The sequence below is a fragment of the Ptychodera flava genome, unplaced genomic scaffold (assembly GCF_041260155.1).
Source record: "Ptychodera flava strain L36383 unplaced genomic scaffold, AS_Pfla_20210202 Scaffold_94__1_contigs__length_393698_pilon, whole genome shotgun sequence".
Taxonomy (NCBI): domain Eukaryota; kingdom Metazoa; phylum Hemichordata; class Enteropneusta; family Ptychoderidae; genus Ptychodera; species Ptychodera flava.
Genome location: NW_027248416.1, coordinates 293,696 through 351,423, shown reverse-complemented (window position 1 = coordinate 351,423; position 57,728 = coordinate 293,696). Strand labels below are relative to the sequence as shown.

Sequence of the window (57,728 nt, the reverse complement as noted above, 5' to 3'; positions counted from 1 at the left end):
AAATTTTGGAGAAAATCGGCGGGAAGATTTGTCTGGGTCTGAAAAACATGTTCGGGTTAAATTTTATGAAGGGGACAAAAATTGACGATGGCACTCAAAGGGTTAATGTACATGGCATACATCATATCAGCAGTGTATTGACATAGGTGATCATACAGACTGTGAGAGTAGAGCTGACAAGATTGATGAAAAGTCAATAATATACAGAGAGGAGAACAACATGAGAATTATGTCAAGTGGACCTTGTCTCCGTAAACCCTTTGTGCTCTAAACAGTCTCTACACGGCAATGTGATCAAATTTGCAGGATAGATTAAATCTGATGGTTGTATTCTGTAAATTGGTAAAAACTGCTCAGAGAAATATTGAGGAGCTTGCTGACAGCGTGCATCTTTGACGCAAATGTTGTTTATTAGTTCCAGAGACCAGCTCTGGAACTGTTAGTTTTTGCTCACTTTCCTTCTTTCTTTCTTTCTTCTTTCTTTCCTTTCCGGTTTTACTACCATAGAACATGCTATACACAAATTTACCTTAATTACCCAGAATGCATTGCGACACGCTTATGACGTCATCGCTCAGCTCGGACGGGTTTTACGGGCATTTCTTGTTTGTTTATTTATTTATTTTTTATTTGGCATTGCTCAACTATCATATTGCGTTCAGTTATTAATAATTCTAGCTTTATTTCGCTTTGTTTTTGTTTGCTTTTTGATTTTATTTTTCTCTAAATACTCGCCGTACGTGGCTATACTGTTTCGCCCGAATGCTCATGAAACAACATGGCGGCGTATCGATCGCCTCGCTCGCACAGAGACAGAAAAGTAGCCTTTCCCTAAGTTTACAAGCGCGGCTGGGCACATCGTGTACCTAGGCGAGGTGGGTGTGCTCGAAAACGATGATCAATGCAAAATTTGGACTCAAATTCGGCTGTTTTGGCGGAGAAACTGCCCGCCGTATTTCTGAGGAGCCACCAGCGGTTTTTCCTATATCAGTCTGCGGGGCTGTGGTGGGAGGCCGTTTAACGCCGGTAACACACAGCCCTGCCATGCAGAGCTAGGCATTCATAGTGAACGTACTGTCTGTCATGCACTGGCATGCGTTGCTGCACGTAAAAGCAACTCAACTTTCCAAGATCAAATGGTCAGTATCTTGTGAAAACAGCGACATAGCAATGAAAATTGTTTTAGTCTGTGCTTTTAATCAAATGAAAATGCATGTGGCTCAATTTCAACGGCCTAGGTCCGATGTTTCCTCTCGTCTGATCATCGTCGTAAATGACACGCCTCTTTACGGCAACAACTCAGCGCTACCCGTCAAGCGATTGATTTTTGCGTAGGTCAGCGGAGCGAAAATTATTGCTCTGGCTCGCGAGAATGTCGTCTGATAAACATTTCCGTGCGTCGTCGCCCCCGTATGTATCTGTTGCGTTTTTACCGTACATGTAGGCATTTGTAATCTGTGTACTGTAATTCCCCGGACTGCCTTGCTTTTAGTTGTTATCAATGGTGTTTACTGCTATCAGCCCTGAATATTAAAATCCAAAGCACTCTTTCATTCTGCACCTATCTTTGTCACACATTCTCTTGTTTCTTCCGCTGCTCTGGTCTCTGGAACTTCGCTTTTGCTTGCAAATGCTTTCTATTGAATTATTAGTTTTACTAGTACTTTACTCCCATGAATACCAACATCGATATGTTACTCCAACGGACATCAACAAGAAAATGTAAGTGTGTGTGGATTTTTAGTTATCACTTGATTCAAATTATGAAATCTTGTTTATCAAATGTATTTAATGGACCACCACTGCATACAGACAAACATTTCAGTGATGTTTGATAGTTTCTTGCCAAGAACTGTCTTCCAACATTTATTTTCCTGTCTCTGTCTGAACCAAATGGTATGGTCTAACAATGTTTTGCTGACAGTATGCTCTAAAGAGTAGTGCTACAGTACCAATGAACTGTAAGGAAAGGCTGTTTCTGTACTTAGGGACACTGTATACTTCCATAAGGTATGAATCTTTTGACTGTTCAATCCAAAAAAAGGTTGGTTTATAGTAAATCCTACGAAATCTCAAATCTTGCAAACATGTTTTATGTATTTAAAGGCCCGATAGCTGTATCTTTTTCGCATTATTTTTGTGATTTTACTTCCAAACTAAAACAAGTTCATGGGAATGTACTCATTGACGGGTGTTTATACAGGTATAATAAACTGTCCACTGGGACTACATGTGCAATTTTGAGCAATATAAATACGTAATAAATGTTTGCCCAAACATAAAATGGCGCCCCCCATGCAAATAAAGCAAAAACACAGTACACAGTGCATATATGCATTGGAATCTTCACAGAAACAACAGAGTAGTCCAATAATGCATAGTGCTGAATGTTTTCCACTGTGACACCATATGCCATGTTTTCTTTGTAATATTACCAATTTTTAAAAATGACGGGAAATCAAAACGGTGAAAATTTTAACTGTCCAATTTTTCAGTGGTTAAAGATTATATCCTTTAAATCTGTAGAATTTAAAGAAAACCAGAGAGAAAAAAAATCTTTTTCAGCTCGACAAATTTCAAGAGTTGCAGCAGCTACAGGGGCTTTAACAAAATGTACGTTATTGTTTTCAAGTTGGACTCTAACTTGATCTTCCTTGAAATAAACCAAACCTACAACAAAACATACACCCCCCCCCCCCATTTCTATAAGTAATCCATTAAGTTTGTACTTCACACAACAACAGAAATTCAGAAATTTCTGATGTGGCTTTGATTCAGTCGATGTTAAGGGAGTTTCCAACAAGGTGCAATGTCATTGTGAAGGCTATCTTTGTTTCAATAAAAATAAAAATAATCTTTATTTCTTGTATGGTGCATTAAATAATACAATATCTCAAAGGGCTTAAGGCGGAGCCTCCCTTTAAAAGGAAGCGAAGCTATGGCGGCGTTCATTGTGTAAATGGACACCAAACATGCAACACGCGGGCACACGCTCCAGAAAATGCCACATTTTAGTTTTCCCCGGCCGCATAAATGCAAACAAACTGCCCAGCGGTCAGCGCAAAGTTGCTGCCGATCGAACTCTGTGGTTATATTCAAAGTCTAACGCGACTGAAAGACAATTTTAAAGAAATTCGAGCGTTGGTGGTAGGGAATCAATGACTGTTGGCGATTTGAACTGACCGTCAATCAAACGCTTGTATAAACCCTGTTTGCAGGATTAGCAAAAGGTGACAAAAGGTTGAGATCAGTTTGTGTAATTAATGTTATAGAAATCAAACATCGTACTGGCCAGGTGTTTGACTGGGAGGAGAACTCCACTAATGCGAGAACCAGGGATTGAAAAGTGCGGCTTTAACATTAATTCGTAACAATTGACAATAAGAAGTGTACAATGAATTTGTTATCAAAAAAATCCTGTTATGGATGACATAGGTGGGCAGTTTTAAAGCACTTTAAAATTGCCAAGTGTCTGAATTATCCTGAAGGTGTGGAGATATTGAATTCCACAAGCAAAGCACATACTTTAAGAAGACTATGGTAAGCTGTGTGACCAATGCATTGAATTTTGTAGAACTAAATTTCACCATTGGAAAGGGGGTGCAACATCTGACTGGTAGGTGTACTACATCAGGTCAACTGTCCATCAAGATTAAGATGTCACATGACTTCTTAGAACTTCAAAACTAATAATGCAAAGAATTTAAAAGTTGATTTGCTTCTGATCGCTGATGAGAAATCACTTCTTAGCCCTTATCCAGCACATCTTTGTAATTTCTGTTTCTTTAGCTATGTTATCTTTGTGAGGTTCAATAGTAACTGATCTCAGATCCCCATTGCACTGCCCTCTAGTGGTAGAAGTAGTTAAACTACTTGTTTGCAGAATGGCACAGGACCAATAGAAACAAGGCTGCAGCTGTTGAAAGCGAGAATGTCTCATTGGAGAAAATAAAGAACTGATAGTTTATAAATTTCTTCATCAGGCTGTAGTCTTCTCTTTTCGATCTGAACTCTGATACAGGTGTTTGACCAGTAATCTAAACACTGGGAATGGAATGTTTGCAATGTTAGGTGTCTGTGTTGTAATAGTTAGAATTGTACTTTCATTCCGTAGTCTACCAATGCTAGTTTCTCAAGTTATCAAGTTACCACATTGTATATTCTTGAAAGACTACAATGATAATAAATACTTCAGTGCCAGAAATACGTAAATCCTGCATATCAAGTTTTCATGCAGACTACTTAAAACTTATTTTGACAGCATTTTGTATTCAGCAAGTGATGGTATCGTGGTAGTTAAACTTTTACAACAAACGGTATAAAAAGCCATTAAAAAAAAACATGATAAATTGTCTCTCTCTGCTAGATTGACAGATATATTGGCCAGGTATGCTTTCATTACAAAGAATACTGGTATTATGTTGAAATGCTGGTTTTGCACTTTTCACAGTGTCTCCATAAATATGTTACAGCTTCATGTCCTCAGCAGTGAACTGATTCTGTCATAATACCGTAAAAAGCATAGTACTATTTTCATGTTAAAGTCTTATGGACACCATGTTTCTCATATATTCACTGGTTCTGACAATATATGCCTAATGGGGTCTTATTATGTTTGTTACAATAAAGCATGGAGGAATTAAAAAAGCATGTATACTTGTGGAATACTGACATCACTATACAACAGTCAGAAACCTTGTAAGTAGATGCCTCTGTGTTCAATGTGCAACTTTACCATGCAGACATGCAGTAAATTAACCCTTTTGAGCGCCAAAATCAATTTTTGTTGCCTTTCTAAAATATACCATAGCCAATTTTTTTCAGATTTTTTGCTAGAATTTTGATTAAAAGCTGTAGCTGATGAAATGTTATATCCATTTGGCCATAATTTAGAAAAAATTACAAAAAAATTTACAATAATTGGTAAAATGCACTAAAATTTTGGTGGGAAAAATTACAGCTCTCACAGAATTAAACAAATGGGCTGGGGTCTATTCTTTGGTATGTTGAGGGTCTATTCTTTGGTATGTTGAGACGCAGACTCGGGATCATGAAACCAAGGTGTGTCTGACTTTTCAAAGGTGGAACGATGAAACTTTCAGGAAACTGTTAGGTTGTTATCTCAAAGATGGATATAGCAATACAGAACAAAACAAAAACCAAAGATTGTCAAAATCTTTTGGTGAATGTAAGTACGGTGCTCTATCGTGCTAAACTCATGATATTTTTTCCAATGAAACAGAGAGCAGATATTCCTTACTTGTAGTGTTCACAGTTAACCATCCTTCATTAACATATTCTGGTCTGAAATGTATGTATTACTGCTTTCATTGTTAATTAAGATTTCCACTGATACTAGAGGAATGTGATGAATAAAAGAATAAATTATCAAATAATTTCCTTGTTCTGAATTTTTTGTGGCTGTTCCAAAGGGCAGAAGCTGCAGTATTATTAAATGTATATTCATAGCTACAAAATAACTTTCCCTGGCCTTCAACATTTACAAAGGATCAGCAGCCTCCTCTGTTGATGAATGTTTTCTGTATGGTAGTTAGTGATGAATGTTTTCTGTATGGTAGTGATGAATGTTTTCTGTATGGTAGTTCTGTGTACATGTCAATGGCTGCGCAAAAAACAATTCCTTGTTAAAGGCTCCCTAGCTTATGCAAATATATTCATTAAGGCTCCCTAGCTTGTTAGTACTATCAATTTGTACATTAACATGGTGGATTTTGGAGGCTGTATTATAATTTGCGTCTGAATTGAACTGATAGTCTATGCACACTGATATTGTGATGAACAACACACACTTGCAAATTATGAAAAAATCATAAATTCTCATTGGAGCATTGAACCAGACACTGCATAAAGATACTGTGTGAAGAGCCTTGACTACATTGTATGTGAATCAGAAAATGCAGAAGTTGTAGAATGAAAAATGCTGATTAATTCCAAAGCCTTTCAAAAGCTCATCCAAACTTTGTTTCAGTAATTTATCTGCAAAGTCTCCAACTGTCTTTACAGTGTATTGAAGAAGACGGTTGATGCTACTAAATCAGTTCTTTACGTTAAGAGAATTAAACACATTTTGTATCGTACATATACTTGCTAAGCACCTCTACCACCTCTAATATGGGAAATATCAGGCACATACATTTTCTGTAAAATTGAAGTGAGATTGATTGAATGCATATTCACATTTTATTAAGTAATGGATTGAGCCATTTAAATGGGGGGGGGGGGCATGAGATTAGTTTAAAAAAGTCACAATTTTTAGATTCTAAGAGTCACCATATGATGTTATTTAACACCAAATTTTCAACAGTTTCTATATCAGGAAGGGAGGCCCCTTCCTGACATGACTCCATGCATTCACTGCCGTACAACTGTCTGACCGGTCTCATTGAACACTCAGCGACCTAACACACAGGGTAGCTTCGAACCGTCCCTTGCATGTATTTTCTAGCTCAAACCAAAATCCTTCATATTGTTGCATTTCACTGGTAGAGAATACCTGGCAAACTGATATTGAATCAATTTTTTAATTTATAAATATAAAAAGTTCATACGATGCATACACAGCTTGAGTCCTTATCCTGCATGGCAACACCTGGCAACACCTAAACATCCCATTAGCCAAGTCCAGTCTAAGCAGCAGCATTAAAGCCAAAACCAGGACTATTTTGAGTTACTTGGCATGGTCAGTAAAAATTATATTTACATTAATTGTTTCAGAGGCCAAAATTCAAATTTTCACGTCTCAAAAAATTGTTCAAATACAAATGTATATTTATTTTCTCAATGGTTTTAACCAAGGGTATCATGGTGACATGGACTTGGCAGGATATTAGGGTTAGAGTTGTACTGGGCCAGCAGAGGTGAAATATGATTTAGTCTTGTAGCTATCACCGAATGACACAATTTCAACATTTCACCACAGGGAATTGAGTAATCTTGTTGTTGTTGTTGTTGTTGTTGTTGTTGTTGTTATTGTTGTTGTTGATGGTGATGATGATGATGATGATTACGATAATAAAAAATATTAAAAAACAATGTGTCATTCCTTGCTGTTGTTTGTCGATGTTGTAGATAATTGTAAAAGAAAACTGTAATCGTGGCAAAAAACGTTGGGTGACCTACGTCGTTGTTTTGCCACGATTACAGTTTTCTTTTACAATTATCTACAACATCGACAATCAACAGCAAGGAATGACACATTGTTTTTTAATATTTTTTATTATCGTCATCATCCATCATTATCATCACCATCAACAACAACAACAACAACAACAAGATTACTCAATTCCCGTGATTTCACCGAATGACACAATTTCAACATTTGCAAAAGTTCAGCATCAGGAGAGAATATCCCCTGCTTTCCTCCCCACACCGGTCATCAAAATTGCTTTTTTTTTCAGATTTTGTTTGGCTTAATTTAATTTAAGAACTGCTCCTGTATTCTGTATCAGCAGCAGTGACTTTACAAGAAAAGATTAATTCAAGTAGACAGGTAATTCCTGTATCAGCAAAAATCATCCTTTGGAAAGGATTTTTTCGTACTACTATTCATGTTTGAAATTTCAATTTATTCCTGAAAATATTAGGATGTATTGTTTTTACTCGTACGCTTGCATTATTTATATTGCCTCAGTGACGAGTGACAGACAAATTTTCATTCTGCAATAAAATGAGTAGAAAATATAATATTACAGTTTCATATTTTTTTAGTTTCATATTTTCCTTCTGGCATGTATAATCTACGGCTTTCACGTGGGCTGCTCTGATTGGTCAACTACACACTTGCTCCGCTGATGGCGCTGTTCACTCAAGATGGCGGATACTGACAGTAAAGGAAAGCATGACATCCGTGGTTCGCTTGGAAATCCTGGGGGTTGGCTTGGCCTTCTCACATTCTTCGTTCTTGCGCTAGCATGCTTAGTTGGATTTTCTTCGAGATTGTTTGCAGTCATACGATTCGAGAGTATCATCCATGAATTCGACCCATGGTGAGTTATCATTGTCATGTCAGGCCGTGTTGTGTGTACCGCGCCGGGCCTTTTGTACGTGTATACTGAATGCAGGCATGGGCGCCGGTGTTGCTGTACACGATGTGTGTGATTGAACCCATTATTAGTTGTAGGCTGGTGATAATAGCGTAGAGGGGGCGTACTGATACCGATACTCATTTTCGTAAATATGAAGATATGGTGCATTTAAATGTCATCTTAAATTCTGACAAACAAAATCTTCGCTTTTCCAAGGGTCCAGTTTGGAGTTAGTAAATTTGATCGAATGCCCCGAGAAAATTATTTTAATTTTATTGTAATTTTAATCTTACTAGTATCATACTTACAAGCCTTCACGTCTGACTGTATATGGAGTCCTTCAGGCAGGAAATATGTGTTCCTCCGTTTTGTTTCGTCTCTTTATTTGATATACTTGTATGCTTTCCAAGTAAATTGCAAGCACCGTGCATCCATGGGCGTCCATAATAAAGCATAAGGGTCACAGGTACACAGGTAGTCCATGCATGACTTGTGTTATACTATGTTATAGCGTGGTTCACAGTCCCTCCACAAAATTTTGTGGAGGGACCGTGCGTGGTTGTAGGTATCTTTAGCTATATGTGACATGATGTGTACTATTTTGTTGTTTGATGTTTGTGGCTAAAATAGTTTTGATGTAAAAATGGCAAAGTTACTGAGATTACAAATACCCTCTAATAATTCAAGGCAATATTTTAAATTGCTTCGCTGTAAGCGCACTGGGTGTTACATTAATAATGATTGTGATCACATCAGTAAAATTTGAGACTTTGTCCAAACCACCTGACATTTACTTGCCCATCATAAATACTAGAATTGCTGACAGTTGCATTGTCAACCAAATGCTGCACGTTGATCACATGCTGCAGCTTTTGTAGTCTTTTCAATTTCAAATATCACTGAACAATTTATTTGTCCATGTAGATTTATTGGACTAGAACAGAATAATATCTCCACAGACTTGTTTTTTACTCCTCTGTCTATGGTATATCATTATAGGATCTGCCAATAGACTAGTTTTCTACTCCTCTGTCTGTAGTATATCATTATAGAATCGACCAATAGAATGACTGGTCTTTGTACATCATGACATAACATCCCGCAACAACTCCAAATGTTATCATCTCAATGCCACTTCTATCAGGTATACGAAAGGTTGTTCTCAGTTTTAGATAACAATTTTCTGAAGGTTTACATGAGTGAGTTGGTAAGATCACCTGAGTAGTGATAGATTGATAACTCATCAATATTATGCACCCACTGTTTTATGTTGTAAAGAAATGTCTTGATTTCTCAACGTAAAGAAATGTTGAAATCTTGTCTGCTATGGCCGTGTCATTGGTAGTGATTTCTGTACGCTTGCTGATTGCCCACTAAGCACTGAAACTCAATCTAGACCAATCATGGCACTTTTTGTACGTAATTGTTTACATGAAAAATTGGATATTAACAGTCTGTCTGTACCGTACATAAAATGCAACTCTATCTCCAATGTGATAGTTATAACTTTGTTCATTGTTTGGATTAATTTGTAGGTTCAACTATCGATCCACACATCACCTTGTGTCTCATGGCTTTTATAACTTTTTGAATTGGTTTGATGAGAGAGCATGGTATCCACTTGGAAGAATTGTTGGTGGTACAGTAAGTAACAGACACTGCTGTAGTACAACATAGTGTGTGCGGGGATGGGATGGTTTACTCATGTAGGAAAGGTGTACGGGTATGTGCCGCCCGAATGGGTCACTTTTTTGCGAAAAAAAATCCCAAAATATGGGTCATTTTTCATCAAAAAAACCCCCTAAACATTGGTTGATAACAAAACAAATATCCCATGCTTTAGGGGAACCTTCACATGCAACAGAATAAAGGTGAAAATTCCCCCAATTTGTCAAGCAAATCCCTAGCAATGTGCCATATTTTTTGGAATATACATGAACAATTGTTTCCAACTTGGGCGGCACCACCCAACCCCTACCCCAAGTGTGTATCTGTCTATAAAGTATAATACATTGTTTTGTTATTATGATGTTAAATGAATACCAGCGTGTGTCTGTAGTACAGCATTATAACAGATTACAAAATACAAATGGGGTAAATGTTCACATTGTTTTTTGAAAAAAGTCTCAGCATGATCAGTAGAGCTCACAAGATTATTGTTTAACAATTTATGATAATGATATCTTAATTTGCCTCCTGTTGTATTTTATTATGAACTGCTGTGTTTTGTTTCAAGTTTGTGTCACAATTAATGCTGGAATTAACAAATGGTGGCAGATGAGCCGTGAAAACTACTTCAAAAATTGAACACAAAATCAATATGCCATGATATTCTCATACAGCGTGCATATTCCTGCAACTATGTTTCTGAAGCATACTTCTTGACATCACATAGTTCAGTGGTTGTCATGGTTGCAAGAAAATATTTAGTCATGTAATGCGTATCTCAAAATCTGATTTTACAACTGTGTCATTTCCCATGATGCATAGCAGTATTCAGTGGAATGCAGAATATATGATGTGGTCACTGCATATGGAACACACAGTATGGTTATACCATTGTAACATTTTACTGCTGTGCTAAGTTCCATATCCACCATATGCTGACAAATGTTGGGAAAAAACCCAAGAATACGTAGCATCAATTAAAACATTGAATACCTTCATAAAACCAAACTCAGATCTTGATTCATTAATTATTGACCCAATAAGTGGCCAGAATAACATACCTGTGTTTTGTAACAAAGTTTTTAATTTGGAACTTGTTGATTGATTGATAAATCGCAAAACTTCTTTTTTCACCCTAGTATTATTAAGCTGCAAAAGAAAAACTCGGAGATCAATCAATCAATCTAAACTCTGAGATGTGTAAAACAGATGTAAGGCATTGTGTCAGTTGTTTCACGAATAATTTGCTGTAAATGAACAGAACAGATTGGCCTTTCATGAAATGTTGACAAATTTACGTATAACTAACAAGGAACTTAAAAAAAACATTTGCAATGAAGCAAAATTTTCAAATTCCATTTCTTTTTGCAAGGTGTATCCAGGGTTAATGGTGACTGCTGGAAGTATACACTGGGTTTTAAACACGCTGAACATACCAGTGCATATAAGAGATATGTGTGTATTTTTAGCACCATTATTCAGGTAAGATTGATGTATTTTCAGTCACACTATTCATCTAAAATGCCAGTGATGTATTGGATCATTATAATTAGTAGATCATCTAGTATATAATAAAATCAAAGCTCAGTCATTTTATGTGATCTAGAAGTTCTTGCTTGAGTTTGCCTCATTGTGGCACGGCCCTGTAGCACCAAGAACAATAATTGTTGATGTAAGTAATTAGCTGCATGATGGGTTGCTTTACCAGTCATGTGATAACACAGACAAGAGATTGAGTTGAGTTGAAAACAGTAACTTTCAGCATAAAACTCATCTATCAGAAGGCTTTCTTTGAGCGATGTGAAAGTGTTCAGGTTCAGATTATTACATTCCTTTTTATGGAAACAAAATCAATGAATTCTTTTGAATATCAATTGCCCCACTTATATATTGGTATGAGTAGTCTTGTAATGGTTGCCAAGGTTACAAGTTTGATAAAAATAGCCATATGTCATTACCAGTGTTAGAAATTATGAAACTTAAGAAAATTGCCGAGACAGCCATGAAATAATAGATGTGAAATATCACTGCTTGTCTTGTGACTGTATTATGAAAGTTTGATAAATTTAAACACTGTTTTTGTTAGTAATAGTTTAACAGACAACTTTGGTCATCAACAATCATATACCAATGGCATATTACTAAATATATGGTCTGTTTTGCATTTAACGTCTGCCCCTGTTGATATCTGGCGTATTGCTGAGTGTTGTCAGCCAGTAATCCATGCATTCAGAGAATTAGTCATCTTAAAATTTAAGGAACAGTTTTCATGAAGTGAGCTTTTGGAGGAAATCTTTGTCTATAAAATTGAATCTGTATTGTCAATCTGTTGACAAAACATGGACTTGCCTTAAAACCTCAAAACTGATAGTTTATGTATTTTTTTGAAGAAAATTTGAAATTTTGCTGTCATTTAGTTCAGAAATCTGAAATGACTAAAAAGCAAAGCGCTGATAGCCAACAGATTTCAAATATGGCAAAAGGCATGTTGACAGATTGACATAATATATTATACGTCGACAGATGGAATTGTTTAGAAAGATTTACCCAGTGGTATGTGTACCCTCTAAGGCACAGTATGAAACGTCACAACACAAATTGTCTTTGATTACAAGTTAATTATTTTTCTTCATGTAAAGACAGATCTGATCCAAAGAAATAGAAATTTAAGAATTGTAATAATGTAATGTTATCATTCTGTTTAAACAGATTGTGTGAAAAGTTGATGTGAATTATCTTGCTCGGTCAAACTGAATGAGTAGAACAGTACAGAATGTCCAATAAAACTCTGTATTTTGTTTTCTACATCAGTGGTTTAACAGCTCTAGCTACGTACTTGTTAACTAAAGAACTATGGAACGCCAGTGCTGGACTTTTAGCTGCAGCATTTATTGCCATTGGTAAGATCAATTACATTCCAAGTCATTTTTCTTTTCAAAAGTCTAATAAAATTTCACTTTAAAATGCTGATATCTGAGAATTGATCTTTTTAAATAATATTTTGATACTTGATGATCACAACTGTTTAATTCAATGACAGAAGATTACACAGAGCATTCACATACTCTGTCATATATTCCCAGTTCAGTGTAGGAAAGTTAACTGTAACAGATTTCACTCACCAAATGCAAATATTTTCATACTTTAGGCTGCTTAAACATAGTATTTTCCATAATTTTACAAGCATTGCCTGAAATTTTTGGTGGCAAATGCAAGAAATGACACAAAACTTTCTTGGCAGGCCAGTTACAATGTGATCTACAAACATGATATGTTTATGATTTGTAATTCTATCTCAAAACATTTTCTTTCCTGTGGAAAAATGTAGGTACCATGTACACACCCTGACAGGATGAGGGGGAAATAAGTTTCAGTTTGGAGTTAACATTTTTAACTCATGATATTTCTGTTGTTCTTAGTGCCTGGGTACATCTCAAGATCTGTGGCTGGCTCCTTTGACAATGAAGGAATTGCAATCTTTGCCTTACAGTTTACATATTTCTTATGGGTAAGTTTGTTCTTCTGAAATGAATAATTTAATACTTCATGATGTCCTAGACATTGCGATGTGAAGACAAAGTGATGTCTTCCCATCAGATAAAGTTTAAAGGTCAGAATGATGCATCATGGGAGTGAAGATTGTGTAAATGCATTGCTAGTGAGATAAACTGATGTTAAAGTTTTCAAAACTTGAAGATTTTGAAAAGTCTTCAGAACAGCAACTCATTCATATCAGACTGCATTTCATGAAATAGTTTGTTAAATTGATGTCTTCAGAGAGTAGCATTCTCAAGTACAACTTTATCCTTGAACAAAGTTAACCAAGGGTAAGTTGAAATATCAAAATGCAAAATGAAGATACACAAATGTTGAAGTATTCAGTCAAGTGAGAAACACAGACAGATACGGCAATATTACATTAGTGGTATCACACCAATGTTTTCTCACAGCAATTTATGAGAGAGTACTGTAGGCCTGGTCAGCTTTTTTAAAGTGGTTTACACTTTAGGTATAGAATTGCCAATCTTAGTCCATGTATCAAAGATGGCATGAACATATATTAAATCTGAATGGATTTGCCACCACTGTAGTAAATAGTAATTCAGTTTTATGCCAGAAGTCCTTATTTGTCAAAGTCCATACTTTGAAAGCCAATGCTGGTTTATGCCACCCAGACGATCAACAAGTGTTCTATTCTATACAGATTGGAGTCCATTCACTTGATATGAAGCAGTAAACACAAACTGCAATACCTGTTTTACATGCAAATGTTGTAAACATAGTTAAAATATATCTTTTTGTAAACATATTGCTTCGTTTTAAATTTCAGGTGAAATCTGTGAAGACAGGATCTGTATTTTGGGCAATTTGTACATCTTTGGCGTATTTTTATATGGTATGTAAATGTGAGCTTTATGAAATAGAATAATTTATTTTTCAGGTAAAGTAGAACCACTTATCTTCCATGAACTGATCCAAGGAAAATAATTCACTGAGTTGATTTCACAAAATTGCAAAATTAAAATGGAACTCTGTACATGATTTAAGCAAGTGTTGATGTTAGTCTATGAGGCTGTGTTCATCAGCTAATGAACCCACTAGCTAATGAACCAACCAGCTGAGTGAAAACCACAGCTAATGAACCCACTAGCTAGTGAACCCACTAGCTAATGAACCAACCAGCTGAGTGAACCCCCTCAGCCAGTGAACCCACTAGCTAATGAACCAACCAGCTGAGTGAACACCACAGCTAATGAACCAACCAGCTGAGTGAAACCCCTCAGCCAGTGAACCCACTGGGGAGGTGAACCCACTAGCTAGTGAACCAACCAGCTGAGTGAACCCCCAGCTAGTGAACCAACCAGCTGAGTGAACCCCCTCAGCCAGTGAACCCACCGGGGAGGTGAACCCACCAGCTGAGTGAACCCACTAGCTGAGTGAACCCCCAGCTACGTGAACTGAGGCCAAAGTAATTAAATTCTTTGTTTTGCGTCCTTACCCGCTTAGGTTTTTAAGGTTTTCATGAAAAACACACACAGTGTATTTGAATAGGAAATTTTAGGACATAACCGCTTAGCTTTTCTGAACTAAAAATTTTGTTACAATTTTTTATTTGCTGCAATCAAATTACATTGTGTTAATTTTCTTGTGTGTGTTTTTCAGCCGCTTAGACGCGTACCTTTTCCCATTTTGAGTGGACGCAAAACAAAGAATTTAATTACTTTGGCCTGACCAGCCAATGAGTGAACCCACCAGCTAATGAACCCACTAGCTGAGTGACCCCACCAGCTAAGTGAACTCACTAACTAGTAACCCACCAGCCGAGAGAACCCACTAGATAACTGAACTCACTAACTTAAGAACCCACCAACTAATGAATCCACCAGCTAAGTTTATTAAGTCCCCGCAAGCGGGGACTTTATGGGTTAGGTCATGTCCGTCCCGGCGTCCTTCCGTCCGTGCACCTGTCATCAACGATTTCTGTGGCATCTGTGAAGCGATCGTTTTGTAACTGGGCATAAATGTAGTACCATATGGTCTCTTGATGCACAGTCCTTATTATCTCAAAATAATTCAATTTAGTCACCAAAATTACTCTTGATGTCTTTTATTCAGACTTTTTTTCTCTGAATCCGAATCTGAAGCCAATGTTTGGATCATGTAAATACACTGATGACGTAAATCACCGGACTGTACGATTATTTATGGGGGAGACGCTAGCAAAGGTTGTAGTCGATTCCAAAAGGTATTTCGCAGGACTGGTGACGGTTTCGGTTGGTCAGTTTTAGGAGTTTTAGGCGTCAAGCGTTGTCTGTCGTGATGAACGAGAGCCACAGAAAGCTTTAGTAATTTGCAAAAAATGTCATCTCGTCAGTTTTAAACGTCATCGTTGACAAGCACTACGGTTGTTTATGCGGGCTCCCGTAAAATAATGGTATGGTCAAACGATTTGAATCGCTGGTGAATCACATGCAGTGAACACGTTCTCTGAAATGTGGCTGTCTGATAAAGTTATCTATCTGTTTGGGATCAGACGGTCCGTCATGACGGGACGAAAAAATGAAGGCGGCGTTCGACGTCGACTGCATTGGCCACGAATGATGCCGTCCGCAAAGTAATGCAGTACCGAAAAACCGTCATTAATATTCAACTATTTTCGCCACTCGGAAGTTGAAAGAACGGCTAGTACGGGATCGAAATAAAATACTCGAGAAAGAACGTCGACTTTCAAAGTCTGAAGGAGCCATGCTCTGCCCGATGGCTATCCCTTGGTGGAGCGTAACGGTGCGAAGGCCCGCGCTGTTTTTGGAGTTTGGTGATGAATGCCGCAAATAACAACGTTGCAGACGGCTTGCTGAAGCAAACAATATTCGTTCGTATAGCCATGACATGCATGTTGATGATGCCGATCATTGACCAATGTAATTTTGTCTTTCATAGTCAGGATGCAAACCTTTCGATAATACAACCAATGATACAGTCGACCATCGCAGAATTACGGACAGTGTTAGATGTAAAGGAATCATGAACGCGAGTTCAGAGAAGAAATCGAAGCCAACCACACGACCTGATATATGCTAATGAGAGCTGCGTCATCCGCTTTGCCTGTGCAAACTCGCGTCGACGCTTCATCGCGCCGAACATTTGATACAGCGAACGGAGGAGCGATTTCCTGCCAACTGTACTACATGTACTAATATCCTATTGTGTCTTGACAAAGTCATAAATGCAAGTAAATACCCAGAGATTGACAATGAACTCCGTGACTACGGTATCGAGGCACTTGAAACTTCATCGATCATCTTGGATCAGACTACGTAAACCGTGAGCACTCACGGCAACGGGTTTAGAAACGACTTCAGACAAGCGAAGTTTACGCTGAGAACTCGGAGTCATGTCGTTTGCTAATTCAAGAATATGCGGAAAGGTTTCCTGCAGTTCGACAATTGACATGTATTGCAGTAGTAATTCCTGTATCCTTGGTTGCATGCGAAAAGGGCTTCAGCTGCTAAAACAGGAGCCCGTAGTAGATTTTCCGACGGCCATGTAGATAATTTGATGTTGCTCTCAATGGAAGGGCCGTGTGTTGCCGATTTCCCGTACGGCAGAGCAAGGGAGATATTTGCCTCGAGGGCTCGCAGAAACCCTAGGAATTCTTAGATGTTGAATGTTATTGACATGATACTCAGAATTCAACATTAACACAATTATCAGTAGTTTACAGCTACTAAACATTCCAAACAATGTAAACAGCGGGGACTGTGTCATCTTTCGATGACTTGTTTCAACACCATTTACTTAGAACAACAAGAAAACCAGAAAGGCAAACGTATAAAAAGTTTCAGCTTTTGGTCCCTTTGAAAGAATTATGTATATTTCATTATTTTGTTTATTTTTAGGTGTCAGCATGGGGTGGTTATGTCTTCATTATAAACCTCATACCACTTCATGTTTTTATACTCATGCTGATGGGAAGATACACACAAAAGTTTATGTTGGTAAGTTTATATTTATTTTTTAGTGACTGTAAGCAGTGTAAGTCAGTAACTTAGTGACTGTAAACAGTGTAAGTTAGTAACTTAGTGAATGTAAACAGTGTAAGTCAGTAACTTAGTGACTGTAACTGCAGTGTAAGTCAGTAACTTAGTGTAAGTCAGTAAAGGCTGACTTACAAAAGGCAATGTGTTGAGCAATGTGAGAAGCAATGCATGTACTGCTGCTGTCCAGCTGACCATGAGTTCAGGCTGCCTTTGTCACATGATAAAAGGTCAAAGGTCATATCTGAGTTGACTGTAATAATGCAGGCAGCGTGCCTTCACAGAACAATCTCTTGCAGTAATATGGTAGGATACAGGAACTTTGCCTGCACAAAACAGTTATGTAGTCAGAATATGTGACTTCTAAGCAGTCATGTCCGGAAAGGTTGGGAAAACAGTGGTGTTTTGTGAATTTTGTCCAGATTTTGGTCTTTGTGAGTTCCTAATAACTAGACTGATGAGTTTTGACAGATTGTACATTGGATTCAAAAAGTCGCAAAAATGTGTACTTGCACTGCTTTGAAGTGATTTCATCACTTATCTGTGGAAAGTGCCACAGCAGTGGTAGTGAAGTGAAAAGATATAGAAGTAAAAATTAACACATGAAAGACACAATAGCCATCAGAAAACCTGGTCTCTGAGAATTGATTTGATGAATAATTTATTTTTTTTGCAGCATACACAGTGTTTTATATAATTGGAACTCTTTTGTCAATGCAAATACCATTTGTTGGGTTTCAACCTGTCAGAACAAGTGAACATATGGCTGCTGCAGGTAAGTACAATGCCCTCTCTGTCTGTATCAAGGCGCCTGTACGGCGCTTATCTGACAAAACGTGCTATCTGACAAAAATACCTAATTACTGCCTGTAGCCTTACTCATTTGTGGAAAGTAATCCCTCGCACAATACTTCGTCTGTTAAAACACACAAACGAAATATTAATTTGAGCAGTCTAAATCACAAAATCACAAACATCACAAAAAAAGCCATATAATAGTGAAAAATACAGTAAATTTCATTGATTGCGTAAAATCGTCGAGCACCTCAATTAATCTCTGTATATATCGATCAACACATAGAGGCTGCCTTAAGGGGTAGAGGAGAGGGCACGAGGTCACATGAGGTCGTGCGCTCTCACAGTGGCGGGAGTATCAAAACCACCACAATGGCAAGCAGAGTACTTGTGTTTTTAGCTCCGCTGTCAGCGACGCGGAGCTTATCAAATAGGTTGATTTTCCGTCGTCGTCGTCCGTCGTCCGTCGTCGTCCGTCAACAATTGCCTTCTCCTCTGAAACCGCAAGTCCAATTGCTTTGAAATTTTATATGCAGTTCACTTGAGGTGACCTCACTTCAGTTTGTTCAAATCGTGGTGAAATTTGCATATTTGTATTTTTGGGGTATTTTTGGTGTTTTTGGTAAAAAAATCTTCTTCTCTGAAATCGCTTGTCGATCGCTTTGGAATTTGATATGCAGTTTACTTAGGGTGACTTCAGTCAGATTTGTTCAAATCGTGGTGAAATTTGCATATTTGTTTTTTAAGGCAATTTTTGTCATTTTTGGTAAAAAAAATCTTTAAAAATCTTCTTCTTCAAAACTACCAGTCAGATAGCTTTGATAATCGCAATCATACCAATCCATAATCCAATAACACTAGGTCAAAATTTGTAAGACAATAGTTGTAAACATAGACACAAAACAGCACAGAACAGACAGTAAATAGACGGTACACAAACATATTTGGTACATAGGTCCCTAGGGATGATCTATTTCAGATTTGTTCAAATTGTGCAGAAATATGCAAATACGCATTTTTAAGGCAATTTTTGCCATTTTTGGTCAAAAAATGTATTTCTCAAAAAGTACTGGTCTGATACTTTTGAAATTTGGTATACAGGTTTCTATAGACGAACTAAGTAATATGTATTGAATTTCTGATGAAATCTGTAATTTTATATTTTAGGGGCAATTTTTGCCATTTTTGGTCAAAAAATGTGTATTTCCAAAACTACTCATCTGATAGCTTTGAAATTTGTATACAGGTTCCTACAGATTAACTAAATGATATTTATTGAAATTATGATGAAATCTAGAATTTTGTAATTTGGGGCAATTTTTACCATTTTTGGTCAAAAAATGTTTTTCTCAAAAAGTACTGGTCTGATAGCTTTGAAATTTGGTTTACAGGTTTCTACAGATGAGCTAAGTAATATATATTGAATTTCTGATGAAATCTGTAATTTTGTATTTTGGGGGCAACTTTTGCCATTTTTGGTCAAAAAATGTGGTTTTCCAAAACTACTCATCCGATAGCTTTGAAATTTGGTATACAGGTTTCTACAGATGAGCTAAGGAATATATATTGAATTTCTGATGAAATCTGTAATTTTGTATTTTTTGGGCAATTTTTGGTCAAAAAATGTGTATTTCCAAAACTGCCCATCTGATAGCTTTGAAATGTGGTATACAGGTTTCCATAGATGAACTAAATGATATTTATTGAAATAATGATGAAAACTGCAATTTTGAATTTTTGGGCAATTTTTCCTATTTTGGTCAAAAAATGCGTGTCTCAAAAGTACTTGTTTCACAGCTTTGAAATTTGGTATACAGGTTTCTATAGATAACTAAATTTGATCTTTTGAAATTATGTTGAAATCTGCAATTTCTATTTTTGGGGGCAATTGTGGCCATTTTTGGTCAAAAAATTATTCTCAAAAATTACTCATCAGATAGCTTTGGTTGACATGTTCTTAGGGATGATCCGATGTGATATATTCAAAGTATGATGAAATCTTCAATTGTGTATTTTTACAGCTTATTTTAGCCACTTTTTTCTGGCCACTGCATCGAGATATCAAAGATTTCCACCTTCTTCATCAACATGTGTCAAAAATAGTTATTCTCTACATAAACACAGCGGAGCTATATCAGCCGCTAGGTCGCTTGTTGTTTTTCATCACCTTCCCCGATCGCTAATTTTGCCATTAAGGCCTAAGTACATTAAATTATACTCAATAAACATGCAAGTGGATGAGAAGAAAAGCACCTGCATGTTGCAATACGGAATATCTCCATGGTCTCAACTACAGTATACTGTAGCTGCAATAATTGTAGAGCGGAGCGCGAGCCCGGCCGATGGAAGAAGAACCACAATAAAAAAGAATTAATTACAGGTCAACAATTTGAGAGTAGTTTACAGAAACAAAATCCTTCGTACAGAATACTTCGCATTAACCCTTTGCAGCCCAGAGCGCCCTCAAACGCCCTATGGGGGTGCGGCCAAAGCGCCCGAAAGCGCCGCCCGAACATTCCAGACTTCTGGGTCGATTTGAAAATGCGGGAAACGTAACAGTTTTCCGTGATGAACGTATCATCATTTTCTGATGACGTACTAAGCACATGTTAGGCTACATTTTCCCGCTCATAAATATACAGGTTGCCATTAAAAGTTTTTGCACAAAATCGATCGATGTTTTCTCGGACGCGTCGCTAAGTTTGAATTTTAATTTTTTGTTTACGTCCTGCCGTAGCGTTAACCCTCACTGAAAAATCGCGGATGTCGGTCGCTCGAATACCTAAATCATGAGAATTCTCCTTGACAATGACGAAAAGGAGTAATTTGAAGGCTTTTCAGACGTAGACACAGTGAGTGACATAGACGTTGGCGAGATCGATGCAGCGCTACGGCAAATACTCCAGTTTTAGGACTTCAAACTGTAACCGGAAGCGCCGATATCTTGCGTGAGATCCATCGTCGTCCCATGGTATAAAATTCGATCTTCCGAATTTTCTGGTCGCTGAATCTGGCCCTTATCATCGTTTAGGCGTCGGAGCTCATCCAGTAGATTATTTTTTCTGTTGATTCCGTTTTCAAAACGTAGAAACAGTGAGTGACATTGACGTAGGTGAGATCGATGCAGCGCTACGGCAAGTACATGCTGCATGCAAACTATAACCGGAAGCGCCCGATAAATAGTGTGAGATCTCATAGGGTCGCCTCATGGTAGGAAATTTCGATCTTCTGAATTTTCTGGTCGCTGAATCTGGTTCTTATCATAGTTTAGGCATCGGAGCTCAGCCGATGATTATTTTTTCTGTTAATTCGCCGCCTTTCCGTCAACAAGTTGTCGATGAAATCAACCACTACGCGACTCAGTGTCGATGGCCCGGCGCCGACGTAAACCAGTACTGGTATGAGACGAAGGTTGATGAAATGCGGGCGTTCATAGCAAAATATGATCGAAATTCACACCATGCCAGATGTAAACGACTACTGGTCAACAGACGACAGATTACAAGTACCGGGGATCGCAAAAGTAATGCCAAAGAACCGATATCAGAAGTATTTTCATGTCAATGATAATGAACTCGATGTGCCCGCCTGTGACCTCAACCGTGCATGATCGTACGTTCAAAGTTCGACCTCATCTGACCTCAGGCGTTCAATTTTCTTTTCCCGCAAATTACGGTCATTTCGCCAGCTGTCGATTGATTAGGCTATGATAAAATTCAAAGGCCATATGATCCAGTACATGCAAGCCAAGCCAGTCAAGTAGTATTTCAAAGTTTAGATGCTTACTTGTGCCCTTAGCGGATACTGTCTGAGATTCGATCCCCAGAATTTATTGGAAAGAAAGGCGGACGTACACGGTACAGGCGCCAAAAAGAGAACTATCGTACCCTCATTTTTTGAATTAAAGACACTTTAAATAAATAAATACTTTTATTTTGTTGTAAATTTGATAATTTTGTGTTCAATATTACTTTTACTTTATAATACGTTTAAAAATGATGCAAACATTTCCTCAATGTGCCATGAAATTTTGCACAAGTTGGTTGATGATATAATAATATGTACGGCAAATTCTCGGCTCTATGATGCTACAACAATTACAAAAATTAGAAAAACATTGATTTTCAAAATAACATCATGTAAAAAAAGAAGATACACTCATATTATGTGTTTGTTTATTTTTATTTCATCTGGGACTTCTTACCTGAAAAGGAAAGTGTAAAACTGCGCAATAAATCAGCTGCCAGCTTCATTTGATGAGGAAAAGTGTCAAGAAAATTTCTTGAATTCCCCATAAGCAATATATCATTGGAAAGGAAATTTTATAAGCTTTAAAATAATTTCAGGTTGCTGTAGTCAGTTTTGAGCCACTTTTTTACAAATTTGGAATAAACAATACACTGTTAATGATTACAGAATATTTTAATTTTTGAGTGGGGAGTTCTGGTCTCCACTGTACATTGTTATGCAAATGAGCTGGGCTGCAAAGGGTTAAAGTTAAATTGGCACACTCAGTGTACACAAACATCGTACGAAGCGCGAAGCATGAAGTGCGCTGTGGCTAAAGCGACTCCCCAGGGTATTGCTAAAATGAGTTTTGTCAGATAAGCACCTTTTGTCAGATAGGCGCCGTACAGGCGCCCCTGTATCATAGCGCCCTCTAGAGTTGGTCCTGAATATGAATCAACAGAGTGACTGGCTCATTAACCCTTTGAACCCGGCCAGAGGGGTCAGGGTGCAAAGGGTTAAATCTTTGTCAACAATGAGAAGCCATGTTTATTATCAAGAGGCACATGGTGCATACGAGATAGAAACTAGATGTATTCTAAAAACTTTTGTAGAGCTAGAAGGCTGGAATTAGTTCCACAACTCCATGTTATTTAGAAGTAAAACTGATACCTCAGGTATTTAAAGTTTGAAGAATCTATCACAATATGATGTACTGTTCTTTAAATTCTAAATGAAGATAAAAACCAATATTGAGCTGATCAACTGTGGCCTGCTGCAGAGTATAATTCTTGAACTCTGATATGTAATACATGAATCAAGGATTATCTGAGGACGATGATAAGATAAACCAATATTGAGCTGATCAACTGTGACCTGCTGCAGACTATAATTCTTGAACTCTGATATGTAATGCATGAATCAAGGATTATCTGAGGACGATGATAAGATAAACAATATTGAGCTGATCAACTGTGACCTGCTGCAGAGTATAATTCTTGAACTCTGATATGTAATGCATGAATCCAGGATTATCTGAGGACGATGATATCACGCTTCTTCTTTTATTGCAGGAACTTTTGCACTCATCCAGGCATATGCAGCACTGAAATATGTTCAAGATTTTTTGACAAAACAAGAATTTAAATCATTATTTGTGTTCGCAATTACATCAGTTGCTGGTCTGGTATTTCTAGCAGTAGTGTATCTAACATATGCAGGTAAGCTATCAAGATCTTGAAAACTAGCCACTCCAAGAAACCCAGTTACCATGACAACACAATACAATGATGTGTGACAGATTGAGTAGCTTGTTGACAAATTGTGTAGCTTGTGACAAGTTATTTGGCTTGTTGACAAGTTGTGTAGCTTGTATCAAATTGTTTGGCTTGTTGACAAGTTTTTTGGCTTGTTGACAAGTTGTGTAGTTTGTTGACAAGTTGTTTAGCTTGTTGGCAAGTTGATTAACTTGTTGACAAGTTGTGTAGCTTGTGACAAGTTGTTTGGCTTGTTGACAAGTTTTGTAGCTTGTTGACAAGTTGTATAGCTTGTTGACAAGTTGTGTAGCTTGTATCAAATTGTTTGGCTTGTTGACAAGTTGTTTGGCTTGTTGACAAGTTGTGTAGCTTGTTGACAAGTTGTTTGGCTTGTTGATAAGTTGTTTAGTTTGTTGACAAGTTGTTTAGCTTGTTGACAAGTTGTTTAGCTTGTTGACAAGTTGTTTGGCTTGTTGACAAGTTGTTTCTGTTGTTGACAAGTTTTTTTGCTTGTTGGCAAATTGTAGATTGTTGAGAACAAATTGTTAAGGCATTACAATAAATGTTCATGTTTATTCTGTCAGATATTTAAAATGATATAACTGATAGGAACTTCAATCAGTATGATTAGATTTGGTATGATTTGATATGATATGATTTGATATGATTTATTCCATGATTTATCCACAGGTTATGTAGCACCATGGAGTGGCAGGTTTTATTCACTCTATGATACAGGGTAAGTCATCACGCATTTGTTACACGGCAACCATCAGAAACAACAGATCATAGTAGAAAGTACTGTTTATAAAAGTAAAGTATTTCATTCTGTTTTTCCTATGATTTGATAAGGCACAATGTAAAATTTTATTCATATTGCTATGATTTACAACAATTTACACAGTCTCTGTTTCTCTCTGTCTTTCCTCAATGACTAGGTATGCTAAAATCCACATCCCAATCATAGCATCAGTGTCAGAACATCAACCAACAACCTGGGTTTCCTTCTTCTTTGATCTTCACATCCTTATTTGTACATTCCCAGCTGGTCTCTGGTTTGTCATCAAAAATATCAACGATGAGAGAGTCTTCAGTAAGTTCGCTGTTTTGAGTTTTAATCTCCATGGTTACATTATTAGATGCATGGATTTTTTGAGTTCAAGTTGTATATGAAAACATGAAGACAATGTAACTTATGTAAGTTGTCTTGGTAACATGTTGTCATGATAACGGGTTTGTTAAGAATCTCTCTGGCTCGATACAAAACATAATATCGATTGTCAGTTATCTTTGAAGTTGTATCTTTTCCAGTTCAAAGAGCAGTTCAAGTGCTTTCATATTCCTCAGAATTATTTCATTCAAGTGAAGTTCTTCAAATTTGTTTGTTTGGATGTTTAGCATTTGTTTACTATAATAGTAAGTTCAGAAAGTAAATAAATGTCATATTATTATGTGACTGTATAGTTTGCAATATGGGGTCAAAACACATCTAATTGGACATTGTGGAGTCAAAATATTGCTCTGATAAAGTTAAAGTCTTTCAATATCGCATGCAAACAACTTTAATTTAGAAAGACATTGAAAACAGATAAAATTGAAATAAGAGAAAAGCTTTATGATCATAATTTAGTATTTAGATATATCAAGTTTAGAAATTGATGGTTTTGTGGAATGACTCCAACTACATGATGATAATATTTTCTATATTGACAGTTGTACTCTATGCTATCAGTGCAGTGTACTTTGCCGGTGTCATGGTTCGCTTAATGTTAACGCTGACACCCGTAGTGTGTATCCTTGCGGCCATTGCATTCTCTAAAACATTGGATCATTATCTGTTGGATGATACGCCAAAGAAACAAGATGATGAAGATAGTGCAGATGAGGATGAAGATGATGATACAGAGAGAAAAAATCGTAAAAATTTGTACGACAAGGTGAGAAGGAAAATATAAACTCTGCAGCTATGTTGTCATGGCTACATAACAGCTATGTTGTCAAGGCGACATCACTAGTTTTATTGTAATCCATTTATAGCTGTTACCATGACAACATCTATGTTTGATCAACTTCCAACTTTTTACGTTCAAAGTTTCTCCTTAGAGGCTCAATAGCTGTATCTTTTAGCATCATTTTGTGATTTTACTTCCAAACTAAAACAAGTAAAACAAGGAGTGTACTCCTTGAGGGGTGTTTATACAGATAGAATTAACTGTCCATTGGGACTACATGTGCAATTTTGAGCAAGATAAATAATAAATGTTTGCCCAAATGTAAAATGCAAATGAATGAAAAACACTGTATGTCGTGCATATATGCATTGGAATCTTCACAGAAACAAAAGAGTAGTCCAATATAATGCATAGTGCTGAATGTTCTCCACTGAGATACCATATATTTTGTTTTCTTTGTAATATTACCAGTTTATAAAAACAGTTTGAAATCAAAATAACGGTTAAAATTTAAATTTACATGTCCAATTTTTCAGTAGTTAAAGACTATATACTTTCAATCTGTAGAATTTAAAGAAAACCAGAGAAAAATAGAAAACCTTTTTCAGGTTAACAAATTTCAAGAGTTACAGCTACAGGGACTTTAATATTGGTCAGTCTGATTCCTGTCATATACCGGTATTTAGAGTACAGGTGCAAGTGATGACCTTAAAGGGACATTATTTGTATCTTTTGACTTTTTTTCATTTTTTCGATGACTGAAATCCCCGGTCAAATCAATAGGAGACCTAAATTGTGACTATGGATGGCTTCAAGGATATGTAAAACCACCTTCTTGCTCTTTACGGCAAGGTTCAATGTTGGTAAGGGCGTCCGCGCGATTTGAACCAACCGCCATGATTGAACCCCAGCACATGACCAATATTACTACGCATACGTCAACCATCAAAGTACAGCTGGAACGTGAAAGGCCTGTGACCTACACACTAACTTCGGCACAACGGATATCAAGTAGCACACGGCGCATAAACAAATGCACGTATCACAAACTACTGTCAAATAGTGAAACTAAGCAGGGCATTTGCTTGTAAGTTTGATTTTAGTATCGATGACACGGACTGTGGAACAAATAAAACCATAGACGCAATTGGGTCAATGGTAAAACTAAAACGATGTCAGATTGCTGTGGTGATAGTGAAACAGGTACAGAGTAATGCATTTCCTGTGCATTTGATCGTTAGCAAATCTTCATCAACTTTTAAGATTTTTACATGTAGGGCATTTTCTTGCCATTACGTTGGTTCGTTTTACAAACACGACATGACCACTTGTTGAACCTGGAAACATCGCACTCGGACTGAATCGCATTTCGAAACTGAGTACATCGCAATGACTGTTGCTTAGACCCGTTCGCTTAGGGGAGAACCATTTGATTTCTGGGGGGGGGGATATGGAGGATTTTGAGAAAAAAAAAATTGTCACCAGGTGCAATGGAAGAAAAAAAAAATTGATCCTGTCATGGCCTGAGAAAAAAAAAATTGTCATAACAGACAGAAGTGAAAAAAAAATTGTCACAATGTACCAGAAATGAGCAAAATTTGGAAACCGTATTCTCATGTATTCTTTGTCGGCGCGCCGCCATAGGCAGCACAAATGTTTTTACCACAAGCAATTCTTATGTTTTTTTCACAGCACTTATGATATAAGCATGCACTACATAGGTCTACTTTACACCTCAGTGCACTCAATGTTTTCCTTCCCTTTTCTGACCCAAAAATCATATTTTATTTTGTACCCCCTCTGTTGTAATATTTCAATGTAGAGGGGGGCACCCCCCTCTCGTGCTCTCCCCCTTGAGTCTTCTAACAGTTTTACTGGTAAAAGACAAATTGAAAATACCTCTCAGATTGCACTACACTGCACCGTGGCGCACATCAATTTGTCAAAATTTTCACAGGATCTAGGACAAAAACTGAACTGTTGTGAATTCATCCTTTATTATCACAGAAACATATGTTTTAATTGACCTCAGTTCAATGACCATTTTGACTGTTAAACATACCATATTCAGGCTTTTCATTAGAAGCTGGCAGCTGGAGAAATGACACAAGAAGGTCACAGATTTTCCGTTCCGTATATTCATTTGTTTTCAGTCTCTGCAAACAGAACTGTTTTTCACAAATTGTATTGTCATTGTTTGGTTGTTGAATATTGTGACTCAAACACTGATCATGCATAAAGTGTAAAAAAATATCAGTGTTCAATGTCATTTTCAAACAGTTTTACCGAGTGCAAAATAAACTGAAACTCCTCTCAGATTGCACCATTAAACACATCAATTTCTCAAAATTTCCAATATGAAAGGGGGAACCTCCCTCTCATGTTCTCCCCCTTGGGGTGTTCTAACTCTTTCACTTATTAAAAAAAATTAAAAAACACCTCAGATTGCACCAGACTGCACCATTGCACACATCAATATCTTAAAACTTTCCATGCAAGATAGGGGAAAGCCCCTGTGACACTTTCCCCCTAAGCCTCTCGCGTGTTCTCCCCCTGTACTTTCAAATTCTGCCCGGTCAGATATCCCAGTGAAAACCCTGTCATAATATCCATCCAAATTAAACAATATACTATATGGTTAGATACTGGTTATAGCGTGAGCTTTTATATCTTTATTTTATTGTGACTTTGAATTTCATTTCAAATAGGTACATCTATAAATAAAGTAAAGGGTAGTTATTATTACATATATGTAAAGACAATGCCATGAAAATTCCAACTGTATTCAAATTTGCGTCATTTTATGGACTCAAAACACGTCCTGATGCTTCAAATATTCATATTCTTTGCCAACTCTGGTCACATGATGTGTCATGTGACCAGTCACATGATCTGGAAATACAAAACATGTATGTAAAAGTGGGAAATTTCATACTGATTCAGAAAATATATGGTTTACTGGTACTAACTTGTTTTTACTCTAAGCAGTGTTCATGCCATGCAATGACCACACCCAAGATTTTATCAATATTTACATGTAAGGGGCCTGGTATATAGGAATACATTGGCCTTGGTAGTCAAGGGGTAAAGCCCCAATAGCTGCTAATTTATGCATTATTTTCATGATTTTATTTTCAAACCAGAGTTGGTTCGTTTAAATGTACTTGCTGAAGGACGTGTATTGAAGTATCACTGCTCGCTGATTTGTACCATGCCTACACGTTTTAACAGGTTTAATAATAAATGGGTGCCACACCCATAAAATGGCGCCCCTCGTGAAAATACAAAAAACAGTATTTTCCTGCACATATACATCGTGATCATAACAGAAACAAGTATGATGCCATTTACTTGAATGCATCACACGGTAGCTAACATTTTGTTGTTGTATTCTTTATTTTTCTGTCATATGACGAGTTTTTGAAAATGGCGGGAAATCTAAAATGATGTTAAAACCTTTGACATGACACTCATGACACTCATGGCAGCGTTATACACTTTTTCAGTCTCTTAGGGGTCTATTTCAAAGAAACATCGAGGAAAACGAAGGATATTTTGAGATCAATTTATTAAACATTTGCAGCTATTGGGGCTTTAGCAGGTCCCTAGGATGACCTTATTGAGATAATTTCATACAGTCATGAAATATTTAATTTTGTATCCATGTCTATAGTAGTTTCAGGGACATTGGCCCTATGTTTTGTAATTTTTGGTCAATTAATCTTTTAAAATGTTCAGAACTGTAGGTCAGGCAGCTTTGAAATTTAAAATTTAGACCCCTAGAGATAACCTATTACAGATATATTCTAATCTTGCAGTGATTTGGAAAGTTTTATTTTTAAGGGTAATTTTTGACCAAAATTTCTTTTCATGAAACCCCTTGTGGGATGATCTTAATTAATGTGATATGCTCAAATTATGATGAAATCTTTAATTGTGTATTATTACAGCTATTGACAGGCCGTCCTGAAATGAACTATCAAAGATTTCCACCTTCTTCATCACCACATGTGTCACAAATTGTATTCTCTACATAACACAGCGGAGCTCTATCAGCTGTTAGGTCACCTGTATATTTTGATAAACTGATTCTTTTTCACAGGCTGGCAAAATTCGAAAGATTAAATCAGGACCAGCTGAAGATTCTGAAGGTCTTGGTAGTAATCTGAAGGGCATTGTTGTTATGGCTTTGATTATGATGTTAATGATGTTTGCAGTTCATTGTACCTGGGTAACTAGCAATGCGTATTCCAGTCCAAGTATTGTACTTGCATCTTACAACCATGATGGGTGAGTAGTGCAGAAACTGAAAAACAAATATTCCTAGTCTTTACAAACACTTTCAGAACCAGCCCCAGTGTCTTCTCACAAAATCACTCTGCCACACAGGAATAGTCGTTAGAGACCGTATTTTCCAACACTCTCTCATTCCGAAAAATATGTAATTACTAGAAAGGAAAAGAAAGTATTTGTTCATAATACAGGGATGATCATCCGAGCTGGACAGTTGCCTATATGTTGTTTAACTTTTAGGTGCAGCACATAAAAGCTATGCAGATAGCATTGTAGATGAAAAGTTACAGTTCTTAGTGGAAGCATCCATTCATTCCATTCATGTTTATCTGTAGGTTTCATAAAAACTGATTGGTGTCCATCTGCATACAGTGTATTTAATTCTGTCTACCGAGAGTGTTGCCAAAAGACTGTTCTCTCTATTTACTATGTTATTCACACAGTGTGTGTCTGCTGCACAAAAAGTAAAAAAAACATATAGGCAAGTGTCAAGCTTGTATGATCTGCCTGGTAAATGTCAATTATTCATTAGGAATTCATTTTCCATCTTATTATCAATAATACATCGACGTAAACATGAATTTTACGCAGAGATTGGTACAGTTCAGTGACAGTGCATGTGTGTATGATGACAGTTAAATGTCAGTGCATGTGTGTGTGTTGACAGTCAGTGTCAGTGCATGTATGTGTGTTGACAGTTCGGTGTCAGTGCATGTATGTGTGTTGACAGTCAGTGCCAGTGCATGTGTGTACCGGTATGATGACAGATCAATGTCAGTGTGTGTGTGTTGACAGTTAGTGTCAGTGCATGTGTGTGTTGACAGTCAGTGTCAGTGCATGTGTGTGTGTTGACAGTTCAGTGACAGTGCATGTGAGTACCGGTATGATGACAGATCAATGTCAGTGTGTGTGTGTTGACAGTCAGTGTCAGTGTGTGTGTGTGTTGACAGTCAGTGTCAGTGCATGTGTGTGTGTTGACAGTCAGTGTCAGTGCATGTGTGTGTGTTGACAGTTCAGTGACAGTGCATGTGAGTACCGGTATGATGACAGATCAATGTCAGTGTGTGTGTGTGTGTTGACAGTCAGTGTCAGTGTGTGTGTGTGTTGACAGTCAGTGTCAGTGCATGTGTGTGTGTTGACAGTCAGTGTCAGTGCATGTGTGTGTTGACAGTCAGTGTCAGTGCATGTGTGTGTGTTGACAGTTTGGTGTCAGTGCATGTGTGTGTGTTGACAGTTTAGTGTCAGTGCATGTGTGTGTGTTGACAGTTTAGTGTCAGTGCATGTGTGTGTGTTGACAGTCAGTGTCAGTGCATGTGTGTGTGTTGACAGTCAGTGTCAGTGCATGTGTGTGTGTTGACAGTTTGGTGTCAGTGCATGTGTGTGTGTTGACAGTTTAGTGTCAGTGCATGTGTGTGTGTTGACAGTCAGTGTCAGTGCATGTGTGTGTGTTGACAGTCAGTGTCAGTGCATGTGTGTGTGTTGACAGTTTAGTGTCAGTGCATGTGTGTGTGTTGACAGTCAGTGTCAGTGCATGTGTGTGTGTTGACAACAAAGGAAATCACAGGAAGTCTCTCACAGTTGTATTTTACGTACACAAACTTTGCAGACACAGTGCTGCAATAAACAAGATTTCATGGAAAAGTTAGGCATAGTTGTAGTTAGAGATTGTTTTGGTGAGTTAGGCATAGTTGTAGTTAGAGATTGTTTTTGGTGAGTTAGGCATAGTTGTAGTTAGAGATTGTTTTTGGTGAGTTAGGCATAGTTGTAGTTAGACATTGTTTTTGGTGAGTTAGGCATAGTTGTAGTTAGACATTGTTTTTGGTGGAGGTAAATTTCACCGTCATTAGGTCATTCATTGACAAGTCATTGCTATTCAAGTTGAAGTAGCAGTAATGTAAAATAGAAATGTGAGCATACTTGAGATAATGCATCATGTATGAACTGTTTAATGCAGCCGTATCATGATATAAATATTGTGGTATGTGACAGGACCAGGAATATCCTTGATGATTTCCGGGAAGCATATCATTGGTTGCGACAAAACACAGATGATCATGCACGAGTGATGTCATGGTGGGATTATGGCTATCAAATCGCTGGAATGGGAAACCGAACAACACTTGTGGATAACAACACATGGAATAATAGTCACATCGCTTTGGTAAGATATTTTGTAGTATTTTTGCAAGATCCCTCTGGTGTAAAAAGTTGTTTGCAAACTTTACACATGAATAGCATTCTGTACAATTCATCATGCAGGTCATTTTTTTTATGTGATCCAGTATGGCTGCCAGAGAGCCATTTTGTCAATGGTGTAATAGACATTGTCCATGTACCACATCCCCACCAAGGTGTGACAAAAATAAACGTTACACTCAGCACAGAAAGATTGAAGGGAAAATATTTTTCAAATATTATGTGGTGTTAAGCAGCCATCTTGCGGTGATTCCATAATGATTCCCCCTTGTCATTTGACCATTATTTAGGGATATTTATTTTCATTTTAACATAACTTATATAGGCCAAATATGTGTATATCACTACAACCAAGAAGTTTTGATCATTTTTAGCAAATTGAAATATTTATTTCAGGTTGGTAAAGCTATGTCATCAACGGAAGAAAAAGCTTATGAAATAATGAGAATGTTAGATGTAAACTACGTCCTTGTGATATTTGGTGGAGTGATTGGTTATTCTGGTGATGACATCAATAAATTTCTGTGGATGGTAGAATTGCTGAAGGAGAACATCCGCAAGACATAAAGGTTGGTTTCTAGTCTTTGACTTGCCAGTTAATTACTAGAGTTTAGTGCAGCCAAATTGTCTGTTGAAGAGTTGGTGGATTGGTATATTAAGACTAAGGGACAATGTAATGTGACTCTATGATACTGAGTATCCTAATGTCGTGACTATGTGGCAGAGTCAGTGTTTCCCCGGGTTCCAAAATCTTGTAGCAAATTTGGCTAGAAGCCCTAAAAAATTATTCGCCAAACGAGATATTCAATTAGCCAAGCCGATACCACTGATCACAAATGACGTCATTTCTTTCTCATTAATATGCAAAAATAAATATTTGTCTGCATTTTCCGTAAGAATGACGGAAATAAACCCTGTTAGTGCTACTATGGATACTAAAGTAACACCAATTTATGGTTCAGATTACAAGGTGCCAACATCATCCACGCATACAACATAAAATTTGTCCGAATTTCAAGCGACACTTGTCCAAAGTTAGGCGTATGCAACTATATTCGATTCAGTAACAAACCTGAAATCGCTATCGTGCGATACGTACATATCGCTACAGACATCGGCACCAAACCTGGTTCAGCATACTAGTTTTTTCAAACGAATCAGATATCCATTATCGTAGCAGTTCGAAAGTAAAATACTCTCAGACTTGAGAAATATGTGCATTTTTTTAGACTTCCAATACATTTGCTTTACGCTTGAAGTTTAGCAAGCGAAGCTCGGACAGCGCACAGCGTATCAATGGCGCTTGGGTTAGGGGTCATCATCAAAGACGTAAGTGTGTATTCACAGCCACTTGAATCATGCCATGGATCGCGGAAATCACGTATCGTGCGATACTGTACATATCGCTACAGACATCGGCACCAAACCTGGTTCAGCATACTAGTTTTTTCAAACGAATCAGATATCCATTATCGTAGCAGTTCGAAAGTAAAATACTCTCAGACTTGAGAAATATGTGCATTTTTTTAGACTTCCAATACATTTGCTTTACGCTTGAAGTTTAGCAAGCGAAGCTCGGACAGCGCACAGCGTATCAATGGCGCTTGGGTCAGGGGTCATCATCAAAGACGTAAGTGTGTATTCACAGCCACTTGAATCATTCCATGGATCGCGGAAATCACGGATCATAAATCCAATGTTCACGTCTATTATGTAAACAGAACCGTAAAATATCAAATATATACCATTTGATATGGAGAAACATCTTTTTGTTTCACTGACTATCAAGTTAAATGCTCAAATATCGCGACAAGACTTAGCGCATTTGCACGATGTGAATGCGGAAACTTGGCCGACTCAGCGGACGAGCGGAGCGCCTTCTCTGAAAGTCTGTATACGATGTCACGTCACAATACACCACGGTCCGTGATACACTGAAAATTGCCGCGAATTTATATTTAAGGAAGCCAATTCACACAAGTTTCTAACGCCAGTAAAGGTATTTTCTTGTTGGCAGCAATACACCACGAACATTTTCGCTATTCAAGTGTGCCTTACTCGCTCTACGTTCTAAAAAATGCCATGCGTATGCATGCCGCTACCTTCCTTTCCAAATTCACGGTCGACTTTCCTACATTGATCATAATCTTTCTTTCCATTTCATAGCTTTACTTGCACGTAGAATGTGTGTTGTAGGGGTGGTTCCCCCATATTGGTGGAGCAGCCAAAGTCAAAAAGGAAAGTTTGCCGTTTTGCTTAGTTTCACAGTCACTACTATCCTTCAGTGTTGACGATGACATGGCTGTCACTGCACGGAGTTATCACATATTGCGCGTAGTCAAACCCAAAACTTCGCAACATTTTAGTCAACTGGTCATGATATACATGCGGTACTATTGATTTGTGAGTTATTTCGTTACAATTTTTTCATACTGTATGTGTTACAAATAGGATCTCCTGACGCATAAGGTCGGGGAGTGTAGAGAGATAAAGCATGACGTCTCAAGTTGAATGCAGGACATCGATGTGCGCGCGGACAGACAAAGTGATGACGTCATAGTGCAATTTTGGATTCGCAAGTTTGGCTAACTTTTGCCAAAATCTTCTCGCCAAACGCTACTTTTTTCTCGCATTTGCGATTTGGCGAGCGGGCAGCGGAAACACTGAGAGTTATATCCTTTATTACATACCTCATGTATCTAATGTCACACGCTCCAATTCAATGGTAACTCGTTAATGACATCACAGGCCGCATAGTCATCACTTGACTGAAAGTGAACCGGAACTATTTTCAACTTGACAACTTTTAGATGCAAAAAATATCGAAATTTCATGTTTTGCATTTGAAATCCGGTTTGTGGAAAATTTTGTGTCAAAAAATTGATAAACCACATTTGCCAATAAACCTAAATATTTTGAGTGAAAACTGTGTAAGAGAGGCATGTAATGAAAACATAGCCCAAACAAGGGACTATGTACCGTCGGGGCAGGAGACAATTTGCTGTTCTTACGTCGGGCAAATGGTCAACCTACCCTCGGGCATATAGTCCCATGTTTGGGCTATAATACCGTACTCGTCCCTGTATAAGCCCCCGGTTCTGCAGCACTAAACTGAAGTAAAACTAGGGGAGGGGCTTGTACTCGAGCAACCCCATGTTATCTGCCATGGGCGCTTAATTTATGCTAATTTTATGCACGATTTTTTTTAACACCACCCGATCTTTCTATCGCTTTCAAAAACGACTTACACATCCAAAGAAATTGATTACACAATCTCTGAATACAGAAGTGACATTTTGGTGAAATTTCAGCATCGGGAAAAAAACCCAAACTTGAAACAAAGACACGTCATGTATGCTGCTAATCAACAGTAATGTGAATTGACATGCATTGCCTACATGGAAAGGCAACTCAATATTCCAGTATTAAACTGTCTACATCTTGTGAAAACAACAACATTGCAGTGAAAATTGTAATAGTCACCAGGAAAAAATCTTCACAAATAAAAGGGTAATTGCTTCAAACAAAAGAAACTGCGGAAAACATCATGGTCCAGAATGAAAATATACAATAGCGGACGTGAGTGAGACTATTCCATTTAGGCGGTGGGGGTCATTTTCCTTACGATGCTGTCAAGGGAACTCCGTTTTACAGTTGTTTTAGCATCTTTCAATATTCTTTATCATCAAAAAGTGATTTTACCAAGTTTAATGACCAAATATACTCTCCTAACCTTTCTGTCTTTGAGTTACACTAGGGTAGGCGCTTATAAACGGATGTAAGGCATTTTCAAAAAGCCTCTGAAATGGGAGGGGGGTTATACATGAGTAGGGTCTTATACTCGGACGAGTACAGTATATATGACTGTGTTGTAGAGAAAATCCCTTCACTTGACTGTTTTGCAGAGAAATTCCCTTCACTTGCATCAGAGTCACTTTGATTGCATCATGACAAATCAAATTGGCTTGAAAGCCACACTGATGATGTTAGGGAATGGTGTACTCCCCCAAAACCACTTTTGCTGTACACTACCTTGACTTTGTAAGTTATCAAACCAAATCCATGTGTTGACTTTGGCTGGGAAGTGATCATAACACACTAAACACTAAATCCATGTGTTGACTTCTCACAGGAGAGTGATTATTACACACCAAATGGTGAATTTCGTGTTGACAGCGGTGGATCACCAACTTTACTCAACTGTCTCATGTACAAGTTATGCTACTATCGCTTTGGAGAAATGCAGGTGAGTTTCAACAATTGTTGAACCAATCAGTTTTGTCAGCAAAGTATTGACTTGTACACTTTGAAATGCAGAGTATTGACTTGTACACTTTGAAATGCAAAGTATTGACTTGTACACTTTGAAATGCAAAGTATTGACTTGTACACTTTGAAATGCAAAGTATTGACTTGTACACTTTGAAATGCAAAAGTATTGACTTGCAAAGTATTGACCCGTACACTTTAAAGTGGAGGCAAGGGTTTGTGTTAAATGATTTACAAATACAAATGCAATACAGTCCAGCAGTTCAATAACATTAACAATGACTCACACAGGTTCATATTCAAATTAGTCTCTGTGTTGTCAGAGATTCCAATAGACAACAATTTTGAAGTCATCTATAAACTAAACATACACTGTTTTATCAAAATACAGTGAAAAGTACAGTTTCTGTCTCAGTAATGTTTGTTAATAACATTGTAGGTATTTAGGTAAGTGGTAAGGAAAATGAATACCATCTACCAGTATTTGTATTATGCAGTATGTAAATTAAGATGCACATCTGGCAGTTAAAAATCAAATTTATTCAGCTGACGGATATCTTTGATATTGCAAAACTGATATATTGAAAACCCTACATAGTCCAGCAGATATTGTGTTGTTAGAAATCATACTGAAAAAATAGAAAAACAAGTTTTGTAGGTTGAAATACTGGTAAATAGCATTCATTTTCCTTACAACTTACCTTATCAATGTCAGGCAAGAGGTCACCAGCCTTGTAATGAACTGTCATAATTTTTCACAGCTCATGTACAATTGTAACAGGTCATCCATAATGTGTAACAGCTTATCTCTAATAATGTTATTCAACCTTAGTGTTACATACAGAGATAACAACGATATTGTGCAACAATTGATGTTTTGACACTCGCTCACATGGCTAACACAATCCCTTCCTTTCAGCTTGATTTCCGCTCACCTCCTGGATTTGATAGAACACGGAATGTAGAGATTGGGAACAAAGATATAGACTTTAAACATTTAGAAGAAGCATACACAACTGAACACTGGTTGGTTAGGATATACAAAGTGAAAGATCTTGACAACAGAGAGAGTGCACATAAACCAATTCGACAGACAAAAATCAAAACAAAACCAAGATATAGTCCCAGAAAGGTAAGTTGCCTTTTTTAATCCAATGGTATTCAGAGTTGGTTTTTCTGTTGTTTCTAAAAACCAAAATCAGATTTGGTTTTTAAGTATGAGCTGAAACAATTCTTCTGCAGGGCTCGAACTTAACTTTTTTACCTACTTGCCCTGCGGGCAAGTTTCCAGAAATTTTACTTGCCCGAGGAACAAACTTACTTGCCCGATTTTTTTGTCTGTTTGCATTGTTTGGGCAGAGATCACGAAGACCAAGCAATCTCAAAATGTGGCTGACGGCATCATATCAATGCAGGTTCTGTTTTGTCTGTATTGATAATCGTGTTAATTGTTACGATCCATTAGTGTTGATCTTCGTGATCTCTGCCCACTCGTTCACCAACATTCTAGTGCAGGATTGGGGTCATACAGTTGAAGGGTGGCCCATCAATCGATATTCGCATCAGCAAATCTCTTTTCCAGAAGTTTTGAAACTTCCGTTGTCATTTCCTCTCAAAGTTTCATATGTCGCACTTCTGCTTCTTCACTAACTTTCTACTGAACTTGATGCTGCGACCGCGCTATAGCTTTATCACCATCGATTTCTGAGTGGCCGGCCGGTTGAACGTGTATTGTATCCCCTGACACAGATCCTGTTCCGGAATCTGTGACTTTGTCAGGCGTAGATTTCAAAAAATTACATGAAAACAGGGTAGTTTGCTTCGCTATGACGTACAGTCTGCGTTGTCTCAGTCAGGTCACCGCGTGCAAAGTGGCTGTTGAAATTACTGACAACACCCCCTTGGAGTCAATAGCGACAAGCAAGTCAGATTAGACTTCCCCGAGGGAGGAAAGACAACAGCTGAATATCACTCGCTGAATGTTGACGTCCATGGCCAGCTTGTCGGTTGTGATACCCGCTTCAGTGACTTGAAACAGCGAATATTGTTTAACAAAAATTTCTTGAGTTTTTTATTCCCAGAACATGTAAATTTTATCAAAGTCTATCGCTTGCCCGACCGGGCAAGTGTAATTTATTTTTACCAGCCCGATGTCAGGTTTTACTTGCCCCGGGCAAGCGGGCAACCGTTAAGTTCGAGCCCTGTTCTGCCATAGGATTATTGCCAAAGGAACTCTGCACTCACTTTATCAGGTATTATGGTTTATACGTCCTCTGTACCATCCATGTCTGTAGTAGCTTCAGGGACATTGGCCCTATGATTTTGTTGGTACAATCTGATTTGGCTGGCAGACAGCCATTTTGTTTCCATTTTTCATGTGTAAAGCCATTACTTAGACATGTAATGATTGATTTCTTTCAAGCCTGGCAAAAAGATAGTACACTGTGACTGACATATGCACATCAAATTATTTCGTGGTACAATCCAATGGCTGCCATTTGTTGCAAATTTTACATGTCTTAACCCTTTGCACCCTGACCCCTGGTACTCTATGACATCATCGGACATTTCTGTCCTAGCCGGGTTCAAAGTGTTAAGCCACTACACGAACCTGTCACGACTGTTTTCTTTCAAATTTGCCACACAGACAACTCATTATGAGGTATCACAGAGGACTTACAGATTATGATCTGTCTGTCCATTTGTGCCTCTATGCACGAGTCTGTCTGTCCAGGGCCTGAAAAATTTGATTTTTATCCACTTGTCCCCGGACGAGTAGCCTCTATTTTTCTACTTGTCCGTAGCAGAAACTCACTTGCCCTGAAAATTTTCCAAAAAAATGATTCTGCTCTTACCCAGATTGTGGGACCTCTCCTACAATGGTTTGTGACAAATTGGTGGTATTTACAGTTTTTAGTCCCCACGGACACCGTCCGGGGGGACTTATAGGTTTGGTCATGTCCGTGCGTGCGTGCGTGCGTCCGTGCGTGCGTGCGTGCGTCCGTCCGTTCACGCAGATATCTCTGAGATGCCTGGAGCGATTTCATTCAAACTTGGTACAAGGATTACTTCATATGTCATACAGATGCACGTCAATTTGTTTTGTGATACGATCCAATATGGCCGCCAGGCGGCCATTTTATTACGATTTTTTCATGTACAGAGCCATAACTCAGGCAGGTTCCAACCGATTTTATTCAAAGTTGGTACAAGGACATTGACCAATGTCATAGATATGCACGTCAATTTGTTTTGTGGTACGATCCAATATGGCCGCCAGGCGGCCATTTTATTACGATTTTTTCATGTACAGAGCCATTACTCAGGCATGTTTCGACCGATTTTATTCAGAGTTGGTACAAGGACATTGACCAATGTCATAGATATGCACATGAATTTGTTTTGTGATACGATCCAATATGGCCGCCAGGTGGCCATTTTATTACGATTTTTTCGTGTACAGAGCCATTACTCAGGCACGTTTCAACCAATTTTATTCAGAGTTGGTACAATGACATTGACCAATGTCATAGATATGCACATCAATTTGTTTTGTGATACGATCCAATATGGCCGCCAGGTGGCCATTTTATTACGATTTTTTCATGTACAGAGCCATTACTCAGGCACGTTTCAACCTATTTTATTCAAAGTTGGTACAAGCTTATTGACAAATGTCATAGCTGTGCACGGCATTTTGTTTTGTGATACGATCCAAAATGGCCGCTGTGCGGCCATTTTATTACGATTTTTTCATGTACAGAGCCATAACTCAGGCATATCTCAACCGATTTTATTCAAAGTTGGTACAAGGACATTGACCTATGTCATACATATGCACGTCAATCTGTTTTGTGATACGATCCAATATGGCCACCAGACGGCCATTTTATTACGATTTTTTCATGTACAGAGCCATTTCTCAGGCATATCCGCATGTTTCGACCAATTTTATTCAAAGTTGGTACAAGGACATCGACCAATGTCATAGCTATGCACATCAATTTGTTTTGTGATGCGATCCAATATGGCCACTGTGCGACCATTTTGTTACGATTTTTTTCATGTCCTGAACCATAACTCAGACATGTATCAAGCGAATTCATTCAAAAGTATTTTTATCACAGACCTAATGAAGAGGACTCTATCCTCTCTGAGGACCTGTAATCAAAGCACCCATTAACAAGTGGGGACTGTGTCATCAACGATGACTTGTTAATTGTAAAAAAGTACATTACAATAATGAAATTAATTTAATATGCTTCAGTCTTTTGTGTGAATTCTTGCCAGTTACCTCATTAGATGTGTTTAACAGAAATAAATACTAGTAAGATGTTTCATCACACTTATGACTACAAAACCAGAAGTGATTGAAGACAATAGCCTAATGCAGACATTTAACATGGTTTTTTTACTACTGCTGTAAAGTTCACTTCATTTTTATAATTGCCCAAATGACTGATGCTTTTTCATTGAAATTGCAAAAAAATAGGTTGAAAACACAAAATCTGAGAGGAACTCCTGTCTCTTCATAACTCATCTCATAGCTTTGTTTTACATGTCCTCAGGGATGATCTTAATGTGATATGTTCAAATTATGGTGAAATCTTCAATTGTGTATCTTTGCATCTATTTTTGCCATTTTTGGTCAAGCCATCCTGAAATAAGCCGTCAAAGATTTCCACTTTCTTCATCACCACGTGTCAAAAATAGTTATTCTCAATATAACACAGTGGAGTTCTATCAACCATTAGGTTGCTTGCATTAAGTATTTAATATTCAATAATTAATTTTTATATTCCCACAGACTCTTAAGAAGAAAAGAGGTTTTGTGAAGAACAAGCCAGTCATCAAAAAAGGAAAGAGGAAACAAAAAACCAAAAATAAGAAATAATGTCATATATAAAGTACACAGAGCTTGCAGGATGTTATGATTATCAGAATAATTTTCTTTCCAGTGGATTCTATGAACATTTAGATCTTCTGTACTCTGGAATGCTTAATTTTTTATGAATATATTTTTGATGGATTCTTGCATCTGACCAAAAAATATCGTTAAAAATGAAGTTTTCCACTGTACAATAATTGCTTAATTGCTTTATCGAATTTTAATCAGGTCTCAGCTCAAATCAATTCATGGAAAATGGAAATTACAGTGGTTTCTTTATGAGATGGTAATTGTGTCTTTGTTTGCCAGTTCTTTTATAATATAGAGTTCACGTTTCCCTTGCTAAACAAACAAAGGAAGACAGTCTCAGTTAAATAATTCGGTAAAGTTGACAAAGTGCAAAATTTATGAAGATTTTCATGACATGTAGCGGGTTCTTTCTAAATGTTTCTATTGAGTTCAAAAACCTGTATCCATTTTCAATGATGACAACCCAAGATTGGACAATAATTTTTCAGGACAGTGGTGTGCTTTTAGTGTCATTCCAGGAATTCATGTAATGCCATGGTCCAGGACTGAAATATAATGTCATCCATGAATACATGGTGAAACAATTCCAGTTCAAAACTTGCTACATTAATGGAATTTAATGTCATCCCTTAATAGAAAGTAGAAACAATGTACGACAGTCATAAAATGGAAATACTTCTTTTCTGTTTAAATTAGAATATCTGACGACCAGAGTATCATCTCAGCTTTTGCTACAAGGTTGAAACCTATAACACTATTGGAACTAATTTGGAATAATTGGATGGTGAAATAATGTCGATTTAGTCTACAAACATAATCTTTGAGCACTTTCATTAGTGGATATATGGCGCTATAAAAGTGCTTAATAATAATAATAACCTTGTTTGCTTTTCTTTTTACATTACACACTTGTTTTTATGAGTAATTTGTAATATTGCAACATTCAGCTATAGGGCACCTAAGACTTTGAGAAATTGGAAAAATTTGAAAATCCAATTATCCTAAATTAGTTCCAATCATGTTCTTGACAACAAGTGAAACAACCTTACATGATGTTGTTCATTGATAACAAAGTTGTTATTTGTGATGTTATGTTGACATATCTTATAGTTGCTCCATTTATCTTACACTTCTATAACCTTTCATGGTTACTGAATTACAAGATTCTCTTCTGAATGGCAACTCTGTCAAGTTTTTTCAGTATTGCATTTGTGTCCTCACAGCAGTGACTAGGAGATCAAGTTGAAATTGGATTCAGATTCAAGCAGATTAAGTATAGCCCAGATCTATATCCTACCAGATCAAGGTCCAATTCAGATTCTAATACAGGATTACGCACCTTTCTTCTTCATTTTTTAAATCTACAAAGCTTGGTCACAAATTATCTTTTTTGAAAAGTTGCTGCTAGAAATTGAACAATTTTCAATTTTTGTTAATCTTACATTTAGCATGTAGATGACTACCATGGGTTGTGCATTTCTTTGTTTGTAGAAATGAAAGAATGTTTCATTGTTATATTGACATTTTCTTAAACCTTTCACAAAAGATCCTCATCAGAGGTCATTTTGCAAAATATTTGCTAAAAGTAGGGTCACTATGTTACATTACAATGTCATATGAAAAGGTTCTTTCTTTCTCTGCAAAAAAATCTGTGAAATATCTCCCTCAACAGTTTTCATGTTTCTTGATAAGTATATGAATGTGTATTTTTGTTGTCTGGTCAGTAACAAATTTGTTTCTTCATAATAAATTTATAGACCATATCTTAAGGAACATTGTAAGAAATTGACATGTTGGAGAAATGACAAGTCTGTAGTCTTAGTGAGCATCTTGACTTGAGTCATATAAAATCAAAGACTAACACCTATTTGTTTATGATGTATGTCAAAACAGAAGATGAGAACATCAATTTTTCTCATCATTTCTTGTCTGCCCTCTCCTATCTAAATATGCAATTACAAAGAAAATGGCAATTTTTGTTGTCACATAGTCATCCACAGCAAACATAATTTCTTCAATACTAAATGATCGGACTATTATGTCAACAAGATGCTCTGATTCACCGGAAGGGAGCAAAATTCTTGATTAAAAATGTCTGAATGTGTGAGTCTTAATTTAAATCAATCAAAATTCATGGTAAAACCATGGTGTCTTGGAAGTTCAAAGTTCAAATTAGTTGGGTTCATTTGTGCAGTCTTGGTACTGTCTTGTAGAATTTGTTCATTTTGTATATGTAGAACAAAAACCCATGTTGCAGTTTTCCTACATTTGAGAATAAAGCATTTTTCAAATACTAATTTCATGAGTAGAGCTATGCTGTTTCTACATGTGTACAATAGTATGCCTGCCCATGTTTACCTCACTTTGTTGCGGGATATTTACACACTGGGCAGAAATGTTTGCATGTTAATGGGTGTTCAGTACACAGATTGTATTTACCACACACTCATGCATTTCTGGTATGTTTGTTGCTAAATTTAGGGCTTTCAAGAATTGTTCTGAGGTATTGCCAAAAAATGGGATTTCCGGTCTCAATATGGAAGCCAACCTTGCAGGCTGCCCACCTCCACCAGCACAGTTCTACTCCGTACACCATTAACATGGTGTTCACTCTCCTGCCAGCTTCCACACTTTGCCACAACCATTCACACTCAAGCTGTCATTACTCATTCCTGTACTCATACAATGTTGTGGTAGGTATAAACACAGGCTCTTGAGTCAATGCAGGCGAACCGCTAGCCGTTGATTTTACCTTCTCGTGTCTATTTATAGACAGAGAAGGTATTAGAGTTGAAAACCAATATGCTGCTGTCAAGAACTTCCGTCTGTCAAGATCCGTTGACGTCATGCCATCGTGATGGGTCATATCATAAACTGGTGGGGGTGTTCATGGCTCAGGTTGAGGTGTGGGAGAACGATTTTGAGCTATGACAAAAATCAAAAGGGACTTAGCGGCATAGCCACAGTGTTAAGCCTTTCTCCAAGGTTTCTTAGTTGACTACAATCTATTACAGACTACTGAGCTGACGTTAGGGTACTCACTTTGTGTTTGCTCACTCTGTGAGCGCTGGTGTTTGGTACTGAGTTGCGTGGATATCCCCTCATGGCCTCATGTGATCTGGGCTGTTGCATAATCTGCAGAGATGATCATATGCCTCCGAGTCTGAAAACTGTCATTGTGTAAGCCTGTCGGCATTTTCCTTGCATTTTTTCTCATTTAATTTTGCAAAATATCGGCGAGTACCTCAATATTTCAAGATAACCTTTCTTCCCAATCGTTTCCTGGAGTTTCAGAGTCATATGAACGAAAATGAGTGAAAGTTTTAGACAGGAAAATCGGACGTCGGCCATGTTCAATGTTTACACACAGGGGCTGTCTACATGTCCGTCCCCAGGGGTGGGTAGGTGTTTCGTTGTTCCCTAATAAAGATATATTCTACCAACCTTTGGTGTTTCGGTCTTAACTTAGCACTGCCCTTGACAATCTTGCGTATACGTTTTATCAACATGCTGCGTCTATTATCTGATGAGTTTGAGTGCCTAATTAGCCAAAGTAATCAAGGGTAAATTACTAATCTGTGGACGCTCTCACCAGATTATGTTGATCATAATACTTTCAATGAAGTTGCAAACATGTGGCAAAGATTCAAATTTACAAATAACTGCAATATATAATGAAACACGTGAGCATTTACAGTTCATATCTGGTTCTGATAGTTGTTGATGAATATTAGGTTTCATTTGTTATGCTGTGCCAAGTAGCAAATTACTTTTTCCTCTTTAATTTCTGTATGTAATACTTCTATTCAAACAACACTCAAGGATAGAGTGGCCAGAAAGAATTTTTGGGTAAACTCAGAAATGGATATGCCATATTGAATGCGAAAGTGAAATTAAAATTATGCGGGAAAGAACTCATCAGCAACGTTTAGGGATTTTTTATCCCATGGTTGACAGATATTCAGTGTCTTTCGGTTGAAAACATATCACCAAAATGGGCTATACTTTAAAATTGCAGCTTCATTGTTGGAGAGTGGTATGTGCGACATTCTTCTTATTCCATCATTAGCGTTGGTCATTGAAATACGCAAATCGCCATTAACGCAAAGAAACCACACAGAGACAATTAGGTTTAGCAGAAATCCAGGGGCGATGGCACATCCTGGCGTCATCACCACCTTTCCCTATGACCACTCGCAGATTTGAGGAGTTAGGCGCAGAATTGTGTTTCTCGCCTCGTTCCTGTTCTAAACTCTGTGTATTGTCAATGGGAGTTAAATATGCTAAACACGATAAAACACAGTTAAAAACACAGCTAAATTACGATATTTAGCCCGATCTAAAAGCGTTCTAAACTTTCTAATTTAACTGGAGTTCAGCTCGGCCCTGAAGAGTCCAACATTTTTTCCAGCGATATATCCGATAATTACGATATTTAGCCCGATGTAAAAAGCGTTCTAAACTTTCAAATTTAGCTGGAGTTTAGCTCGGCCCTGAAGAGTTCAAAATTTTTTACAGCGATATATCCGATAATTACGATATTTAGCCCGATCAAAACATCGTTCTAAACTTTCTAATGTAGCTGGAGTTTAGCTCGGCTCTGAGGAGTCCAATTTTTTTTCCTTTGATATATCCGATAATTACGATATTTAGCCGATCTTAAAATACCGTAAAACGGTTCTAAACTTTCTAATTTAGCTAGAGTTTAACTCGGCCCTGAAGAGTCCAAAATTTTTGCCAGCGATATATCCGATAATTACGATATTTAGCCCGATCTAAAAAGCGTTCTAAACTTTCTAATTTAGCTGGAGTTTAGCTCGACCCTGAAGACAGTCCAAATTTTTTTACCAGCGATATATCCGATAATTACGATATTTAGCCCGATCTAAAAACCGTTCTAAACTTTCTAATTTAGCTGGAGTTTAGATCCTCTCTGAAGAGTCCAAATTTTTTACTAGCGATATATCCGATAATTACGATATTTAGCCCGATCTAAAAACCGTTCTAAACTTTCTAATTTAGCTGGAGTTTAGATCGACCCTGAAAAGTCCAAAATTTTTTCCAGCGATATATCCGATGATTACGATATTTAGCCGAATCTAAATAGCGTTCTAAACTTTCTAATTTAGTTGGAGTTTAGCTCGGCCCTGAAGAGTCCAAAATTTTTTCCAGCGATATATCCGATAATTACGATATTAGCCCATCTAAATAGTGTTCTAAACTTTCTAATTTAGCTGGAATTTAGATCGACTCTGAGGAGCAAAAAGTAATTTCAGCAATGTATCCGAATAATTACACCGCTAATTCTCTTTTCCAACTTGTTCTGTGATGTGAAATATTGGTAACGAGTGTTTCAAACATGAAGATCAATGGGTTGAAGACGACATACTGTAGAACAAAGAAAATTATATAAAATACTAGGAGGACAAACAAAAATTCTTGACTTAAATTTAAAAATGGGACCAATTTCTGAAGATAGCCCCAGAACACAGGTAATTCTCTGTTCCGATTTGTTCTTAGATGTGATATATTGGTAACGTACGTTTCAGAGAATGATAAAGTACGAAGACGACATGTTGTAGAACCCAGAAAATTATATAAAATACTAGGAGGGCAACCAAATTAACTTGTACGCTGCTCGATAGTTGATGTGTTATGCGGTAAAAATAGCGGTTGTTGGTTTGTTTCCGATTTGAACTCTCTATGAATTGTCCCCTGTACCACGCTCGCTGACATATTCGCTGATCAGTTCCCACCTCTTTGGCGTTCGTTAAAGGAAGTGACGGGCAGCGTCTACAATACCAAGAACTTGTTGAACCGAGATACCCAGTGATATACTGCTTTGTCACGTCAACAAGTACTGAATTCATGCATTTCTCCTAGGTTGGCGTCAGATTGTTTTGCGAGGAAATCTACTCAGTAGATTACAATTTCAATGGAAAACAAAAGGCTATGACACTCCATTGTGTGTTTACAGATTAGAACAAACTTGACCCCGGGAGCTCCAGGTTTAGTGTGATCGAACATATTTGTGTGGCCGTGCCAAGTGATCTAATAATTTGACAAACGTCGACGTGTCAGATTCAAACGTGTTAATTGTTCTTATCAACAGACTTTGTTTCTGCTAGCCCAGATTGTGGGAAGAAAGGTTATTACACCTGGAGGAATAAATAAATAAATGGAGGAATAAATCAAAGACCCTCATTTTTACCACAGTGACTTTGAACAAACTAATGGAAATGCATTTCCTATCTTCATTAAATATCGGATGTATCGCTGGAAAAAAAATGGACTCCTAAACTCCAGCAAAATTAGAAAGTTTAGATCACTATTTAGATCGAGCTAAATATCGTAATTATCGGATATATCGCTGAAAAAAGTTTTTGACTCAACAGAGCCGATCTAAACTCCAGCTAAATTAGAAAGTTTAGAACGCTATTTAGATCGGGCTAAACATCGTAATTATCAAATATATCGCTGAAAAAAATTGGACTCCTTAGAGCCTATCTAAGAAAGCGTTTTTAACTTTCTAATTTAGCTAGAGTTTCGCTCGGCTCTGAGGAATACAACTTATTTTCCAGCGATACACCCATAATTACGATATTTAGCCCGATCTAAAAAGCGTTCTAAACTTTTAAATTTAGCGGGAGTTTAGATCGACCCTGAAAAGTCCAAAACTTTTTACCAGCGATATATCCGATAATTACGATATTTAGCCCGATGTAAAAAGCATTCTAAACTTTCTAATTTAGCTTGAGTTCAGATTTAGATTTAGACAATTCTAATTTAGCTTTCTAAACTTCTAGCTAAACTTTCTACAAACGATAAAACACATTTCCGCACCTTACTGGGGAGCATGGTGTTGAGCTGCAAATATGCAAGTGTGTGATGACTCATAGGGTATGGACGAAAGTAGATTAGATAGCAATGAATGAGTGAAGGGAGCAGGCGTAGATTGTGTTACATCTAGGGTAGATATAGTGAGTGATAAGGTGCAACAATGTGTGTGGCCCACATGGATCACTATGTAATAGTCGGCCTTGTGAAGTTTGGTTGAAGACCAACCAACATGCAAGATGTTTTAGCGGGCCACAAACAAATTTACGCAGTGAAACATCAACTTGAGTGGTAATTGAGCTGCTGTTATCATCAGACACAATGCAAATTATAATGCAAGTAAAAAGGTACCCCTCCATGTTTAAATTCAAACATGTTCTCCGAGTAGGTTTTCATCTTAATATCAGGCATCTAATATGTAGACTATTTTGAAAAGAAATTTATGAAAACATGAAAATATATACTTCTCGTTTTAAAAGTATACCTTCATCTATTTCATGAATAAAAGAGAGGCCACATGTAAGCATATTTATTGTTTGAAAAATGTTGAAAGTTGGTAAATATGCTGTGAAATTTGATGGGCTAGCACTAGTTGTCCTATTACATAGTACATCATATCAGAACACATCTTCTTCTCTTTACATCACAATAAAAAAGACAGTGATTAATACTTTCACAATAAATTCTATTCGTACCCCTCTTACTATTTTCAGAGGAGCTATTTTAAGTCACCTTGCAACCATTCGTGAAGCTAATTTCAGGAGGGCGATTTTTAGCTCGCCAGCCAGTTTCAAATCACATACTGTTGTATATATGTACAATTGTACACGGTCATGCATAGATTGACACCATCCTCCAACAAAAAGTCATAGTTAAAATCTGTGTTTAAACAAATTTTCTTGCTTTCATCATACACATGTAGAGCCAATGCAAGGGCCTTTTATTTCCCCCACCCCTGGGTATTTGACATTTTGTAGTCCAAGAGTTGGGAATTTTACAGGGCTATAAAAAATTGTTAAATTCCCCGTTAGTCACGTACTGGTCCCCCCTCCTCTCAACCACTATAAAAAACATTGATAAGTACATTATTCCATCCCATGTCTAAGTGAACATTTTAGACAAAAGTGTTATGCAGGCAGCTGAATGGAGCAAACGTGAACATCTGTAATTGAAAAAGACTATTTTATTTATCTTTATTAAAAAATATTATATCAATATTGAAAGTAATAGATATTTGAAAGCCAACAGTGGTATGTTTAACTGTTTTACATGAAAGATTACATAACATTACCGGTAATTATTTGTATGTATGTATAGAGTCGTGTCTTAACTCTTTTTCAACTTTATATCAGATAATGATTTCGTTCTTCAAAATAACATTTACTGGTATTTTGGAATATGTCAAACAATATTTGTAGATTAACCACTTGCCAAGCAAACTTAAGAGATTGACAAAGAAAGTTACATCTGGAGGTCTACTTTGACTCAAGTCACAGTTAAACATTATTTCCGCATTTGACAATATCACACCGTATTGCAGAAACGATTGGAACTAATTTGGGATAATTGGATAGGCGAAATTTCTCAAGAATTTTAGAAATTTGTCTAATATTACCCCATAGTTGCTTATCATCTTTAAAATTTATTCAAAATTTATGATGCTGTTGAAATGTTATGGGTAAGAATCAGCGCATGATAGTATCTAATGCAATATTGTTCACAACATATGAACAATATTCATATTTGAATGAAAATGTGTGAGTTTGCCTATAGTTTCTTCATTACTGAAACACTAGTACTAATCTCAGTTTGTCACTTGCCTCGACCAAATGAAGTCTTTTGATTGATTTACAGTTAAGTCAGTCAGGGTCATTTAAAATGTGCCCTGACTCAACTTAATGTTTATGAAGCCTTAGATTCACGAAAAAGTCAGGGGCATTTCAAAAGTGCCCTGACTCAAAAGTCGTCAATTAGAGAAATTTTAAGCATTTGTCTCATTTCTTCGGTACATTTACACAAAAATCAACATGTTTCATAAAAATGAGTCCGATGAAAGAGGTATGCAATAATCATTGTGTTTTCGTTGTTTTTTTAGGTGAGAACAATATTTCAAATTTTACACTATTCTATCATTTTGTAAAATTTCGGCTGTAAAAATTTGGATTTCGTTACATTTTCCTAATAATTACTCTCATCCAATTTTCCCAAAATAGTTCCAATCGTATTGCAGATAATAAATTACAATTATAGAAATATTTTGACAGAGATGTTTGCTAAAGCACATTCAAGATATATGTGTTCTAATGATTTACCACTACAACAAAATTTACAGCAGGTAGAATCTACTTTTTCAGTAAAAAATATACTAGTTACAACGTGGAAATCTATTGTCCAGTAGTAACTTCCACTGATTTAAATTCTTTTGTATTGTTAACATTTTTCAAAATGACAACACTGTTTTTGTTGCTGTTCAATTTAAACACTTGAAGCAATGTATACAATTTTGTTAATCAATATGAATGGAATTTTTTCTTTGCAAAGAGTGTGTAAAAACCTTTGAAGACAACTTGGAAAGATGAAGGAAATTGAAATCTTTCCATACTTACATTGTAGCTTATATCTTCAGTTGCTGCTAATAATTGTGTGTATGGGCCAACATGCATTCAGAAGACTTTATTGTCAACCAAGTCTTACGATTTCAAAAGTGTACTGATATGAAAAATAATTTAAACATTCCCTTGTTCATTTGGAAAATTGACTAATTTTGTAATGTTCTACTCTGTTATTGAGTGACTTGAGTGTGCTTGCTAATGTTTGTCCTTGACTCTGCTGTGATGAATGAAAATACCTTAAAGTCTGCCGAAATCAATTTTTAGGATAGTGACATCTTTGTGTTCTGGTAAATGTTTGTGCTGATGTGAGCGTCTTTGTATCATTATAAATTACTGTAGGTCATATACATAAAATGACTGATTCAGTGGGTGTGCATTATAACATCTTTTTTCAGAACAGAATTACCGTTTTAGTAGTGCCACCCCCTGAAATGGCCCGTATGCACTGTCTGACAAATGCTGGGGGAGTAAGCAACCATACCACACTGTTTTACACATTTAAGTCATGGTATTTGAGGACCCCATTGCCAAAAATTCAGCCCATAAGGAGGCACAAGTAGACCCACACACAATTTCCACAACCATACTTTGGTATACATGCCCTATCTTTTAATGGGTCTAAAGATAGGCGGAATATCAAGCAGTGGGACTACCAGTATTTTTGTGTGGCTTGAATATGAAAAGTCTAAAAAATCATAGCATCCTGGTAATCAAATTATAGGCAATGGCCTATCCTCTTTATTTTCTGCAAATTAGCTGCAAATTAGTTGTTTGCGGCAAATTTGCAGCAAACTGATTTAAGGGTTTGCAGGAGCCGGGGGCACAGCTAGTGGCAAACTTCTGCAACTCCTTCCTGCAAGCTATATGCTTGCTGCATATTTGTGGCAAACTTGCTGCATATTTGCTGTAGAAATAATCTTCAGTAAGGGTAGCGACCTTGAGCGCCATTCCAACGACCACCGCCTTTAAGTATCCATGACGTTATATGTTACCTGTCAAGGAAGTACCACAATTTGGTCTTGCATCCAGAGGCACTAACAGTGCATATGCAATGCAATAATTTTCCTTTGTAGAACTTTACGATAATCTGTCAGTGTTATAACAGGATGCAAAACGTTTAGCAACATCCCATCAATTAAATTGACTTATTTAAAGCCTTTTGTAATAAAGGTGGCAGGCAAGATTGGCTTTACGTTCCACCACCATGGTATCGACCTATTCCTGTGGTGGCCTTCTACCAAACTTTTAGCAGAAATTCAGTTTATACCTATCTTAGCTTCAATTATAGACTTGGTTCAAGTCGGTGAATTTTTAAAAATAAAATCAGTATAATAGTTTCTCTTGTGCCTCTCCTATTTCGTACAAACCTATTCGGAATTTGGTAGCCCAGGCCAGGAAGCGATTGAATGCGTTACCTTTGAGTCTGCGCAGTATAGTGAGTTACTTTCTGCCGGATTCACGGTGATTCCGGGTGAAACTCCCCTGTATAGCGTTCACCCTACTCATTGCGTCCACTCGCGCACGTGTTTCAAATGAAAGCAAAATACAAATCATTGTGTTCACTCCACTCAAACATTCACAAATCCAAGATTGTTTAATATTACGATATGGTGAATAAAAGGATCATTGCATTTATTTTGTGTGGAATACATGGCGAGACACCGGTGAATCGATAGTGCTTTGACCCTAGTCATGTGATTTGGGTCCCCGGTAAACCGGTTTGTTGATTGAGTGATTCGTCTTAACGGTGTTTCGGAACCAAAAATGGGGTTCCTTCATCAGTCGCTCTCTTGTTTTGTATCCCATCCGTTTGGTTGTGTGATGAAGTCATCTTCGTCCTCCAGGAGGAGAAGCCAGATTCGTTATTGAGAGAGTTAGCCACTATTGACTGACTCTATAGTGAGTGATCCGGTGTGTGTGTCATATTAGGCCTATATTTAACATGACCCAGCATCGACCGGAGTTTCAGGACGCTTATAAGGATTTTTGTTTTAGGGCATATTTTGAGCGTTGCTAGTGCTCGTTATGTTAACAGTAAATGTTATACTAATCTGTCAACGATTAGTTTGTTTTAGGCATTTAAATCGATTATGCGAACTTTTAGTTTTGTGTCAATTTTTCGTGGACTTTGTAATAGATTTCGGGTCGATATTGGTGCCTGCTTTCCGGTGTTTGAAAAGCATGTTGTGAATCTTGTTTCTCTGTGTTTAGCCATTCCCGTGTTTCATGGTTTCGTTAACAATATTTGCTGTAAACGGCCTTTGAAATCGGTTTGGTCTGAGGAGAGTATTGGTTTATTTAATTCATGCCGCCAACTTTGATTACTTATACGGCAGCTCTCTCAGTTTTTGATTTTCTTTGCCAGATGGTGTTTTCTGTATTGCTCAGCAGTCTTTTCAGTTTGGTTGATTGTAGTACAAATTCGATGACAGATTGCATCTTGGTTTTTATACGATAAAGTGGCATAAAATGGAGACAAATTTTTAAAAAAATGTTTCCCGTTGTTAAAACCGCTATCGTGAAACCTTTTAACTGTGTGAGCGATATGGGCAAAGTGTGTTTGAATTAACTAATTAATTAATCAGAGTGTTATCAGCATTGTTATTGTAGAAATTTTGTATTCAAGTCCGGACTAGAATTCATTTCAAACAGTGGAATTCAGAACAGTTTGTTTGTAAGATCATAGTTAATACTCATGTTGAAAATAAAGTTGTTTACAGTTTGAAGTACATAATGGTTTTGTGTTTTTTGAATGAATGGATTTGTCAAAAATTCAGGACAGGCAACTTTCTGGCAGGACAGGCAAGTTTTGAAAGTTACCAGTCCTGATGTCTGGTAACTATTTTGGCCAGTTTCCAACACTGTTATATTAAACCCCGTATTTGTCATGCCATGCATACATGATTGTCACTCAACAAACCATTTACAAATGTGTTTTCTGCTTTTTTCTCAATTCATATATGTCCCTCTCCTCACAAAAGTGGACTTAAAATTGCAATGTGAAAAATAGTCTTTTAGCTATACATGTATGTTACACATTGACTTTGTGGTCTGTCTAATTCACAGTGAGTGGGGTTGTTGATAAATGCCGATAATACTAGGCGGTCATTATGTCCAAGTGCCATTGGCCGTATTTTTCATTTATACAATGACTTGTTGGTGCAGTATTTTGACTTCCATTAAGTTTCATGTAATCAATCACCTGAATTACAGGTGAGGACTATGTCACTTACAGTAACTCGTCAAAATCTGTCGAGAAACGTTATCAAAAGATAGCTACTTCTTAATTCCTTGACAATGAAGACAGATTGTCATCTCTTCAGTTCCTTCCAATATCCTGTGTTTACACATAGTTTTAATTCTTTCTGACGTGTGACTCATCTCTAACCAATCAAAGTCAAAGACACTTCTTACTTTCCCGCCAAAACCGGCTATATCACAGCCTGAATTAGCCACTTTACTTTAGTATATGTTTATGTACAGCTTAGTGTATGTGTACGCGTATACTCAGAGCGCATCGCTCACCACTGGATCTGGTCGTCACTTATCCACCCACTGATACATTATGTTATTGTAGCAGTAGTTCATCGTAGCTGTAGTAATAAAGTTTGAAGAAATACAGCCGACGCCTCTGTCTCCATCACTTGAACTCAAAAGATCCTGCTTCGTAAACAATCCCATACAAAATCCTTAAGATGGAATACTTCAGAAATTCTTAAAGTTTGTGGTCAACTATTCACTTTGTCAAGCCTAAACATTTAAACAAATAGAATTGAAAAAAAGAAAGACGAAATCTATTTGGACATTACATGTGTCACCAATTTCAACTTTCAGCACTGTGAATTTCAAGTTTGCTCTGTATTACAAATATTTAATGAGTATGAATAATATTTTATCTTCCCTCTCTTTTACAGTATGTGAACGTCACTTCCAGAAGATATCCAACCACATGTTCCCTGGTTTAAAGTCAATCACTCACTTTGGATGCCCCACTTTCTACGCCTTCCTGAACTCACTACAACAAGAACATCCTTCTGTAAGTACTAAACTAGTGCGGGTACAGTGAGACAGCTCGGTTCAGTTCAGTTCAGTTAGGATTGAATATATAGATAATAATATCCCGTCATAGTCTTGAAGTGGCACGGAAGTGTGTGTCGATATTCTTCTTGAAGGTGTTAACGTCTTTGGATAAAATAACCTCATCAGGTAAAGCGTTCCATTCGCTGACAACACGTACAGGAATGAAAATTTTCTGATGTCCAGTCTCACCTGGCTGTTTTCTTCTGTAATTTGGCACTATGACCTCAAGTAGCTTTGTATGTACATTTTTCAAAGTCCATATTCTCTAGAGCATTGCGATGTCTCTTTGCAGCCATGGTGACCATGCCTGTGATGCATAATCAATGTGAGGTCTAACAAACTGCTTGTATAAGCAGAGAAAAATGTCAGCTGAATGAAAGTGAAAAGTCCTGCGGATCATGCCAATGACTCTATTCGCTTTCTTAACCGCTGCGGAGCACTGCATGATGACTAGGTTTCAAACTATTGTGTATCCAATAACTCCTACATCTTTTCTCCTTCCACTTCAGTAAGCACTGTACTGTTCATTGTATCCTGACATTTCGGGTTTTTCAAACCAATGTGGAGTATTTTACATTTACTGTCATTAAATTTCATTAGCCACTTGTCAGTGTAACCAGTGAGACGATCTAGGTCACTCTGCAAGGAAGCATGGTCATTGGGATACTGGATTTTTCCTGTAGACCTTGGTGTTGTCAGCAAATTTCTTAATTCTGGCTTTGATGTTTATGTCAATGTCATTGATATAGATTAAAAATAGCACTGCAGGGCCCAAAACTGATCCTTGACGCAGACCGCTAGTAACAGGTTCCCATGAGGAGCAATTTCCACACAGCACAACACGTTGTTGCCGATCACTGAGCCAGTCATCTCAATCCACTTGGCAATCTCTCCAACTATCTAATGCGCACATAGTTTGACAATTAACCTCTTATGTGGGACCTTATCGAAGGCTTTTGCAAAATCTAAATATACAACATCCACTGGGAAACCCTCATCAGCAATTATGTCGACACTAATTATCCAGGAATTCTAACAAGTTTGTAAGACAGGACCTGCCGGAAGTTACTAGATAAACCCATACTGGGAAACCATTAACCTTTTACGTGTTTGACGATGGCGTCTCTGAGACATCTCTCAAACAATTTACTCACAACTGATGTTAGGCTTACTAGACAGTAGTTCCAAGGTGAAGATTTTTCACCCTTTTTAATATAGGGCACACATAGGCTGTTGTCCAGTCATGTGGCACAGAACCTTAATTTTAATCTTAATCTTTATTTCTTATATAGCGCATTACATTAAAAATAATCTCAATGCGCTTTACACTTAAAATCAACAAAGAGAAGGATGAAACATAAAATTGTTTTAAACTGACAGTAAAAAAGCAAAGGTAAAATTAGCAACATGTTATAAAAACTCATCATAAAAACTACAAGAATTACGAATAAAAAGACGTAAAAAGGTGAGTTTTGAGTTTACTTTTAAAAACATCCAATGATTGAACCGCTCGAATATGTAATGGCAGAGAATTCCATAAGCGAGGTGCACAAATTGAGAAAGCCCTATCACCGTAATACACTGTGTTTCCTATTGGCTGATATAAATTTACAACACTAGAGTGAGAGCGAAGTGTGCGCTGAGTGTCACGGACTGTGAGCAATTCACCTAAATACTTTGGAGCGTGACCATTGAGTATCTTATAAGTGATGCTAAGAATTTTGAATTCTATCTTTTGCTTAACTGGAAACCAATGTAATCTGTAAAGACAAGGTGTGACATGATCTGTTTTTCTTGTTCTAGTAATTAAACGAGTAATTAAACTCTAGGTTCTAGTAATTAACCTTCCTTCAATGATCTATTGAAAAGTATTGTCAACGGATATACAAGTTCCTTGCTACATTCAACAAGTACGTGAGTTGAGATTTGGTCAGTGCATCTGATCTTGGACTCGACTGTACACCAGCATATGCTCAAAGTTAAGTTTTGCTTCTTCGACCTTCCTTAATTACAGTGAGGTTTCTATGTTGTGCATATTCCTGTAGTCAGCCTGATCACCGGAAATACAAAATTTCTTCCAAAGTTTGTGTTTCTTCCTGATAACATGCAAGATTTCCTGGTAATCCACCTAGGTATATTATGACTTGGCCTTTTCTTCATGGGAATACATTTTGTTGAAAGTTTCTCAATTGAATGCTTGAAAAAGTCCCAACTGTCATTTAGTGGAACACCTGTATTGGTGACATGCTCTGGCCAGTTCATCACATCCAACTCTCTGCGTAGTTATTAACCCTTTGAGCGCCAAAGTCTATTTTTGTCCCTTTATACATAAACCCAGTCAATATTCCTCAGATTTTTGCCAAAATTTTGAGAAAAAACTGTAACCAAAGAAACATGCTGTCCATTTGGTGCAAAATTAACAAAAAAAAATTACAGAAAAATGTGTGTATGTACGGTATTTTTGAGGTCTAAATTCTATCATAAACCCTAACCGCAGAGGGTCTATGATTCTTCTCACACAGAGACAGCCTTTTCACTTTTTGAAAAGATTTGAGGTCATTCAAATAAAGGTTGAATTATTCAAATGTGGCAGAAATATGGTGTGTGTTACCACGCTCCAAAGAGTTAAAAAACCTGTGCAATGATTTACATACACCATGAACATCCATACATACACGTACATGTTGCAAACCTAATGGCATACCTAGAGGGGAACTTTTGAGTTGCTGAGTGGTAGCGTGCACTTTTAATTCACAAGCAACATTGTTGGCGAACTATGGCGATTTCAGACTGCTTACACACCTAAACAAAATGTATATTTTAATATTCAGACAAAATGTGTTATACAGTTGTGGCAATGTTATATGGCGGCAATCTATGAGCAGCTCCACTGACAGTGTTTTGTCTTTTCTTTTACAAATGCAAGGTTTCCAAGATTGGAGTCTTCAGCTGTGGACCACCCACCATGACACGCGGCATTGAGAAAACATGTGCAGAACTCAACAAGATAGATGGAGCGGCATTCATTCATCACTTTGAGAA

General features: G+C 37.3%; 1 protein-coding gene across 1 annotated transcript; it reads left to right on the top strand.

Annotated features, from left to right (window-relative positions):
* The first annotated feature begins 7,815 nt into the window (after window positions 1-7,815).
* LOC139129128 (dolichyl-diphosphooligosaccharide--protein glycosyltransferase subunit STT3B-like) lies at window positions 7,816-43,452 on the top strand. Its single transcript, XM_070694781.1, is given in 19 exon segments — window positions 7,816-8,006; window positions 9,581-9,689; window positions 11,086-11,195; window positions 12,525-12,613; window positions 13,133-13,221; window positions 14,044-14,109; window positions 17,114-17,216; window positions 17,928-18,026; window positions 23,347-23,493; window positions 24,220-24,268; window positions 24,468-24,622; window positions 25,243-25,466; window positions 29,584-29,771; window positions 31,764-31,935; window positions 32,367-32,499; window positions 32,502-32,539; window positions 36,103-36,216; window positions 37,159-37,371; window positions 41,047-43,452. Coding segments are annotated over 19 exon segments (2,361 nt in total). The 5' UTR covers window positions 7,816-7,830; the 3' UTR covers window positions 41,134-43,452.
* Window positions 43,453-57,728: the final 14,276 nt, after the last annotated feature.